At 47.3% G+C, this 71,188-nt stretch overlaps 5 protein-coding genes across 5 annotated transcripts; all 5 read right to left on the bottom strand.

The window, feature by feature from the left end:
* Positions 1–4,097: 4,097 nt before the first annotated feature.
* LOC102456186 (olfactory receptor 52M1-like) lies at positions 4,098–5,045 on the bottom strand. Its single transcript, XM_014570059.3, has one exon. It carries the CDS (start codon positions 5,043–5,045, stop codon positions 4,098–4,100), a length of 948 nt encoding a protein of 315 aa, XP_014425545.3.
* A 17,096-nt stretch (positions 5,046–22,141) lies between these two features.
* LOC102455942 (olfactory receptor 52M1-like) lies at positions 22,142–23,089 on the bottom strand. The gene has a single exon (XM_089773395.1). It carries the CDS (start codon positions 23,087–23,089, stop codon positions 22,142–22,144), a length of 948 nt encoding a protein of 315 aa, XP_089629521.1.
* A 7,893-nt stretch (positions 23,090–30,982) lies between these two features.
* On the bottom strand, positions 30,983–31,930 carry LOC142831196 (olfactory receptor 52M1-like). The gene has a single exon (XM_089773378.1). The coding sequence runs from the start codon at positions 31,928–31,930 to the stop codon at positions 30,983–30,985; it is 948 nt and encodes a 315-aa protein (XP_089629504.1).
* Positions 31,931–43,987: 12,057 nt separating this feature from the next.
* LOC142831128 (olfactory receptor 52M1-like) lies at positions 43,988–44,935 on the bottom strand. Its single transcript, XM_075940702.2, has one exon. It carries the CDS (start codon positions 44,933–44,935, stop codon positions 43,988–43,990), a length of 948 nt encoding a protein of 315 aa, XP_075796817.2.
* A 10,530-nt stretch (positions 44,936–55,465) lies between these two features.
* On the bottom strand, positions 55,466–56,248 carry LOC102455213 (olfactory receptor 52M1-like). The gene has a single exon (XM_089773311.1). It carries the CDS (start codon positions 56,246–56,248, stop codon positions 55,466–55,468), a length of 783 nt encoding a protein of 260 aa, XP_089629437.1.
* Positions 56,249–71,188: the final 14,940 nt, after the last annotated feature.

Genomic DNA, 71,188 nt, shown 5'->3' with positions numbered 1-71,188 from the left:
AGGTAAGCTGCCATCTCGGATGCAGCGGCCCGGCGGGGAGAGGGAGCCTGCGGGCTGGCGCATTACGGCAGACGCCCCGCCAGCCGGACTGGACGACGCAAATGTCCGAGTCCTTAGGGCCCTGGGCTGGGGGTCCATGAAAGGGAGCGGGCCCGGACCCACCTCTCCCTGCCATGGGAGGTTAGGCGGCCTCCAACCGCGAAGAGGCCCCATGGGCCGACAGTGAAACTAACTGGGACTCTGGACGGTGATTCACAGGGTGACGGGAGCACAGGACTGGGGGGAAGAGCTACGGGTGCCATCGGGGCCTCCGGGAGACTCATTTACAGTAATCAACAAATCATTTCAAACCACTCTGATCGTTTTCTTTGATAGGACAAGTCTTGTTAATGAATGGGAAGTGATAGATGTGGTATACATAGACTATAGTAAAGCATTTGAGATGGTTCACATGAACTTATCAACAAACAGGAGAAATAAAATTACTATATGGTGGGTGCATAAGTGGCCAGATAATCATTCTCAGAGAGTAGTTATTAATGGTTCACAGTCATGCTAGAAGGGCATAACAAATGGGGTTGTTCAGGATTCTGTTTGGAGACCAGTTCTGTTCAACATTTTCATCAATGATTTACATATTAGCATAGTACACCCATTAAGTCAGCAAACATTACCAAGCTGGGAGGGGTTGCAAGTGCTTTGGAGGATAGGGTCATAATTCAAATTGATCTGGACAAACTGCAGAAATGATCTGAAGTAAATTGGATAAAGTTTAATAAGGACAAATGCAAAGTGCTCCACTTAGGACGAACCAATCCGTTTCCCACATACAAAAAGGGAAGTGACTGTCTAGGAAGGAGTCCTGCAGAAAGGGATCGAGGGGTCATAGTGGTTGACAATTAAACATAGAATCATAGAATCATAGAATAATAGGACTGGAAGGGACCTCGAGAGGTCATCGAGTCCAGCCCCCCGCCCTCAAGGCAGGACCAAGCTCCGTCTACACCATCCCTGACAGATGTCTATCTAACCTGTTCTTAAATATCTCCAGAGAGGGAGATTCCACCACCTCCCTTGGCAATTTATTCCAATATTTGACCACCCTGACAGTTAGGAATTTTTTCCTAATGTCCAATCTAAACCTCCCCTGCTGCACTTTAAGCCCATTACTCCTTGTCCTGTCCTCAGTAACCAAGAGGAACAAATTTTCTCCTTCTTCCTTGTGACACCCTTTTAGATATTTGAAAACCGCTATCATGTCCCCCCTTAATCTTCTTTTTTCCAAACTAAACAAGCCCAGTTCATGAAGCCTGGCTTCATAGGTCATGTTCTCTAAACCTTTAATCATTCTTGTCGCTCTTCTCTGTACCCTTTCCAATTTCTCCACATCTTTCTTGAAATGTGGCGCCCAGAACTGGACACAGTACTCCAGCTGAGGCCTAACTAGTGCAGAGTAGAGCGGCAGAATGACTTCACGAGTTTTGCTTACAACACACCTGTTGATACAACCTTGAATCATATTTGCTTTTTTTGCAACAGCATCACACCGTTGACTCATATTCAACTTGTGGTCCATTATGACCCCTAGATCCCTTTCCGCCATGCTCCTTCCTAGACAGTCGCTTCCCATCTTGTATGTATGGAACTGATTGTTCCTTCCTAAGTGGAGCACTTTGCATTTCTCTTTATTAAACCTCATCCTGTTTACCTCTGACCATTTCTCAACAGTGTGACACTGTTGCAAAAAAAACCAGGAAACATGTTTCTGGGAGGCATTAACAGAAGTGTTTTGAGCAAGACATGAGAAATCATTCATCTTCTATGTTAATCTGCGCCGATTAGGTCTCAGTTGGAGTATTGTGTCCAGTTCTGGGCACCACATTTCAAGAAAGCTGTGGAGAAATTGAAGAGAGTGCAGATAACAGCATCAAAATGATTAAAGGACTAGAAAAGATGAAAGAATTGGGTTTATTTGGTTTGGAAAAGAGAAGAATTAAAGAGGACAGCTTTCAAGTAACTAAAAGAAAGTGATAATGAGGAGGGAGAAAAATTGTTCTCCTTGGCCTCTTTGGATAGGACAAGAAGCAATGGGAGGTTTGAGTTGGAGATTGGAAAAAAAAACCTTCCTACTTGCCAGGGTGGTTAAACACTGGAATAAATTGCTTTGGAATTGTAGAATCTCCATCACTGGAGATATTTAAAATCAGATTACATTTGGTCCTGCGGCAATAGCAGGCAATGAACTTGGTGACCTCTTGAGTTCTCTTCCCGTGCTATGATATGGAATTGTGGAATCTCCATCACTGGAGATATTTAAGAGCAGGCTGGACGGACACCTGTCAGGGATGATCTAGATGGTGCTTGGTCCTGCTGTGAATGCAGAGGACTGGACTTGATGACCTCTTGAGGTCCCTTGCAGTGCTATGATTCTATGATTCATCAGTGGAAGCTTGAGTCACAAGACTGTGATATCCAGGTACAGATTAGACCATCCTGATATTGAGTATTTTCACATGAGACTATAATCTATGGATTAATTTTGAAAAAACTCTATGCAGCTCTGAAGCCCAATATATGTGCTATGAAGCCAACTTAAGAACTCTACTCATGCCTGTATGATATTTTCTTTGTCTCTCTCTCTCTCTCTTCGTTTTTAATAAATCTCACCTTAGATAGTAAGAATTCCTTGTAAGTGTGTATTTGGTGAAGACATGAATTATTCACTGACCCGCAAGATGATGTGTCTGATCCTTTGTCCTTGGAAGAACTTCAATGAACAAGATTTCCAACAATCACCGCTGCAGAAGAGGTCCCCGGATTCATATAAACACAGATCTACTCCTGCACACAATCCCCTACCAGAGTGAATGTAAGAACATAAGAAATGCCCTACTGAGTTAGACGAAATGTCCCTCTAGATCAGTATCTTGACATCCGACAGTGGCCAGTGCAAGGTGCTTCAGAAGGAAGGAGCAATGTCCAATAAGTGGGCACTACATAGATTTCTGCAGAGAAAATTTAGTATACAGAAGTGAAGAGTGAGGGGGGATTTCATAGCAACCTTCATCTTCCTGAAGGGAGGTACCGAAGAGGATGGAGAGAGGCTGTTCTCAGTGGTGACGGATAGTAGAAGAAGGAGCAATGGTCTCAAGTTGCAGTGAGGCAGGTCTTGGTTGGATATTAGGACAAACTATTTCCTTGGAGGGTGGGAAAGCACTGGGATCGATTCCCTAGAGAAGTGGTGGAATCTCCATCCCTAGAGTTTTTTAAGTCTTGGCTTGACAAAGCTCTGGCTGGGTTGATTTAGTTGGGATTGGTCCTTTCTTGGGCAGGGGGCTGGACTTGATGACCTCCTCAGCTCTCTTCCACCTCTACGACTCTATGACTCTATAGAAGGAGAGAGTAAAAAGACTGTGTCTTCTCAGACTGAAAAAGAGATGACTTGATGGATAGAAAAAGGGCTAAGTTGTGGAAACCATTCACTCAGCTCCTGGCATGTCTTTCCTCTACCAAATTATTGGAGCCAGCTGTCCTTAGTGTGTTACATTATGCACAAGTGAATGGAGATCTGATAGCCCCCTCTCAAAAAATATGCATTGTAGAATTGGAAATGTTAGTGAAAAGTGAAATGAAAAGAATTAGGGGTATGGAACAGAAAATACAGAAGGTGAGATTAAAAGATTGTGTCATTTCCACTTGGAAAAGAGATGACTGGGAGGATATGAAGTGGTCTATGAAGTCACAAAGTTTGTGTAAAAATGGAACAATGAAATATTATTTATTACTTCCTAAACACAACTGGGGGTCAGCCAATCAAGAGGCAGAGGATATCAAACAAACAGCATGAGGTATTTCTTCACAGTCAGCATGTGGAAACGTTTTCCTAAAGAGTCAGGAACAATTTCAAGCAGTAAGAAAGGAGGCAACTCAATGACTTGTACCTAGACTGATCCCCCAGGTTCTCACGCTGACCCTGTAATCTCAGGTTATGAAAGCACTCAGGATTTGTCTGACTGTCCAGCAAGCGATTCAGCATCGCGTCACCAGTCAGCTCAGCATGGAAGTGAGTCTGAGAGTCTGAGCGTCTGAAATGAACATTAGGCCCTTTTTTGAGTAATTATCCACAACAACCTGTCCTGGATTTGCTTCGTCCTCACCCCATAGATGATGGGGTGTAGCATGGGGGGCACCAGGAGGTACATATTGGACATGAGGATGAGCACAGGCAGGGGCACATTAGAACCAACCCTCTGCATGAGGGAGACAAAGAGATCGGGGATGTACAAGGTTGAGAGGGCGCAGAGATGAGACCCACAGGTCCCAAATGCCTTGAGCCGAGCGTCCTTTGTGGGCAGTCGGAAGATGGCCCTGAAAATCTGGATGTAGGACACGGCAATTAAAAACCCATCCACACTGGGCACAATGAATGTCACAGAGACGCTGTAGTAACTACTGGGGCGTATGTCGGCACAGGCCAGGGACACCACAGAAAAATGCTTGCAGTACGAGTGGGGGATGATGTTGCTTCTGCAGTATGGCCACCGACTCCCCATGATGGGAATGGGAAGTATTATCATGAAGCCGCGCAGCACCACGGCCACGCAGATCTTGGCTACAATGGAATTTGTCAGGATAGTGGAATGTCTCAGGGGATCGCATATGGCCACGTAGCGATCAAAAGCCATGGCCACGAAGATCCCAGACTCTATCACTAAAAAGCAGTGAATGAGGTACAGCTGGGTAAAGCAAGCACCAAAAGCGATCTCTCTAGAATTGAACCAGAAGATGCTCAGTGTTTTGGGCACAATGGACGTGGACAGGACCAGATCAGTGACGGCCAGCATGCAGAGGAAATAGTACATGGGCTCATGGAGGCTCTGCTCCCTCTTCACGATGTACAGAATGGTGATGTTCCCCAAAATGGCTACAATGTACATGACACAGAAGGGGATGGAGATCCACCCATGGGCTGCCTCCAGGCCAGGGATGCCCAGCAGAATGAAGATGGACGGGTTGGTGAAGTAGGTTGTGTTAGAATCTGACATGGAGTCCGGGAGCTGGCTTCCAACACTAAAGCAGAATGGAGTCTCCTCCAAGTACCTTATATTCTCCTCTCTTCCGGTACGTGCCCAGGGTCCCAGGTGATGGTTGCAATAAAAATACCTGGATGGAGACACAATGTCAATATGAGACACTCCATGCGTTACAGGAGAATGTTCTCATGGGGGAAGCAGGCTGGTCACTCCTTTCTCACTGCAAATGACATTTTTGTTATTCAAACAAAGGAGTTAAGACCAGCTAAACTTAGTAAGGCCCAGGCCATATTCTCTGGAGCTCCATGTGTCAGTAATTCCAGCTCCCTTGCATAACCACCAGCAAATAACGAGTGTTTGCCCTGTTCCTGAATGCAAGAAACAGAAGCTGCAGAGCCCGTGCTGTGGAGAATCCCCCATTAAGTGACCAACTCAGCATCAGAGAGTGGAAAATAATCAAAACAACTTTACCAAGACATGTGCCAAGGGAAACATCCCAGCTAGTGCCCACCTCAAAGAGAAGGGCTGACGTCTTTGCCAGTGCAGAGGAAGGTTAGGAAGGAGGTTAATTTCCTGAACGGGCTGCTGGATGATAAGTCTCCTGGCCAGAGCCTCCCTCTGGGAGCCCAGCCCCTCCCTTCCCCAACTCTCTTCCCCCCAATTCTACCCCCCTGCTCCACACACCCATATGGTCTGCTCCACCCTCCTGAACTCATATCCCCTCCCAGATCCAGTACCCCAATCCTCTGCCCCAGATCGCAGTCCCCTCCTGTCCTGCGTCACAACTCTAATCCCTGCACCCCCTCCTGTACCCCAATTCCCTGTCCTATGTCATAGACCAACCCCCTGCACCTCAGTCCAGTGCTCCAGATTACAACGGCCTCCTGCACCCAAACTCCCTCCCTTACCCCAAGCTCCCTTCTGCACCCAGCCCCTATCCCAGACCCCCACAGCTCCTCCATTCATACCATGGAAGAGTGCAGCCCTTGGCCACTTGCGAAATCCTAGGAGTGGCCCCCTGTGCAATAGACGGTGCTCTAGAAATGCCAGCTCCCCAGCGCTGCACCAATGGGTGAGTAAGAGAGATTGAGCGGAAACCTTTAGACCGGGATGAGGAACCTTCTTTGGGTCGGGGGCTGCTGGCCACAGAAAAATCACTCCAGACAGAGGCAGTGAAGGCTGGAGAGACAGTGCGGGTTCACCAAGGCCGTGAGGAGAAGCCCTGAGCCCCAGAGGCCAGATCCAGGCAAGCTGGGGATCACATCTTGCTTCTGGGCTTTAGATCCCCCACCCCTGATTTAGACAGAAGAATGGGAATGAACACTGGGATTTCTTCTCGGGAATTTCTGAGACAGCTCCAATTCATGATTCCTGAGTGAAACCAAGGCTGTGTCCAGACTCAGGGGTTTTTTCGGGAAAAGTAGCCTTTTTCCAAAAAAACTTCCCCTGCGTCCAGACTCAAGCCGCGTTCTTTCGAAATTAAATCGAAAGAACGCGGCTTTTCTTTCGATGGCGGTAAACCTCATTTCACGAGGAAGAACGCCTTCCTTCGAAAGTTCCTCTTTCGAAAGAAGGCGTTCTTCAATGTAAATAGGGCTTCTTCGAAAGAGAGCATCCAGACTCACTGGATGCTTTCTTTCGAAAAAGCAAGCCGCTTTTTCGAAAGTTCAACATGCAGTCTAGACGCTCTCTTTCGAAAGAGGCTTGCAGTCTAGACATAGCCCAAGTGAATAACTTTGGCTTAAAATGCAGGTCAGTGGGAAATGGAAGGCACCAAATGGTACAGGTTGGGGAGCAGCAAAGCAACACATAACAGAGGAAAGGGAAATATTGATCGCAAGGAATAAAAAGGGGATGTTATAATAAGGGACATTAAAGAGAACAGGTGAAAATCCTTGGCAGAGCCATGTGTCACACCAAGCGGCCTAGGAACTCTATTAAGAAGAAAACAAACCCTAGGAGAAGTTTAAGATGATCCTTAGCCAGAGAAAGAAAAGCTGTAAGTGTTGCTGGTAACCTAGATATGATCAATCCATAGCTTTGTGCTGTGAGGGGAAAGAAGCCGTATGAGACACAGCTAGCACATGAGGTGAGGAAATATTTTCCCACCCATCAGCATCCAAAGGGGCTATTAAACCACGTCTGCAGGAGAACTTAGAGTTCTGACCAGGAGTTACGAATGGACAAATCAATCCCACAGCCCACTTGGAACAAGGAGTAGGAAGCCAGGAAAATGCAGAGAGAAGAAAAAAAGAGGGGGGACAATACTGAGATAAACATCACGTCTATAAAAATGGAATTTTCAAAACATTTTCCCAAGATTAGGAAACAATGGAAAGGTTGTTATGGAATCAGTTTAAAATGAATTTATAGGATTCTAATGAATGCCAGGCAAGCACAGGGTTTTTGGAGACCCCGTCTTGTCAAATCAATCTGATTTCATTCTTGAAGGAGAGCACACATGTGGTTGATCAAGGAAACTGCCCAGCTGCAATCAATGCTGATCTCACTGATGCATGTGATTTAGTGCTGGGAACGAGACCTATTAAACACGAACCCTACACAACAGCCAATTGAAAGTGGAACACAGACTCGACCCTCACTGGCTGACAGATCGGGATGCTTCTAGTGGGAAGCATTGGAATCTGCAGGGGTCACCTTGAAGCCTAAGGAACTTTGCTATTTTTATGAACGACCTGGAAGCAACTAAAAAACCTAGACACAAAATTATCAGACATGCCAAATATTGGCAGACATGCCACTCAGGGTCCCAGTCTTGCCTCATAAAGAGCCCTTGAGTGACGTGGGACCTGATGCCCTGGCTCTGGGACAATAACGATGGATTTGACTCTATGGAAATAGTGTGTTGGCATGAGCCCGGCTCCCCACAACCTTTTGCCTCTGCACACGGCACTGGAGGAATGGACGAGGTCCAGCATCCAGGCCTGGGCTCCACTTTTCACAAAGGATATTGAGATATTGGGCAACTGCAGGAAAAAGCCATAAAATCAATGGTAGGTGGAAGACAATGGCAGGCTGAGAGACACTTAACTGATCACCAAGCTAAGAATTTCACTGGGAGAGACTCAGGGGGCCTCACGGGAAGAGCTGAGTGAGGGCCTTGGACTGAAAGCTGAAGTCAGACACATTCCTGAGGGAAATAAGGGCTGAAGCTTTAGCTCTGAGGGTGAGTAGCCACTGGGGCACACTGCCAATGGGGAATGCTTCAGCTCCCCATCTCTGCAGACCCAGACGGGATGCGTCTGCCTGAGGCCTCGACTAGACGAGAGAGGTACAGCAGCTTCGCTGTAGCCCTGCATCATAAATACAACCGACACTGACTGCAGGGCTCCCCTCAGCATGGGTAGCCCACCCCCCCAGAGATGGCGGATAAGCGTTTGAAAGGATTCTTCATTAACCTCGTGCTGCCTGTCCAGGGAGAACTCTCTACAGCTGCACCTCTCAGAAGGGAGGATTTTTAGCTGATGGCCAGAAAAAGAAAATACAGTTTGCGGTTGAATTAACAGTGGCTGGACATGTAGGTCACAGGCGGGGACAGGACAGCTCTGGGTCACACTGGGGAGGCCTTGGCTGAAGAGCTGTATCCAGTCACAGAGCTTATTACAGGGGTACCTGGCTAAAATCAATGGCCAGTGTTCTGCAGTGGGTCCAACTGGATGATCTAATGGCTCCTTTTCTTCTTCAAGCCCATGAATCCATCAATACAGAAAATAGAATCTGTCTTAAATAGTCCCTGCATGTCCCCACATGCCAGCTAAGGAACATTCTCCAATTACATGGAAGGCTGGAACGTATAACATGGTGAAAAGACAACAGTTGGCCTGATCTCTCATTGGCCTGTGGAACTTCATGCCACAGTCACAAGAAGAGCAATGAGCTAAGGAGAATGGGATTAACAAATGGATTGACCATTGAAGGTCGCTGGAGGAACAGACTTTACTGAGGGCCGCCAACCTCCAGTCATCTGAAGAAGTGGGTTTTACCCATGAAAGACCATGATCTCATCTCCATGTTTTGTTAGACTTTAAGGTGCTGTGAGACTATTGGTTGTTTTTTAAGTTTTTCCTGTTACAGACTCACTCGGCTCCCCCTCTGAACTGTCTGTGAAGACAGCTCTTTTACAGTTGCTTTTAGGTTTGCCAAATTTTTATGTTTAAACTGTAATTTTTCATAGAACTAAAGAATGACAGAGCTGGAAGAGACCTCAGGAGTTACCAAGTCCAGCCCCATGCCCAAGGCAGGACCAACCCCAATTCAATCAACCCAGCCAGGGCTTTGTCAAACCACAAATTAAAAACCTCTAGGGATGGAGACTCCACCACTTCCCTAAGCAATATATTCCAGCGCTTCACCACTCTCCCAGGGAAATAGTTTTTCCTAATGTCCAACCTAGACCTCCCCCACTGCTACTTGAGCCCATTGCTCCTTGTTCTGCATCTGTCACTACTGTGAACAGCCTCTCTCCATCCTCTTGTGAACCTCCCTTCAGGAAGTTGAAGGCTTCTACCGAATCCCCCCTCACTCCTCTCTTCTGCAGATTCAACAAACCCAAATCCCTTAGTTTCTCACAGGTCAAGTGCTCCAGCCCCCTAATCAGATTGGTCGCCCTCTGCTGGACCCTCTCCAATATGTCCGCATCCTTTCTATAGTGGGGGGCTCAGAAATGGACACAATTCTCCAGATGTAGGCTCACCAGAGCCGACTAAATGGGAATAATCACTTCTCTAGATCTGCGGCAATGCTCCTCCTAATGCACCCTAATATGCCATTAGCCTTCTTGGCTACAAGGGCGCCCTGTTGACTCCTATCCACCTTCTCGTCCACTGTAACCCCCGGGTCCTTTTCTGCAGAACTGCTACTTAGCCATTCGGTCCCCAGCCTGTAACAATACTTGGGATTCTTCCCTCCCAGGAGCAGGACTCTGCACTTCTCCTTGTGGAACCTCATCCGATTTCTTTTGGCCCAATCCTCTAATCTGTACAGATCACCCTGGACCCTGTCCCTGCCCTCCAGCATATCTACCTCTCCCGCTAGTTTAGTGCCCCGTCTCTGTCTCTGGCTGAACTGTTTATTGACAGTTTGAGCCATAATATTTTAGCCAAAGAGTAGACGTCTTGGCCATTTTGGAATTTTTGTTATAACTGTTCAGTGAGGATCCCTACCGCCTCCATGCATCACAGCACATAGATGGGAAGTAACAGTGCTTCACATGCAAGAGGAGGAGGTGCCAGGTTGTCCGCATTATCCCACAGTTGTCTTTTTCCTCATTTTGTGCTCTGAGGGTTGTTTTGCTTCAGTGGGGCCCGAGGAAAGTCTTGATCACAGACTCTGAAATGGCCTTGTTTTGTACCTCTCTTAACATCTTTTGTCCTGAAGGTTCCTCTATGGAGCTGAGATGAGGGCACCTGAGGGCTGGAGGAAACCAGCCAACCTGAGGGCCCAGCAAATAGGGACATTTTGGCCTGTGGTACTAGAAAAATCTCCCCTCTGGGGGAGGGTCCTTGAGATATTTGGTAGCTGGCAGAGGAGAAAGCACCACAGACTGACTCTCTATGCTGTTACGCCCGTGTTGCCCTGGGGTTGTGGAGCAGGGGAGCTCCTCAGCTCGAGACAATACCTGTGAGTGCTGAGAGGGACGTGTCTTCTCTGGGAACCTCCCTCAGGCAGCCGTGTCCCGCAGCTCTCTGAGCCCAGTGTCTTCAGCGGCGTCCCAAACCAAGAGCCTATACAGGGGTGTGCAGGTTTTATAACACAGCTCTGGGCTGTCCCAGTCGGGTTCACTCAGCCTCTGGGGGGAAGTGGCATCTGGATGGAAAAAAGTCTGCAAACCGGCCTGTCTGGCTGGGCTATTTTTCCAGCGTTAGCACTAAACAGTAATTAAGGGACCTTCCCAAAGGGAGGTGAGATCCATTGGGGTCTGGGCTGAGCCAGAGGTTAATTTGCTGTTCTGTGTATTTGTGTAGATTTAAATGTCGTGGTTAATTAGCAGAAAACTGCGGATACTATCGAGCTCTTCCTAGGGCCTGACGCCCTGTAAAGGGCTGGGAGGGACAGAGCTAAGACAGGTCTGGAGACAGGTCACTGAGGGGAAACTTGAAAACTTTCTGCAGGCGCATGGGGCTGCCAGTGAGACACTGAAGATCAGTAACTCTCATCACCCTGTGCTGCACCTTTCATGGGAGGGTCATCTAAACCCCCAGCAAAGGAACGTCACTAGGGACACACTGTCAATATACAGATAGGTAAACTGAGGCACTGGGAGGCGTGAGTTGCCCAAGGGCACACAGAGGCTGAATGGGAGGATGGGAGGCAGAACCCAGGAGTGATGACTTCCCAGGTGTAACATTGGTCCTTCCCCCATACTAAGAGGGAAATTGACTCCCGCTCGGGCAGGGCCTGTACCTTGCATAGGAGGCAGAGGAAAGGCTGGAAGATGGAGCCAGAGCAGATTTTCTTGGTGACTCTGAGGGTCTCAGAAGGAGCTGGAGTGTGGGAGCTCCCCGCCCCTGGGAGGGGTGAACTCCGAGACTCCACTTCCCCTCCCACCCAGAGACCTGCCCACCCAGCACAGGCCCTGGGCCTCCTTCCTACACACTCCCAGGACAACCTCTAGGGCCAGGGGATGACCAGAGGATGGGGCAGAGGAAAGGGGTCAGTGGTGAAGCAAGAGTGTCACCTTCTCTGAGACAGGACAACGGAGAGCCTCCAAGGGGGGACTCTCGGGTAATGCAGCCGAGTCCGAGCGGAGATTCTGCTTGAGGTTTGAGGCCGGGTTTTGTGAGAAAGAGATTTGAGCCTGGAAGCATTTGGGTTTGGGAGGAGAAACCATTAGAAAATTGCCATCTTAAACTGTGCAGGACTGGAGGCCGTGGCTGGCTTTCCCAGCATGCAATGCAGACTTTGGGTATTTCTACACTTGCTCCCTATCTCGAGACAGGGATGCAAATGTAGCATACTGAAATTGCTAATGAAGCGCGGGATTTAAATATCCCGTCCTTCATTAGCATAATCGTGTATGGCTGTCATTTTGAAATTGTGTTATTGCGAAATAAATCGCCCTGTGTAGACGCGATATTCTGAAAGAAAACCCTTCTCTCGGAATAACTGTTAAACCTCATTGTATGAGGAATAACATTTATTTGGAGCCCTCTCTGGAGACTTCTCTCCCCAACTGCCCCTCCCATGCAGGGCAAAGCAAATTCACTGGAGGAAGGAGTGTTACCCCTGTGTTCTATTTCCCTCCCCCTGCTTAACTCCAGGCCAATGGGAGAGATCTGTTCTGTTTCCTGTGGGTTTGGATTTGTCCATTGATTTCGGTCGGCTCACGACATGCTGCTCTGTGCCTCCCATGACTCATAAGGGATCTATCCGCAAAGGCTTTCTTTAGTGATACCCTCTAGACTGCCGCTTTTCGCCGACAAAGCTCCTTGGAAAGAAAAAGTGGCAGACATTTTTATGCTAAGGAAAGGCGGGATATTTAAATCCCTGCTTCATTAACAATTTCACCCAGCCTAATCTGCATCCCTCCGTCTGCAGAGGATTGCAGTCTAGACATACACTAGGGTTGCTCCCTGGAAAAGGTCTAAGAGTTTTTCCAAGTGGTCAAAATTTCCTGTCTCCTTTCTTCAGTCCAGGTCCTGCCTAGAGCAGGGAGCTGGACTTGATGACCTTCTGAGGTCTCTTCCAGTTCTATGATTCTACGGTTCTATGATTTGAAAGAAGGATTGAATTGTCCTGCCTGACACTTCTGAATAAACGATTCATCCAGAAGCAGTCGTCCAGCACAGGTCATTTCAGTCAAATGATTAAAGTCTGACAAATTTACAAAAGTCAGGTCTTCTGATGGAAGGTGTCAGACAATCTAAGCCAAGTAGGGTGCCACCAGGGCCTGCTCTAAAGCCGACCCGGCTTTCAATGCCATTCCACTAAGCTCTTCTGCACAATGCTGTCAGTAACAAGGAGTTCCAGAGGCCAAATATGAAAAATACACCTATACAAATTTCCTTCAGCTTGTTATAAGTCCCAACGTTTAATGCAATGAAACCTTTTCTGGCGCAGAGTAAATATAAATGCCTATAGCCAGTACGGTTAATATTTGTCGCCCACAAGGTTACTTAATAGCTTGATTAATATAGCTGCTATATTTCACAGAAGGTTTTCTTTGTTGATGGGATTGTTTGTATTGTTATCGTCAGGGAGTTTGATTTCTACTGGATCTATACACCTCTATCATTGAAAGTTAGCTTAAGTCACTTAATGGTCGCAACCTTTGACAGAGATATGTGTCCTATGGACAGCCTCTTTGTCTCTTGGGAAACGTGATAGGGAATCAAGTGAGGAATGAAAGACGATAACCCTCAGTTTGGAATAGAGCGGTATCCACAGGGTACATCAAAGGCATTTGTCGAAACCGCCGGTAAACCTCATCCCACGAGGCATAACGGGGAGGTCGACAAATGCTTTTGATGTCAACCACAGAGCATACAGACTACAGCGCTGTGCCGCCAAACAGCTGATCGGCACAGCGCGGCAGCCATTTTAATTTAAATGAAGCGGCGATTATTTAAATCGCCGCTTCATTTCCCTTTGCCTACCACCCTAATCTACATGGCTCCATTGACGGAGCCATGTAGTCTAGACGTGTCCCATGGTGGGACTAAGATTATCCAGCTAGTTCTTGGAATGCATTGGAGATATCTTTTTGTTACAGAAGATGGAGAAACCTACTAAGGGGAGGTTGTTCTAGAATTAATTTTGCCAAATAGGAGGAACGGGTTGTGAATATGAAAAGGGATGGCTGTTTGGTGTAAATGACTCTGAAATGATTGAGTTCATGCTTCTAACAAGTGGCAGGAGGGAAGACAGCAAAATAAAGTATTTCAAAAAGGTAGACTTTTGATAAACTCAGGGAGTTGGTAGGTAGTATTCCATGGGCAACAAGAGTGAAAGGAAAAAAACAACTGAAGGGAGTTGGAAGTTTTCCATGGAAAAATTATGAAGGAACAAACCAAACCGTACTAATGGATATAAATAACAGACTACACGGCAGGAGACCATCATGGATATACCAGGAGATCTTTCAATATCTTAAAAAAAATTAGTCCTACAGAACAATGGAAACAAAGTCAAATTGCAAAGGATACATATGAGCAAATAATACATGTACGTAGGGGCAAAGTTAGAGAAGTGAAGGCACAAAACACGTGCTATCTAGATAAAGACGAACAGTTACCAGAAAAAAAAATGACTAATACATTAGGAGCCAGCGAAAGGACAAAGAGAGGGCAGGCCCCTTACTCTGAACAATGAGAAACAATATTGAATAATGTGGGAATGACTGAAGTGCTTAACCATCTTAACTCCAAGATCAAGGAGTATTGCAAAGTAATATTTCCATATGAAGCACAGAATGAAGATGAACTGACAATCAAAGAAGGCGATATCATCATACTTATCAATAAGAATGTTGGGAAGAAATTACCTCCAGTTACAGCAACTCAGGAGCCAACTAAAATAGAAATGGACAGCAGAACCAAGATCAAGGAGTGAAGTGCTTAACGACTCCTTCCTTTTGGCTTTTGGCTTTGAACCCTAGACTCCACACTTAGGAGGCTGAGGTTTAGACCCACCCCATTGGCCTTCAGGCACATAGACCCACCCCATTGGCCTTTCTTCAGCTGGTATCCTTGGAAATAAAGAAAATGCAGGCGACGGGGATAAATGAAGAGCCCCGCTGTCCACCCTAGGATCTGAGCTTCGAGTCATTCAGCCAGTCAGCTCCCCTCTCACGCCCACAACCATGCACAGCACTGGCCTATCTGAGAGACGCTCCCAGCAGCCGGTCCTCCTCTCTGGCGCTCTAGGGAGATACTGAGCTCTGCTCTGATGAGCAGCCCTTTGTGTACTTATACGGCTCTCCCTTGCCCTGACGGGTCGCCCGAACAAGAGTCGACATGTTGATTGGCTGTGTAGCCCCTCTTCTTACGGGCCGATGCAAGAAGCTGAGGCTCGTCACTGAGGCTGCCGGTTTGCCACAGAGTTCACAGAATGTGTGGATTCTGCGACTTCCTGTGGCCACCGGGCCTCCTGCAGCTGTGTGGATGACCCAGGAGATGCCTGGGTATCTCGGGGTGTCGCTCTCCTGTCCCACAGCACCCGAGTGAGGCTGTAGGAAGGGAGTTCAGACGGAGGGTTGGAGAGCAGGAGGGGTAAGGACGTTGGGTGGCATTTACTTTGGAACAAAATTTGGGAACTGTGGCAGCTCCTCCCTCCCTGGCTAGCACCAGTCCATGCACTGCCCTTGCCCACAGGCACCCCCCCCCCAACCCAATTCCCATTAGCTTGCCATGGAGCAGGCTCACCATTTAGACTGGATCTATGACCTGATGGAAGGGCCTAACCCCACCTCTAAGGAACAAGGTAGGGAGCTGTCCCCAGCTCCACCAACCTTCCTCCTGGACCAGTGACAGTCCCTGGGCTTCCCTCCAAGCAGTCACAGTGATGGTCGGGTTCCCTTGAGCACCCATGGAGACCCCTGGACTGTTTTGTAGGTAAGAGGAATCTGTGTCTAGGACTTGCACTGGGAGCAGGCTCAGGTATGAAACTTCAGGGCCTACAGCCCTCTTGACCCCACTAAATGGCCCCTCTGCCCAGGGATGGGTCAGGATCTGCTGCAGCCTGACAAGGAGCCTGCACATGGACGGGAGACAAACCCAGATGAACAGGGTCTACCGTGCACTGCCAGGTCCCCTTTTTAATTGGATGTTCCAGCGGATACCCCAGTACCAGGCAACTCTAAATGGCACCCAGACACAGAAGCTAAAAATTGCCCTGTCAAGGTAAAACCCATATGGGTGGAAATCATATTATCTCAGAGTCAACTGCATCCATATGTCTTATGGAACTCTCCACTTGCTCTCTGTGGCAGGAGGCTGGAATGAAGGTGTCTATCTCAAAGTTGGCCATTGAAGATGGAAGAAAGACTACGGAATAGACAGCAGCAGCAGCGCAGGAGCCAGCAAACAGAGCTGTAAACCAATTGAGGTTTACCAATCTCAGAAAAATCCCTGCGGTCTTTCAATTTTCTTTCGAAAGAATGCTATAGCAGTGTGGATGTAAGTGAAGATTTTTGGGAAAAATGCCCTTTTTTCCAAAAAACACCAGCAGTTTAGGCCTCAACTGGAGTATAGTGTCTAGTTCTGGGTACCGCATTTCAAGAAAGATTTGGAGAAATTAGAGAGGGTCCACAGAAGAGCAATGAGAATGATTAAAGGTCTAGAGAACATGACCTATGAGGGAAGGCTGAAGGAATTGGGTATGTTTAGTTTAGAAAAGAGAAGATTGAGGGGGGACATGATAGCAGTTTTCAGATATCTAAAAAGGTGTCATAAGGAGGAGGGAGAAAACTTGTTTATCTTGGCCTCTGGGAATAGAACAAGAAGCAATGGGCTTAGACTGCAGTAAGGGAGGTTTAGGTTGGACATTCGGAAAAAGTTCCTAACTGTCAGGGTGGTCAAACACTGGAATAAATTACCCAGGGAGGTTGTGGAATCCCCATCTCTGGAGATATTTAAGAATAGGTTAGATAAATGTCTATCAGGGATGGTCTAGACCGTATTTGGTTCTGCCATGAGGGCAGGGGACTGGACTCGATGACCTCTCAAGGTCTCTTCCATTCCTTGTAGTCTATGATTCTAGGATTTCATGGTTGAGAGGCTGGGACTTTGAAATGTAGACCTATATCGTTACCTGGAAGAAGATAGGAACTGTAGTTGTCTATGTTTATGTACAGCTTGCTAGAGGTTAAGGGAGCAAACGCATGGTTTCTTCTAGGACTGTTTTCTGTTAATTCGGAGATCCAAAGGGAATATTATTAGATAAGTCTTGGGTATAAGAAGACATTTTCAGTATGCCTTTTTAAGGTTTGTTGTTGCAGGCCAAATGATGGATGAAGCCGGGTAAAATGGTAAGAGGCAATTTATTCGGTTACAGCATTCAGACCACTGGTTCCCATTCGCTTCGCAACCAACGAAGTGATCCCTGACTTAAGGTTACAGAATCTTTTATCCCTCCCCTCCCCTGGGTATCCGCCCTATCCCTTTCCTTCGAATCATCCTTTTGTGTCCTAATAAGGTGAAGATTATCCCCTCGGCCTATCAGATTGGGCCAAGTGCACCCTACCTCTTTACTTCCTAATATGGAGAGGCTACCTTTTCCTAGTCCCTGTCTATTGCTTCCTTATATGGTGCATTTTAAAGCCTTATTTTCCTTGTGGAAGATTGGGGAACTAGATGGCCTAACTTATGGTAAGGCCCCAAATTAGGGAATTTTGTGGCTTGGTCTATGAGAGGATGCTACTGCTGAGGTAATCCCATGTATTGCCTCCTTTCCTGTTACAGAGGGGCCCCCCTCATGCAGCTGAGGGTCGTCTTGCTTCCAAGCGGGGGTTTCTGCAGAGAATTATGAAGGCAGGCTCTTATGCCTGGATCTTGCCTTCAGCTCCCTGAAGTCCAGATCCAGCACTAAGACCCCCTTTCTTCCCGCACCCACATTTGTGTTGCCCAGGAAATGTCTAAAGAGCTTTTGGGGATCTGACCTTTCTTCTTCAGATCTGCCTAAATCTGGAAGAGATCCCAGAAGATTGGAAAAGGGCAAATCTAGCATCTTAACTTCTGTCAAGAAAGATAATGGAGCAAATAATTAAGGAATTCCTCTACAAACATCTGGAAAATAATAAAGTGATGGGTAACAGCCAGCATGAATTTGAAAAGAACAAATCATGTCAAACCAATCTAATAGTTTTCTTTAATAGGACAAGTCTTGTTAATAAAAGAAAAGTGGTACATGTGGTATACATAGACTTTAGTATTTACACATGTGGTATGTATACAGAGATTTAAGTCTGTGTATCTGTGGTATACATAAGCTTTAGTATGTATACATTTGGAATACATGTGGTATACATAGCATTTGATATAGTCCACATGACCTTATCCATAAAGTAAGGAAATAAAACTACTATAAGGTAGGTGCATAACTGGCCAGACAACAATTCTCAAGAGTAGTTATTAATGGTTCACAGTCATACTGGAAGGGCATAACAAATGGTGTTGTGGAGGATTCAGTTTTAGGACCAGTTCTGTTCAATATTTTCATCACTGATGTAGATATTAGCAAAGCATGCTCATTAAATTTGCAAAGGTTGCCAAGCATGGAGGGGTTGCAAGCATTTTGGAGGATAGCGTCATAATTCCAAATGATCTGGACAAACCAGAGGAATGGTCTGAGGGAAACAGGATGAAGTTTAAAGAGGATAAATGCAAAGTGCTCCACTTCGGAAATCCTGAAGAAAGGGATTTAGGAGTCATAGTGGATGACAACTTAAACATGAATCAACAGGGTGATACTGTTGCAAAAAAAGCAGACATCGTTCTGGGATGCAATAATAGGATGTACTGTGAGCAAGACAGGAGAAGTCATTCTTCCGCTCTACTCTGTGCTGATTAGGCCTCAGTAAGAGGATTGTGTCCAGTTCTGGGCACCACGTTTCAAGAAAGATATGGAGAAATTGGACTCCAGATAACAGCATCAAAAGGATTAAAGGACTAGAAAACATGGAAGAACTGGGTTCATTTGGTATGGAAAAGAGAAGAATTAGATAGGATAGGATAGCAGCTTTCAAGTAACTAAAATTGTGTAACAATGAGGAGGGAGAAAAATTGTTCTCCTTAGCCTCTGAGGACAGCACATGAAGCAATGGGCTACAACTGCAACAAGGAGATTTAGGATGGACATTGGAAAAAACCCCTTCCTATCTATCAGGGTGGTTAAACACTGGAATAAATTGCCTAGGGAGGTTGTGGAATCTCCACCACTGGAGATATTTAAGAGCAGGTCAGACAGTTTCTCAGGGATGATCTAGATAGTTCTTGGTCCTGCCAAGAGAGCAGAGGGATGGAATCGATAATCTCTTGGGGTCCACTCCAAAGCTATGATTCATCAAGGGAAGGTTGAGTCATAATACCGTGATATCCAGGGACAGATTGGACCATACTGATATTGAATATTTTGATATGGGACTATTATCTATGAACTAATTGCGAAAGAACTCTACGCAGCTCTGAAACCCAATATCTGTGCTCTGAAACTAACTTAAGAACTCTACTCATCCAGTATGACCTTTTCACCAATAATTCCGGGTCTTCTCTCTCTCTCTTTCTCTTCATTTTTAATAAATCTCACTTTAAATAGCAAGAATTGTGTGTATGCATGTATTTGGTGAAGACATGAAATAGTCATTGACCTACGAGATGATGTGTCTGCTCTTTGGCCTTGGCAGAACTTCGACGAACAAGATTTTCAGCAATAAACACTGCAGAAGAGGTCCCCGGATTCATATAAACACGGTCCTAACCCTGCACACCATCCCCTACCACCGTGAACAAAAGAACATAAGAAGGGCCCTACTGAGTTAGTAGAACTGTATCAGTATCTTGACTTCCAACAGTGGCCAGTGCAAGGTGCTTCAGAAGGAAGGAGCAGAAGAAACAATCAGCCAGTGAGTCATCCCCCATCACCCATTTCAAGCTTCTGGCAAACACAGTAAGTCATCTCGTCCATGCCCATCCTTGCCAATAGCGATTGACAGACCCCTCTATGAATGTAGCTATCCCTTTTTGTAGCCCGTTGATAGTACTGGCCTACAGAGCATGCTCTGGCAAAGACGTCCACAAGTTGGCTTTATGTTGTGTGAATAATTTATTTCATTAGGTGAGCCCTAGTCCACATGATATCAGAACACATTTTTGTTTACTTTCTCCACTCATCATGATTGCATTGACCTCCCTCATGACCCCTTTAGACATCCCTTGTCCAAGACGAGAAGTCCCCATCTGATTAATCACTCATTTTATGCAAGTCGAGTCATGTGAATAATTACTTTGGTTTGGTTTTACACCATTGACTGATTATTTCTGTAAGGCCGTCCCTACTTTGTATCTTATAAGAAGGAGTAAATGACACTTCCTCATTTACTTATTCAAAACCCATTACCATTTCCTAGATCTCTCTCATACTCCCATTGGTCTTTCCTTTCCTAAGCTGAAAAGTCCCAGGTTTAATAATACCTCATTTTAAGCCATCTGTTCCAGTCCTCTAATATTTTTGGTTTCTCTTTTCTGTCACTTGTCTCCTCTGCTTTTTTTTTTGAAGATGTGGTGACCCATTGTGCATGGAATATGTGGGCATAATATAGATTTCTGCAGAGACAATTTAGTCTACAGAAGAGAAGAGTGAGGGGGGATTTCATAGCAGCCTTCAACTTCCTGAAGAGAGGTTCCAGACAGGATGGAGAGAGGCTGTTCTCAGTGGTGACGGATAGCAGAACAAGGAGTAATGGTCTCAAGTTGCAGTGAGGAAGATCTAGGCTGGATATTACTACAAACTATTTCCCTAGGAGGATGGGGAAGCACTGGGATCAATCTCCTGAAGAGGTAGTGGAATCTCCATCCCTAGAGTTTTTTAAGTCTTGACCTGACAAAGCCCTGGCTGGGTTGAATTAGTTGGATTTAGTTCTGCCTTGGGCAGGAGGCTGGACGTGATGACCTTCTGGGGTCTTCCAGGTCATCTGTCTCTTTAGTGACAGATGGCAGAACAAGGAGCAATGGTCTCAAGTTGTGGTGGGAGAGGTCCAGATTGGATATTAGGAAAAACTATTTTACTAGGAGGGTAGTGAAGCATTGGAATGGGTTACCTAGGGAAGTAGTGGAGTCTCCATCCCTAGAGGTGTTTAAGTCTCGGCTTGACAAAGCCCTGGCCGGGTTGATTTAGATGGGATTGGTCCTGCCTAGAGCGGAGGGCTGGACTTGACGACCTTCGGAGGTCTCTTCCAGTTCTGATTCTATGATAAGGGGATGGTTGGATGAAATAACATGATCTTGGTAACTAATTGACCATTCATTTCCAGTTGGAAATAGGTCAATGGAGGGATGATAGGAGTTGCTATAGGGAACTTTCTGGGTGTCTGGCTGGTGAGTCTTGCCCACATGCTCAGGGTTTAGCTGATCGCCATATTTGGGGTCAGGAAGGAATTTTCCTCCAGGGTAGATTGGCAGAGGCCCTGGAGGTTTTTCGCCTTCCTCTGTAGCATTGGGCACAGATCACAGCTGAAGGACTCTCTGCATGTTGGGGCCTTCAAAGTATTGGAAGGCTTCAATATCTGAGACATAGGTGAGAGGATTATTCTAAGAGGGGTGGGCGAGTTTCTGTGGCCTGCACTGTGCAGGGGGTCAGACTAGATGATCATAATGGTCCCTTCTGACCTTAAAGTCTATGAGTCTATGAGTCTATGAGGTCTATGATTCTATGATTCTAAAGAAGGAGAGAGTAAAAAGACTGTCTTTTCAGACTCAAAAAGAGATTACTTGGTGGATATAACAAGGACTAGCTTGTGGAAATAGAAAGCCATTCACTCAGCTCCAAGCATGTCTTTCCTCTACCAAATTATTGGAGACAGCTGTCCTTAGTGTGTCACAGTATGGACCAATGTATGGAGATCTGGTAGCCCCTTCTCAAAAAATATGCATTGTAGGAAAGGAAATGTTAGTGAAAAGTGAAATGAAAAGAATTAGGTGTATGGAACAGCACCTACAGGAGGGGAGATTAAAAGATTGTGTCATTTCCACTTTGAAAAGACGTGATTGGGAGGATATGAGGTCAGGAGGTCTATGAAGTCATGACGGTTGTGTAAAAATGGAACAAGAAATATTTTTAATTCCTTCCCATAACACATCGGGGGTCACCCAATCAATAGGAGGAGGATTTCAAACAAAGAGCATAAGATTTTTCTTCACAGTCAGCGTGTGGAAACGCTTTGCCAAAGTGTGATGTACAATATCAAGCAATATGAAAGGAGGCAACTCAATGACTTGTACCTAGTCCGATCCCCCAATTTCTCATGCTGACCCTGTAACGTCAGGTCATGAAAGGACCCAGAATTTGTCTGACTGTCCAGGAAACGATTCTGGAAAGAGGGCTCAGCATCGTTTCACCAGTCAGCTCAGTCAGACTCTGAGCACCAGGAGTGAACATTAGGCCCTTTTCTGAGTCACTATCTGCAACAGCCTGTCCCGGATTTGCTTTGTCCTCACCCCATAGATGATCGGGTGTAGAATGGGGGGCACCAGAAGGTACATATTGGACATGAGGCTGAGCACAGGCAGGGGTACATAAGAAGCTATCCTCTGCATGAGGGAGACAAAGAGATCTGGGATGTACAAGGCTGAGAGGGCGCACAGATGAGACCCACAGGTCCCAAATGCCTTCAGCCGAGCGTCCTTTGTGGGCAGTCGGAAGATGGCCCTGAGGATCTGGGTGTACGACAAAGCGATTAAAAACCCATCCACACTGGGCACAATGAATGTCACAGAGACGCTGTAGTAACTACTGGGACGGATGTCGGCACAGGCCAGAGACACCACAGAAAAGTGCTTGCAGTACGAGTGGGGGATGATGTTGCTTCTGCAGTATGGCCACCGACTCCCCATGATGGGAATGGGAAGTATGATCATGAAGCCGCGCAGCACCGCCGCCAAGCAGATCTTGGCTACAGTGGAATTTGTCAGGATGGTGGAATGTCTCAGGGGGTCGCAGATGGCCACGTAGCGATCAAAAGCCATGGCCACAAAGATCCCAGACTCTATCACTAAAGAGCAGTGAATGAGGTACAGTTGTGTGAAGCAAGCACCAAAAGCGATCTCTCTAGAATTGAACCAGAAGAAGCTCAGTGTTTTAGGCACAATGGTCGTGGACAGGACGAGGTCGGTGACAGCCAGTATGCAGAGGAAATAGTACATGGGCTCATGGAGGCTTGCCTCCCTCTTCACGATGTATAGAATGGTGATGTTCTCTAAGATGGTTATAACATACAGGAAGCAGAAGGCGATGGAGATCCATCCATGGGCCGCCTCCAGGCCAGGGATGCCCAGCAGGATGAAGACGGAGGGGTTGGTGAAATCGGTAGTGTTAGAATCTGACATGGAGTCCGGGAGCTGGAGTCTCCTTCAAGTACCTTATATTCCCCTCACTTCCGGTATGTGCCCAGTGTCCCAGGTGATGGTCGGAGTACAAATACCTGGATGAAGACACAATATCAATATGTGACACTCCATGCACTACAGGAGAATGTTCTCATGGGGGAAGCAGGTTGGTCTCTCCTCACCCACTGAAAATGACATTTTTGTTATTCAAACATTGGAATTAAGATCAGCTAAACCTACTAAGGCCCTGACCATATTTTCTGGAGCTCCATGTGTCTGTAATTCCAAGTCCCTCGTAAGCACCAGCAGATAACAACTGTTTACCTAGTGGTTCTCCTTCATTGTTCCTCAATGCAATAAACCGAAACTGCAGAGCCCTGCTGTGGAAAGTCCCCCATTAACTGACAAGCTCAGCATCGGAGAGTGGAAAATAATGAAAAGACTTTTACGAAGACATGTTCCAAGGGACACATCCCAGCTAGAGTCCACCTCAAAGAGAAGAGCTGATTTCATTGACAGCGGCTTCATGGACCCACCTGCTCTGTCACTGCAGTGGTCAAAACCAAGAGACTCTTTGGATACCTAGGGAATGGGATGCAGAATAACACACTCTGGGCATATACAGGTTTGGTCATCTAGTCTCTCTGTAGGGGGTGTAGCAGATAGAAATTGGTGTCTGAGATGGGCTCTGAGCGTCGTGTTGGTTGCCAAAAAGGAACAGCCTGAAAACACTGGCACTGTTGAGTTGAAAGAAGATCTAATGGACACGTACACGACTGAGGAAACAAAAATAATGGAACTTCCGCCTTTCAAATGGACAAAGAGAGAAATGTCTCCCCCTCCCCCCAGTACAATATCTGTTGACCAGGCCTGGGCAAAATATGGCCCATGGGCTGGATCCAGCCATCTGACCCAGGAGATCCAGTCAGCAAATGCTGCAGGGAGCCCAAGTCAGGCTTCCTGTTTACTTCATCCCACTCGCACACCCCATAGAAACATGGATGTGGGGTGGGTTTTCTTTTAAAACTGTGAGTCCGGAAGGGGTGGGGGAAACCTTTGAGGCTGTTCCCACCCCCAGCACATTCCCATTGGCCAATTCTGGCCAATGGGAGCTCCTGTTTCAATAACAGGCAGCCAGGAAGCACAAGCGGCTCCTGAGCACATGGCTGCAGCCAGTGTGGGGGTAGGGCAGAAAGGGAGACTGAGAAGTCTCCTGGCCATATCCTGCATCTGGTACCTCAGCCCCTCCCATCCCCAACCCTCTGCCCCACACTACACATACCCAAATGCTCTGCCCCGCCCTCCTGTACCCATCTCCCTTCCCATATCCAGATCCCCAACCTCCTGTCCCAGATTAGAAGCTCCTCCTGCGCTAGCTCACAACCCAAATCCCTTCATCCCCTCCTGTGTGGCCGCTGGCCACCTTAGAAATCCTTGGAGTGGCCACCTTTGCAATAGACGGTGCTCTAGAAATGCGAGCTCCCCAACGCTGTACTAATGGATGAGTAAAAGAGATTGAGAGGAAACATTTTGACCAGGGGTGAGGAATCTTCTTTGGGTTGGGGGCTGCTGGCCCACAGAAAAATCATTCGGGACGGAGGCAGTGCGGGCTGCAGAGTCAGTGCGGGCTCCCCAAGGCTGTGGGGAGAAGCCTGGAGCCCCGGGTGGGGGGGGGGGGGAAGAGCCAGGCAAGCTGGGGTCACATCTGGCCTCTGGGCCTTAGATCCCCACTCCGATTGAGAGCGAAGAATGGGAATGCATACTGAGATTTCTTCACAGGAATTTCTGAGACGGCTCCAATTCACGATTCCTCAGTGAAGCAAAGTGAACAACTTTGGCTTAAAATGCAGGTCAGTGGGAAATGGAAGGCAGCTAATGGTAGGGGGTGGAGAGGAGGAAAGTGACACATATCAGAGGAATGGGAAATATTGATCACAAGAAAAAGAAACGGGATGTTATGATAAGGGACGTTAAAGAAAGCTGGGAAAAATCTTAGCAGAGACGTGTATCACACCAAGTGGGCTAGGAACTATATTAAAAAGAAAATGAACCCTAGCAGAAGTTTAGAATGATCCTCAGCCAGAGAAAGAAAAGCTGTAAATGTTGCTGAAAACCTAAATGTGATCAATCTATTTCTTTGTTTTGCAAGGGGAAGGAAGCTGTATGAGACACAGCTAGCAGATGAGGAGATGAAATATTTTCCCGCCCATCAGCATCCAAAGGGGCTATTAACCACGTCTGCAGGAGAACTTAGAGTTCTCAACAGGAGTCACAAATGAACAAATCAATCTCACAGCCCACGTGGAAGAAGAGGAGGCAGTCAGGAAACAGAAGAGACAAAACAAAAAAAACGGGATAGGGGGAGCAATACTGGGATAAACATCACATCTATAAAATTGGAATTTTCAAAAAGTTTTCCCAAGGTTAGGGAACAATGGAAAGGTTGTTATGGAATCAGTTGAAAATGAATTTCTAGGATTATAATGAATGCCAGACAACCACAGGGTTTTTGGAGACTCCATCTTGTCAAATCAATCTGATTTCATTCTTGAAGGAGAGCACACATGTGGTTGCTCAAGAGAACTGTTCAGCTGCAATCGACTTTGATTTCACTGAGGCATGTGATTTAGTACTGGGAACGAGACCTGTTAAATATGAACCCTACACAACAGCAGTAAGCAAGTGGCACACAGACTCAGCCCTCGCCGGCTGGCAGATCGGCCAATGTGGATGTTTACAGTGGGGGATCTTGAGAGCTCACCTTGAACCCTGAGAAACTTTGATATTTTCATGAATGACCTGGAAGTAAATAAAGAACCCGGGCACAAAACTGTCAGCCTTGCCTCATAAAGAGCCCTCTTGTGAGGTGGGACCTGCCACCCTGATTCTGGGACAATAACGATGGATTTGACTCTATGGAAAGATTGTGTTGGCATGAGCCGTGTTCCCCAAACCCTTTTGCCTCTGCACAAGGCACTGGAGGAACGGATTAAGTCCAGGGTCACACCCGGGAGTTACTTTTTACAAATGATATTGAAATATTGGGCAGCTGCAGAAAACAGCCACAAAATCAATGGGAGGTGGAAGATGATGCCTGGCTGAGAGACACTTAACTGACGACCAAGCCAAGAATTTCACTGGGAGAGACACAGGGGCCCTCATCCGAAAAGCTGAGTGAGGGCAGTGGACTGAAAGTTGAAGTCGGACACATTCCTGAGGGAAATAAGGGCCGAAACTTTAGCTCTGAGGGTGAGTAACTTCTGGGACACACCACCAATGGGAGATGCTTCAGCTCCCCATCTCTGCAGACCCAGATGGGATGCGTCTGCCTGAGGGCTCGACTAGACATGTGAGGCACAGAGGATCAGCTATAGCTCTGTAGAGTAAATACAACCAACACTGACTGCAGGGCTCCCTTCACCATAGGTAGCCCACCCCGCCCCAGAGATGGTGGCTAAAATTGGGTAAAGGATTTTTCCATTAATCTCGTGCTGCCTGTCCAGAGGACACCCACTACAGCTGCACCTCTGAGGCAAGTGGGCGGAGGGAGGTGGATTTTTAGCTGATGGCCAGAAGAAGAAAATGCAGTGGGGCAGGGCAGCTCTGGGTCACACTGAGTAGGCCTTGGATAAAGTACCATGTCTGGTCACAGAGCTCATTACTGGGGTACCTACCTAAAATCAATGGTGGGTGTTCTGCAGGGGGTCCAACTGGATGATTTAAAGGCTCCTGTTCACCTTCAAACCCGTGAATCGATCAATAATGAAAACAGAATCCAGCTTTTATAGTCCCTGTGTCTCACCGCACACCAACAAGGCAACATTCTTCCTTTACATGGAGGGCCAGACTATATAACATGGAGAAGAGACAAGAGCTGGCCTAATCCCTTGTTGGCCCATGGAACTTCGTTCCACATACACAATAAGGGGACTGGCTGTTGAAGGTCGCTGGAGAAACAGGCTTCACTTAAAGTAGCCTAACTCTAGTCATCTGAAGAAGTGCGTTTTGCCCACGAAAGCTCATGATCCCATCTACATAGTTTGTTAGTTGTTAAGGTGCCGCTAGACTATTTGTTGATTGTTAAAATTTTCCTGTTACAGACTTACTCGGCTCCCCTTCTGAACCTTCTGTGAGGAGAGCTTTTACAATTGCTTACAGAGTTGCCAAACTTTTAGGATGTGTCTAGACTTCATCCCTTTTTCGTAAAAGGGATGCAAATTAGACATATCGCAATTGCAAATTAAGCCTTTTCCGAAAGATCCCTTATCCCTCGTTTTAAGAGGGATAAGGGATCTTTCGGAAAAGGCTTTATTTTCCGAAAGATCCGTGTCTAGAATGGCACTTTTTTCCAGCAAAGCTCTGAGCCGGAAAAAAGCGGCAGCCATTTTTATGCTAATGAAGCAGGGGAGATTGCAATATGTCTAAATTGCATCCATTATACGAATAAGGGATGCAGTCTAGACACAGCCTTAATGTTTAGACTGTAATTTTCCATTTCCTCGTCTCTGTCTCTGGCTGACCTGTTTGTTGACAGTTTCCACCATAACCTTCAATCAAGTAGTGGATGGGTAGAAGAAAAGACGTCTTGCCCAGTTTGGAATATTTGTTCTAACTGTTCAGTGAGGATCCCTACACCTCCATGCATCACAGCACATGGATGGGAGATAACAGCACCTGCAGGCCTCAAATGCAAGAGGAGGTAGTGCCAGGCTCTGTGAATTATTCCACAGTTGGCTTACGAGGTCTTCTTCCTCCGTTCTTGCTCCAGGGAGAGTTTTGCATTAGTGGGGCCTGAGGAAAGTCTGGGTCACAGACTCAGAATTGGCCTTGTATTGTGCCTCTCTTAACGTCCTTTGTCCTGAACGATGTTTTGTGACACTGAAATTTAGCCTCCTGAGGGCTGGAGGCAACCAACCAACCTGAGGGACCAACAGAAAGGGACATTTTGACCTGTGGTTCTAGAAAAATCTCACCTGTGGGGGAGGGTCCCTGGGATGTTTAGTAGCTCGGCAGAGGAGAAAGAACCAGAGACTGACTCTCTATCTCTGGTGTTGTGGAGCAGGGAAGCTCCTCAGCTCAGGATGGTACCTGTGAGTGCTGAGAGGGACGTGTCTTCCCTCAGAATCCCCCTCAGGCAGCCGCGTCCCACAGCTCTCTCAGCCCAGCGTCTGCAGCGGCCTCCTAGGCTGAGACACAACACCGGGTTGTGCGCTGGTTATAACCCAGCTCTGGGCAGTCCCAGGAGGTTGGTTCAGCCTCTGGGGGAGAAGTGGCCTCTGGATGCAAAAAAGTCTGGAAAGCGGCCTGTCTGTGGCTGGGCTATTTTTCCAGCATTAGCAGTAAACAGTAATTAAGGGGCCTTCCCAAAGGGAGATGGGATCCATTGGGCTCTGGGCTGAGCCAGAGGTTGATTTGCTGTTCTGTGCATTTGTGCAGATTTATATTTTGTGGTTAATAAGGAAGAAAGCTGCGGATACTATCGAGCTCTTCCAAGGGCCTGATGCCCTGTAAAGGGCCAGGAGGGACAGAACTAAGAGACAGCTGGAGACAGGTCACTGAGCGGAAAGTTGAAAACTTTCTGTAGGCACATGGTGCTGTCAGTGCAACATCTAAGACCAGTAGCTATCATGCCTCTGTCCCATGCCATTCACGGAAGGGTCTTCAAAAGCCCTGGTAAAGGAACGTCACTAGGAACACACTGTCAATATATAGATAGGTAAACTGAGGCACTGGGAGGCTTGAGTTGTCCAAGGTCATAAAGAGGGTGAATAGGAGGATGAGAGACAGAACCCAGGAGTCCTGACTTCCCTGCCAGAACATTGGTCCCTCCCTAACACCAACAGGGAAATCGAATCCTGGTCTGGCAGGGCCTGTACCTTGCGTAGGAGGCAAAGGAAAGGCTGGAAGAGGGAGCTGGAGACTGATCAGATTTTCACAGTGACTCTCAGGGTCTCAGAAGGAGCTGGAGTGTGGGAGCTCCCCGCCCCTGGGAGGGGTGAACTCCGGGACTCCACTTCCCCTCCCACCCAGAGACCTGCCCACCCAGCACAGGCCCTGGGCCTCCTTCCTACGCACTCCCAAGACTGGAGACAGTGACCAGCTTTCCCAGCATGCAACTCAGACTTTGTTGGCACCCCCCTTTTGTCAACCAAATGTGTTCTGTTGTGGTGTGGGAAAAACACCCCCAGGACAAAGCAAAGGACCCCTGTTGGGAGAGCAGTGGCAGCAGGAGGTGTGGGCTGACCGTGTGATAATTAGGACAGCAGGAGACTCTCTGCCACCTGTGAGGATCTGGGAGCATGGGACGGAGAAAGCCTGTGAGGGCAGGGGGCAGGTGGTGAAGCCATGTGAGGAGCCCAACCTCCTGTGGCTGGAAACCCACCTGACAGTTGTAAGTTGGCCCCCCACACTGAACAACACTCTGTGAGTGGAGTCCTGTGCTCCAAGCAGCAAGAAGCTCCGACTAGGTTCAGCTCAGCTCCTGCGCACTCATCACTTGCTTCAGCTCCCCTCTCCCAGAGCTGCCCCTTGGGAACCGCTCCCCCTTTCCAGTGTCTCGTTTTTGGGGCACGTGCTCATTAAAGCCAACACATCCCGACCTGTCAAAAATGGTGGCGTGACACATGACCAGAGTGGGCTAAGCAACTGGACGACTCATTGACCCCGATTCAGTCTTTAGAAAAGTCTCTGACTGGGAAGGAGAACCACCCCATGGTCGATAGGCTGGAGTATTGAAATGTAGGCCTGTGTTTTTAAAGAACTAGCAGAAGATAGGGACTGTAATTGTCTATAGTTTACATACAGCTTGATTGCATTGACCTCCCTCATGTCCCCTTTAGACATCCCTTTTCCAAGATGAGAAGTCCCCGTCTGAATAATCTCTCATTTTATGCAAGTCAAGTCGTGTGAATAATTCCTTTCCTTTGGTTTGGTTTTACACCATTGGCTGATTATTTTTGTGAGGCCATCCCTAGTATGTGTCTTATGAGAAGGAGTAAATGACACTTCCACATTTACTTTTTCAAAACCCATTATCATTTCTCTCATAATCCCATTGTCTTCCCTTTCCTAAGCTGAAAAGTCCCAGGTTTAATAATATCTCATCTTATGCCATTTCTTCCAATTCCCTAATATTTTTTGTTTCCTTTTTCTGTCCCTTGTCATCTCCATCTCCTCATCTTTTTTTTTTTTTTTGAAGAAGTGGTGAGCCAGTCTGTGTGTGCGAGCACAACATAGATTTTTCCAGAGACGATTTAGTCTGCAGAGGAGAAAAGTGAGGGGGGATTTGGTAGCAGCCTTCAACTTCCTGCAGGGGGGTTCCAAAGAGGATGGCGAGAGGCTGATCTCAGAGGTGACGGATGGCAGAATAAGGAGCAATGGGTTCAGGTTGCAGTGTGGGAGCTCTCGGTTGGATATTAGGACAAACTATTTCCTTTGGAGGGTGGGGAAGCACTGGGATCAATTCCCTAGAGAGGTGGTGGAATCTCCATCCCTAGAGTTTTTTAAGTCTTGGCTTGACAAAGCCCTGGTTGGGTTTATTGAGTTGGGAAGGAGGCTGGACTTGATGACCTCCTGAGGTCTCTTCCAGATCTATGATTCTCGGATTCTATACAAGGAGAGAGTATAAAAACTATGTATTTTCGAACTGAAAAAGAGATGACTTGGTGGATAGAAAAAGGGCTAAGTTGTGGAAATAGAAAACCATTCACTCAGCTCCTGGCATGTCTTCTCTCCAGCAAATTATGGGAGCCACCTGTCCTTAGTGTGTCACAGTATGGACCAATGCAGGGAGATCTGGTACCCCCCTCTCTGGATTTGACAGATGATTCAGGAAAGAGGGCTCAGCATCAGTAAGCTCAGCACAGAGGTGAGTCTGAGTTCCAGGAGTGAACATTAAGCCCTTTTCTGAGTAACTATCCATAACAGCCTGTCCCGGATTTGCTTTGTCCTCACCCCATAGATGATCGGGTGTAGCATGGGATGCACCAGAAGGTTCACATTAGCCATGAGGATAAGCACAGGCAGGGGCACATAAGAACCAATCCTCTGCATGAGGGAGACAAAGAGATCTGGGATGTACAAGGCTGAGAGGGCGCAGAGATGAGTCCCACAGGTCCCAAATGCCTTGAACCGAGCATCGTTTGTGGGCAGTCGGAAGATGGTCCTGAGGATCTGGGTGTAGGACACGGCGATTAAAAACCCATCCACACTGGGCACAATGAATGTCACACAGACACTGTAGTAACTACTGGGGCGGATGTCGGCACAGGCCAGGGACACCACAGAAAAGTGCTTGCAGTACGTGTGGGGGATAATGTTGGTTTTGCAGTACGGCCACCGACTCCCCATAATGGGAATGGGAAGTATGATCATGAAGCCACGCAGCACCACAGCTAGGCTGATCTTGGCTACAATGGAATTTGTTAGGATGGTGGAATGTCTCAGGGGATCACAGATGGCCACGTAGCGATCAAAAGCCATGGCCACAAAAATCCCAGACCCTATCACTAAAAAGCAGTGCATAAGGTACAGTTGGGTGAAGCAAGCACCAAAAGCGATCTCTCTAGAATTGAACCAGAAGATGCTCAGGGTTTTGGGCACAATGGATGTGGACAGGGCCAAGTCGGTTACTGCCAGCATGCAGAGGAAATAGTACATGGGCTCATGGAGGCTCTGCTCCCTCTTCACGATGTACAAAATGGTGATGTTCCCCAAGATGGCTACAATGTACATGACACAGAAGGGGATGGAGATCCAGCCATGGGCCGCCTGCAGGCCAGGGATGCCCAGCAGGATGAAGGTGGAGGGGTTGGTGAAATCGGTTGTGTTGGAATCTGACATGGAGTACAGGAGCTGGCTTCCAACGCTGAAAGAGATTGGAGTCTCCTCCAAGTACCCTATATTCCCCTCACTTCCGGTATATGCCCCGTGTCCCAGGTGATGGTTGGAATATTAATACCTGGATGGAGACACAACATCAATATGAGATACTCCATGCACTACAGGAGAATGTTTTCATTTGGGGAAGCAAGTTGGTCGCTCGTCACCCACTGAAAATGACATTTTTCTTATTCAAACAAAGGTATATGACCAGGTACACCTACTAACGCCCAGACCATATTTTGTGGAGCTCCATGTGTCTGTAATTCCAGCTCCCTCATCATCACCAGCAGATAACAAGGGTTTGCCTCCTGCTTCTCATTCCTTGTTCCTCAATGCAATAAACCCAAGCTGCGGAGCCCATCTTGTGGCGAGTCCCTCATTAACTCACATGCTCAGCATCGGAGAGTGGAAAATAATCAAAACAATTGTATCAAGACTTGTGCCAAGGGAAACATCCCAGCTAGAGCCCACCTCAGGGTGTGTCTAAACTACATGGCTCCTTCGACGGAGCCATTTAGATTAGTTCACTCGGCAAAGGGAAATGAAGCTGCGATTGAAATAATCGCGGTTCCATGTAAATCAAAATGGCCACCGCGCTGTGTTGTTCAGCTGCTTCGTCGGCAGACCCTGTTAGCCTTGTTTCACTTTAGACACACCCTCAAAGAGAAGGGCCGATGTCATTGACTGCAGTTCCATGGACCCACCTGCTCTGTCAGCCCCTGTTGTCAAAACCAGGGGACCCTTTGGATGCCTAGGGAATGGGATAGAGAATAAGATGCTCTGGGCATAAACGGGGTTGGTCAGCTAGTTGTAGGGGGTGTAGCAGATAGAAAGGGCAGGCTCCCTGCTTGCCTCATCCCACTCCCACACCCCTTAGAAACATGGCTGCAGGGCGGGTTTTCTTTCAAATCTGTGAGTCCGGAGGGGGTGGGGGAAACCTTTGGGTCTGCTCCCGCCCCCAGCACATTCTCATTGGCCGGTTTCTGGGCACAAACTGGCCAATGCGAGTTCCTCTTTCAAGAACAGGCAGCACAAGGAGCTCCAGAGCACATGGGTGCAGCCAGTGCAGGGGCAGGTTAGGAAAGGAGGTTGATTTCCGGAACGGGCTACTGGCTGATAAGTCTCTTGGCCAGACCCTGGCTCTGACACCCCAAACCCTCCCTTCCCCAACCTTCTACCCTCTATTATTGTCCCCCACTCCACATACCCAAATGCACTGCTCTGCCTTCCTGTACCCATATCCCTTCTCCAATCCAGCTCCCCAAACCTCTGCCCCAGATTATTGGTTCCTCCTGCCATAGCTCACAACCTAAATCCCTGCATCTCCTCCTGTACCCCAATTCCCTGTCTATATTAAGAAGAAACCAAACCCCAGGAGAAGTTTAGCATGATCCTTAGCCAGAGAAAGAAAACCTGCAAATGTTGCTGACAACCTAGATGTGATCAAGCCAAACCTTTGTGTTGCGAGGGGAAGGAAGCCGTATGAGACACAACTAGCACATGAGGTGAGGAAATATTTTCCTGCCCATCAGCATCCGAAGGGGCTATTAAACCACGTCTGCAGGAGAACTTAGAGTTCTGAAGAGGAGTCACGAATGGACAAATCAATCCCACAGCCCACTTGGAACAAGGAGTAAGCAGTCAGGAAACAGCAGAGAGAAAAAGAAGAATGGGAGGAACAATACTGAGATAAACATCACGTCTATAAAATTGGAATTTTCAAAAAGTTTTCCCAAGGTTAGGGAACAATGGAAAGGTTGTTATGGAATCAGTTGAAAATGAATTTCTAGGATTCTAATGAATGCCAGGCAAGCACAGGGTTTTTGGAGACCCCGTCTTGTCCAATCAATCTGATTTCATTCTTGAAGGAGAGCACACATGTGGTTGCTCAAGAGAACTGTTCAGCTGCAATCGACTTTGATTTCACTGAGGCATGGATGGGAGGTGGAAGACGATGCCTGGCTGAGAGACACTTAACTGACGACCAAGCCAAGAATTTCACTGGGAGAGACTCAGGGGCCCTCACGGGAAAAGCTGAGCGAAGCCTGTGGACTGAAAGCTGAAGTCGGACACGTTCCTGGGGGATAATAAGGGTGGAAGTGGTGACTAGCCACCGGGACACACAGCCAATGGCGGATGCTTCAGCTCCCCGTCTCTGCAGACCCAGATGGGATGTGTCTGCTTGACATCTTGTGACGGCGTGTTGGGGGTCCCCCGTCTCCTGCACCCCGAAATGGCACAAACAGACTGCACCAGCCGGTGGAATAGAGGAAGTTTATTGCCTTTCCAGGATACAGCACAGCACAGATGTAGTCTGGTCACAGAGCTGGGCTAGGATGCCTCAGGCCCCCTTGAGATGGGGGGAGACTGGGCCCCAAAACTCCAGCCCCTTTCCCTAGGCTGTCTCTTCCATGCTCCCAGACAGCAACTAACTCCCCCTCTTCCAGCCCTGCCCCCCAGCCAGGGCAGCATTCCCCCTTCCTTTGTTCCTCTCCATGGGGGGGTGTCTGGTTCAACAGGTTTGGCGTCACCTTTGCATAATGAGGTTTTCCCTGCTGGGTCTTGCTCCAGACAGCAGAGGTCACCACAGCCCAGCAAGTACCCCCACTACGTCACACACCTTGACTAGACGTGTGAGACACAGCGGCTCAGCTGTAGCCCTGCAGTGTAAATACAACTGACACTGACTGCAGGGCTCCCCTAAACGTGGGTCACACACCTCCCCCAGAAATGGCAGCTAAGCAGCATAAAAGGATTCTTCCATTAACCTTGTGCTGCCTGTCCAGGGGGTACTTGCTACAGCTGCAACTCTCCGGGTGTGTGTGCATTTTTAGCTGATGGCCAGAAAAAGAAAACATAGTTTGGGGTTGCATGAACAGCAGTTGGCCATACAAGTCACAGGTGGGGACAGGGTGACACTTGTGTCCAGTGACAGAGCTTGTTACAGAGCTAACTGGCTAATATCACTGGTGTGTGTTCTGCAGGGGGTCTGACTGAATGCTCTAATGGCTCCTTTTCCCCTTCAATCCCATGAATCGATCAATAAAGAAAATAGAATCCGGCTTTTATATTCCCTGGCTGTGTCTAGACTGGAAAGTTTTTCCACAAAACCAGCTGCTTTTGTGGAAATGCTTGCCAGCTGTCTACACTGGCCGCTTGAATTTCCACAAGAACACTGACTTCCTCCTGTAATGATTTCTTACATTGTGCTTCTTGCGGAAATACTATCCTGCTCCTATTCGGGCAAAAGCCATCATTTGCGCAAGAGGGCCAATGTAGACAGCACAGTACTGTTTTGCACAAAAAAGCCCCGATGGCTAAAATGGCGATCGGGGCTTTTTTGCACAAAAGCACATCTAGATTGGCACGGACGCTTTTCCGCAAAAAGTGCTTTTGCAGAAAAACGTCCGTACCAATCTAGACGTGCTTTTCCGCAAATGCTTTTAACAGAAAACTTTTCCGTTAAAAGCATTTGCAGAAAATCATGCCAGTCTAGACGTAGCCCCTGTATCTCACCACACACCAACAAGGGAACATTCTTCCGTTACGTGGAAGGTCAGAACAAATAACGCAGTAAAAGACAACAGTTGCCCTAATCCCTCATTGGCCTGTGGAACTCCTTTCCACAGACGTAATAAGAGCAAAGAGCTAAGCAGATTAACAAATGAATTTGTTGTTGAGGGGCACTGGAGGAAGAGAATTTTTGTTTTCAGTGATAACTGTTCAGTGAGCATCCCTACACCTCCATGCATCACAGCACATAGATTGGGGTAACAGCACCTATGGTCTCACATGCAAGAGGAGAAGGTGCCAGGCTCTGCACATTAACCCACATCTGGCTTACGAGGTTTTTTTCCTCAGTTCTTGCTCCGAGGGTGGTTTTGCCTCAGTGGGGCCTGAGGAAAGTCTGGGTCACTGACTCTGAATTGGCCTTGTGTTGTGCCTCTCTTAACATCTTTTATCCTGAGAGATCCCCTGTGGCACTGAAATGGAGCCACCTCAGGGCTAGGTGCAACCAGCCAACCTGAGGGCCCAGCCCTAAAGGACATTTTGGCCTGTGGTTCTAGAAAAATCTCACCTCTGGTGGAGGGTCCCTGGGATGTTTAGTGGCTCTGCAGAGGAAAAAGCATCACAGACTGCCCCTCTATCCTGTCACACGCATGTTGCACTGGGGTTGTGGAGCAGGGGAGCTCCTCAGCTTGAGACGGTACCTGTGAGTGCTGAGAGGGACGTGTCTTCCCTGGGAACCTCCCTCAGGCAGCCGCACCTCTCTCAGCCGAGCATCTACAGCGGCTTCCCAAGCCGAGAGCCGGCACAAGATTGTGCACTGGTTATATCACAGCTGTGGGCAGTCCCAGTGGGGCTGGCTCTGACTCCAGGGGAGAAGTGGATTCTGGATGTAAAAAAGGCAGGAAATCAGCCTGTTTATGGCTGGGCTATTTTTCCAGTGTGAGCAGTAAACATTAATTAAGGGGCCTTCCCAAAGGGAGATGGGATCCATTGGGCTCTGGGCTCAGCCAGAGGTTAATTTGCTGTTCTGTGTATTTGTGTTGATTTATATTTTGTTTTTAATTAGGAAGAAAGCTGCGGATACTATCGAGCTCTTCCTAGGAGCTGACGCCCTGTAAAGGGCTGAAAGGGACAGAACTAAGCCAGCTCTGGAGACAGGTCACTGAGGGGAAACTTGAAAACTTTCTGTAGGCACATGGGGTTGCCAGTGTGACATCGAAGATGGGTAACCATCACCACCCTGTGCCACTCCTTTCATGGGAGGGTCTTCAAAAGCCCTGGTATAGGAATGTCACTAGGAACACACTGGCAATATACGGATAGGTAAACTAAGGTACTGGGAGGCTTGAGTTACCCAAGGTCAGACTGAGGTTGAATGGGAGGATGAGAGACAGAACCCAGGAGATCCAACATCCCTGCCGGAACATTGGTCCCTCCCTTATGCCAAGAGGGAAATCGACTCCCACTCGGGCAGGGCCTGTTCCTTGTGTGGGAGGCGGAGGAAAGGCTGGAAGAGGGAGCTGGAGCCTGAACAGATTTTCACGGTGACTCTGAGGGTCTCAGAAGGAGCTGGAGTGTGGGAGCTCTCCGCCCCTGGGAGGGGTGAGCTCCGGGACTCCACTTCCCCTCCCACCCAGAGACCTGCCCACCCAGCACAGGCCCTGGGCCTCCTTCCTACGCACTCCCAGGGAAGAAGGCCTGGGGCCAGGGGCAGACCAGAGGCTGGGGTAGAGAAAAGGGCCGTGGGGAAGGAAGGGAGGAGCCTTCTTGGAGATGGGGCAAGTGAAAGCCTCCAAAGTAATGCCGCCAATTCTGAGCAGAGAGTCTCACTGGGCTTTGATGCCGGGTTTTATGTGAAAGAGGTTTGAGAATGGAAGCAGCTGGGTTTGCTGAGGGAGATCGTAGAGAAAATTGCTGTCTTAAACTGTGCAGGACTGGAGGCCGTGGCTGGCTTCCCCAGCATGCAATGCAGATTTTGTCTGCACCCCCCTTTTGTCAACAAAATGTTGTCTATTGGGATGTGGAAAAAACACCCCCAGGAGCAAGCAAAGGGCCAGTGTGCACAGTGCAAAATGGCAGCAGGAGAGGCGGGTTGGTGGTGTTATGATTAGGACATCAGGAGAGCTCTCTCCCAGCTGTGTGGCTCTTGGGGGTGTGGGGTGGACAGAGCCTCAGTCAGGCCCAGGGACAGGCCATCACACAATTTTGAAGAAATGTGAAGAGCCTGGTGTACCGCGCACCAGCAAAACCTGCCCGGGGGAAAGCTTCCCCTTGGAACAGGGAAGCGAGTCCCTGGGAGGCTTCTGAGGAAATGGAACCAGAGACCAATCTCCCTTTTGTGGGGAGTTTTCCCAGAGCATCCGGGAGCCAGATGGATCTGGTTCTCCAAAGGGTCAGAGGTCTCGCTCCCCCTCCATTTACCCAGCAGCCTGGATGGCCTTGAGGGCCCCCCTTCCTGTGCGCTGTGTGGCAGGGTTCTCATCCACCCAGGGTTCCTGCAGGGCTCAACTTTGGTCCTGGTCAATTGGGACAAGGGTACCCTGAGTCCGGAGTCCTCTCCCCCACTGCTCCTCACATGCAGGGCAAAACAAATTCACTGAAAGAAAGAGCAACATGAAAGCGAAGGAAAACCAGGAAGAGTAAAATGAGAACACATCACCCTGCCCTGTGGTCCCGGGGCATCACAAACAGCCTGCTTGAGACACCGAGAACGCAGCCCATTCCATTCCTGATCCAGCTCCCTGGATGCTTATCTAACCCCTGTGGTTACACCCCACTGGATATAATTCTGCTGCAGCCAGCACATCCGGGCCCCATATTACTGTCCTAATCCAACAGCATGGTCCATAAAAATTAGGAATTGGTAAAAACACATTCTACATTTAGTATCTCATCCCGCTCTCTTTACAATCCACGACAATATGAATGAAAGCACAACCAATCGCAATGCCATCTCCAAGGCTAGAGGGCAGCGCCCCCCGATAGATCTTGGGGATGTTCTCCATCTGGTGTCTTAGCGTTACCCCATGTTCTATTTCCCTGTCCCTGCTTAACTCCAGGCCAATGGGAGGGATCTGTCCCCTTTTTTGTGGGTTTGGATTTGTCCAATCATTTTGGTGTGCTCAGGATTTGCTATTCTGTGCTGCCCATGAGCCTTGATCAGCTGTTTGTTGGCTCAGCGCAGCAGCCATTTAAATTTAAATGAAGCCACAATTATTTAAATCACGGCTTCATTTCCCTTTGTCAAACAAACAAATCTACATGGCTCCATCGACGGAGCCATGTAGTTTAGACGTACCTGGAGTGTTATTCTCTCAGGTCCTAGTTGTTTAGTTGGGGAGTACAAAACGTTAGTGCAGGTTCTTGTGAGAGATCACAATGTGGGGATTGGACTCCCACCTGTTCTGTTTTTATTACATCACTGGTGTCTATGGATACAGGGTGGTACTGGGGTACCAGTCTCCTGAGAGCCCCACTGACGTGCTCTCCTCAGCCCTTTTCCTACTTTGGGCTGTGTCTGTGCTGAGAGCAGCTGCTCCAGCCTGTCATGGACACCTTGGTCCCACTCATGGCAATTGATCCACTTTTCCTTAGAAATGTTTTCTTCATGTTTCACTGACAGCACCCTTAAGTTGGCCACCTCTGCAGGATCCTGCCCTTGTAGTGCCATTGGCCATGACCTCCGGCTCCTCCCCCGCACTACACGTAAGGTTAGCTAGAGTCACTTAATGGTCACATTTGACAGAGATATATGTCCTATGGACTACCTCTTTGTCTCTTGGAAAACTCAATATGGAATCGAGTGAGGAATGAAAGATATTAACCATAGGTTTGGAATAGAGCAGTATCTACAGGGTATATTTTAGAATATGGAAATCATGGTAAATGTCTAAAGCAACCGTTTTATGGATGAGATAAATATTAGGATGATATAATAGTGGGGACTGACTACAGACCACTTAGCCCCCCAAAAAGGTGGATGAGGCTTTCTTTCAACAACTAACAGATTCCTCCAATGCACAAGGCTTGGGGATGATGGGAAACTTCCACTCCTCAGACATATGGTGGGAAAATAACACAGCAGGGCACAGATCATCCAGCAAGTTCTTAGAATGCATTGGAGACATCTTTTTGTTACAGAAGGTGGAGAAATCTACTAAGGGAAGGCTGTTTTACAATTAATTTTGCCAAATAGGGAAGAACTGGTAGTGAATATGAGCAGAGAAGGCAGTTTGGTGAAAATGACCCTGAAATGATTGAGTTCGTGCTTCTAAGAAATGGTAGGAGAGAAGAAAGCAAAATAAAGTATTTCAGGTGCTGGTTCCAAAGTAAAATAGAAAAGTGAAGAGGCTAAAGATTATTTAGACATATTAGATGTCTTCAAATGCCAGGATTTGATTAAATTTACCCTAGAACACTCAAGCTAACAGAGGAGGTAGGTGAGGTTTTCGTGACAGTCTTCCATGACCTTCTCATTAATAAACTAGAAAAAAATACATCTTTGATGGAGCGACTATTAGGTGAGAACACAACTGATTGAACAGCAGTTCCAGAGAGTGTTTATCAATGGTTGACAGTCATGTTGGAAGGACATGACAAATGATTTCCATAGGGTGCAGTTTGGGAGTGAATTATGTCCAATAAGTTCATCTATGATTTAGACAATGCATAGAGAGCACGCTTATAAAATGTGAGACTGATACCAAGCTGGGAGGGGTTGCAAGTGCTTTGAAGGGTAGGGCCATGGTTCAAAAAGATCTGGACAAAAGGAGAAATGGTCTGAGGGTAATAGCATTCAATACGGCAAATCCCAGGTACTCCACATAGGAGGAAAAAAATCTATTACACACATGCAAAATGGGAAGCGATTGTCTAGGGAGGAGGATTGCAGAAAGGGTGCTGGGATTCAGAGTGGCCCACAAGCTTCCTATGAGCGAACAGTGTGACGCTGCTACAAAAGAATGACACAACATTCCAGGCTGGATTAACAGGGGTGTTGTGAGCAAGGCATCCTAAGTCATTCTTCTACTCCTCTCCGTACAGATCAGGCCTCAGCTGGAGGATTCTTTTCCAGTTCTGGACGCCACACCTGGACAAATGGGAGAAAGTCAAGAAAAGAGCAAGAAAAATGATGAACGGTGTAGAAAACATGGCCTCTAAGGGAAGATTGAAACCATTTCATAGAATCATACAATCATAGGACTGGAAGGGACCTCGAGAGGTCAAGTCCAGCCCCCCGCCCTCAAGGCAGGACCAAACTCCGTCTACACCATCCCTGACAGATGTCTATCTACCTGTTCTTAAATATCTCCAGAGAGGGAGATTCCACCACCTCCCTTGGCAATTTATTCCAATATTTGACCACCCTGACAGTTAGGAATTTTTTCCTAATGTCCCATCTAAACCTCCCCTGCTGCACTTTAAGCCCATTACTCCTTGTCCTGTCCTCAGTAACCAAGAGGAACAAATTTTCTCCTTCCTCCTTGTGAACCCTTTTAGATATTTGAAAACCGCTATCATGTCCCCCCTTAATCTTCTTTTTTCCAAACTAAACAAGCCCAGTTCTTGAAGCCTGGCTTCATAGGTCATGTTCTCTAAACCTTTAATCATTCTTGTTGCTCTTCTCTGTACCCTTTCCAATTTCTCCACATCTTTCTTGAATGTGGCGCCCAGAACTGGACACAGTAGTCCAGCTGAGGCCTAACTAGTGCAGAGTAGAGCGGCAGAGTGACTTCACGAGTTTTGCTTACAAACACCTGTTGATACAACCTAGAATCATATTTGCTTTTTTGCAACAGCATCACACTGTTGACTCATATTCACTTGTGGTCCACTATGACCCCTAGATCCCTTTCCGCCATGCTCCTTCCTAGACAGTTAGTGTGGAAAAGAGAAGAAAGAGAGGTGACATGATACAAGTTTTCAAGTATCTTCAATGCTGTTACAAGGAAGAGGGCAAAAAGATTATTCTCCATAACCTCCAAGGCTATAATGAGAACCAATGTGATTAAATAGCAGTCAAGGAGGTTTCAGTTGAATATTACACAAAACCTCCAATTGTCAGGGTGCTTAACACTGGAATTAATAGCCTGGGAAGGTTGTGGAATCGCTGTGGTTGGAGATTTTCAAGGGCTTGTGGACAAACTCCTGCCAGGAATAGTCTAGACAGTCCTTGGTCCTGCCATGAGTGTAGGGGAGTAGACTTGATGACCTCTGGAGAAAAGGGGGGGAAAAGGAATTGAACCCCAGGCTCCATTTTTGGGGACTATGGGTTAGCCCTTCAGGCACAGAGACCCACCACGTTGGGCTGTCTTCAGCTGCTATCCTTGGAAATAAAGAAAATGCAGGAGATGGGGCTAAATGAAGAATTCCACCATCCATCCTTGGATCTGAGCTTCGAGTCGTTCAGCCAGTCAGCTCCCTTCTCATGCCCACAACCATGCACAGCACTGGCCTATCTGAGAGACGCTCCCAGCACCCAGTCCTCCTCTCTGGTGCTCTAGGGAGATACTGAGCTCTGCTCTGAGCAGCACTTTGTGTACTTATACGGCTCTCCCTTGCCCTGAGGGGCTGCCCGAACAAGAGTCGACATGTTGATTGGCTGTGTAGCCCCTCTTCTTACGGGCCGATGCAAGAAGCTGAGGCTCATCACTGAGGCTGCCGGTTTGCCACAGAGTTCACAGAATGTGTGGATTCTGCGACTTCCTGTGGACACCGGGCCTCCTGCAGCTGTGTGGATGACCCAGGAGATGCCTGGGTATCTCGGGGTGTCGCTCTCCTGACGCACAGCACCCGAGTGAGGCTGTAGGAAGGGAATTCAGACTGAGGGTTGGAGAGCAGGAGGGGTAAGGACGTTGGGTGGCATTTACTTTTGAAGAAATTTTAGGAACTGTGGCAGCTCTTCCCTCCGTGGCTAGTGCTAGTCCATGCACTGCCCTTGCCCACAGGCACCCCCCCAACCCAATTCCCATTAGCTTGCCACGGAGCAGGCTCACCACATAGACTTGATCTATGACCTGATGGACGGGCCTGACCCCACCTCTAAAGAACAAGGTAGGGAGCTGTCCTCAGCACCACCAACCTTCCTCCTGGACCAGTGACAGCCCCTGGGCCTCCCTCCAAGCGGTCACAGTGATAGTGCACCCATGGAGAGCCCTGGACTGTGTTTTAGGGAAGAGGAATCTGTGTCTAGGACTTGCACTGGAAGCAGGCTCAGGTATGAAACTTCAGGGCCTACAGCCCCCTTGACCCCACTAAATGGCCCCTCTGCTCAGGGCCGGGACAGAAGCTGCTGCAGCCTGACAAGGAGCCTGCCCACGGATAGGAGACAAACCCAGATGAACAGGGTCTACTGTGCACTGCCAGGTCCCCTTTTCAATTGGATGTTCTGCTTGCAATATATGGCCACAACATAGATTTCTGCAGAGACAATTTAGTCTACAGAAGAGAAGAGTGAGGGGGGATTTCATAGGAGACTTCAACTTCTTGAAGAGAGGTTCCAGAGAGGATGGAGAGAGGCTGTTCTGAGTGGTGACGGACGGCAGAACAAAGAGCAATAGTCTCAAATTGTAGAGGGGGAGGTCTAGGTTGGATATTAGCACAAACTATTTCCCTGGAGGGTGGGAAAGCACTGGGATCTATTCCCTATGGAGGTGGTGGAATCTCCATCCCTACAGTTTTTTAAGTCTTGGCTTTACAAAGCCCTGGTTGGGTTGCTGTAGTTGGGAATGGTCCTGCCTTGGGTAGAGGCTGCACTTAACGACCTCCTGAGGTCTCTTTCCGCTCTATAATTCTATACAAGGAGAGAGTAAAAAGATTGTGTCTTTTCAGACTGAAAAAGAGATGACTTGGTGGATAGAAAAATGGCTAGGTTGTGGAAATAGAAAAACATTCACTCAGCTCCAGCAAATTATGGGAGCCAGCTGTCCTTAGTGTGTCACAGTATGGACCAATGCATGGAGACCTGGTAGCCCCCTCTCAAAAAATATGCATTGTAGAATTGGAAATGTTAGTGAAAAGTGAAATGATTAAATTAGGGGTATAGAACAGCACCTACAGGAGGGGAGATTAAAAGATTGTGTCATTTCCACTTGGAAAAGAGATGACTGGGAGAATATGAGATGGTCTATGAAGTCATGAAGGTTGTGTAAAAATGGGACAATAAAATGTCATTTATTCCTTCCTATAACACAACTGGAGGTCACCCAATCAATAGGCAGAGGATATCAAACAAACAGCATGAGGTATTTCTTCACAGTTAGCCTATGGAAACGTTTCCCAAAGAGTCAGGAACAATTTCAGGTAGTAGGAAAGGAGGCAAGTCAATGACTTTTACCTAGACTGATCCCACAGTTCCTCATGCTGACTCTGTAACGTCAGGTCATGAAAGGACTCCAGATTTGTCTGACTGTCCAGGAAACAATTCAGGAAAGAGGGCTCAGCATCATGTCACCAGTCAGATCAGTACGGATGTGAGTCGAAGAGTCTGAGTGCCAAAAGTGAACACTAGGCCCTTTTACGAGTAACTAGCCAGAGCACCCTGTCCCGGATTTGCTTTGTCCTCACCCCATAGATGATCGGGTGTAGCAGGGGAGGCACCAGGAGGTATACATTGGCCATGAGGCTGAGCACAGGCAGTGGCACATAAGAACCAATCCTCTGCATGAGGGAGACAAAGAGATCTGGGATGTACAAGGCTGAGAGGGCGCAGAGATGAGACCCACAGGTCCCAAATGCCTTGAGCCGAGCGTCCTTCGTGGGCAGTCGGAAGATGGCCCTGAGGATCTGGGTGTAGGACACAGCAATGAAAAACCCATCCACACTGGGCACAAGGATTACCATAGAGACGCTGTAGTAACTACTGGGGCGGATGTCGGCACAGGCCAGGGACACCACAGAAAAGTGCTTGCAGTACGAGTGGGGGATGATGTTGCTCCTGCAGTATGGCCACCGACTCCCCATGATGGGAATGGGAAGTATGAGCATGAAGCCGCGCAGCACCACGGCCATGCAGATCTTGGCCATAATTGAATTTGTCAGGATGCTGGAATGTCTCAGGGGATTACAGATGGCCACGTAGCGATCAAAAGCCATGGCCACGAAGATCCCAGACTCTATCACTAAAAAGCAGTGAATGAGGTACAGCTGGGTGAAACAAGATCCAAAATCGATCTCTCTAGAATTGAACCAGAAGATGCTCAGTGTTTTGGGCACAATGGACGTGCACAGGAACAGGTCAGTGACAGCCAGCATGCAGAGGAAATAGTACATGGGCTCATGGAGGCTCGGCTCCTTCTTCACGATGTATAGAATGGTGATGTTCTCCAAGATGGTTATAATGTACAAGACACAGAAGGGGATGGAGATCCAGCCATGGGCCGCCTCCAGGCCAGGGATGCCCAGCAGGATGAAGATGGAGGGGTTGGTGAAGTCGGTTGTGTTAGAATCTGCCATGGAGTCCAGGAGCTGGCTGCCAACGCTGAAGCAGAATGGAGTCTCCTTCAAATACCTTATGTTCCCCTGACTTCCGGTTTGTGCCCAGTGTCCCAGGTGATGGTTGCAATACAAATACCTGGATGGAGACACAATGTCAGTATGAGACACTCCATGCACTATGGGAGAATGTTCTCTCTGGGGAAATAGATTGGTCGCTCCTCACTCACTGAAAATGACATTTTTGTTATTCAAACAAAGGAATTATGACCAGTTAAACCTACTAAGGCCCCGACCGTATTTCTGGAGCTCCATGTGTCAGTAATTTATCTCCTTTGTAAGCACCATCAGGTAGCAAGTGTTTGCTTAGTGGTTCTCAGTCGTGGTTCCTCAATGCAATACATCCACGCTGTGGAGCCCCTGCTGTACACAGTCCCCCATTATCTGACATGCTCAGCATCGGAGAGTGGAAAATAATCAAAACGACTTTACCAAGACATGGGCCAAGGGAAACATCCCAGCTAGAGCCCAACTCAAAGAGAAGGGCTGACGTCATTGACAGCAGCTCCATGGACCCACCTGCTCTGTCAGTGCAGTGGACAAAACCAAGGGACCTTAGGTGGATGCCTAACGCTGTCGCTGTTGACTAGAAAGAAGGTATAATGGACACGTACACGATAGTGGAGACGACAATAAGGGAACTTACGCCATTCAAATAGACAAAGAGTGAAATGTTCCCCCGCTGTAATATCTGTGGACCAGGCCAGAGCAAAATATGGCCCATGGGATGGATCCTGCTGGCTAACTCAGCAGATCCAGCCAGCGGATGCTGCAGGGAGCCCAAGGCAGGCTCCCTGCTTCCCTCGTCCCACTCGCACACCCCTTAGAAATGTGGCTGCAGGGCGGGTTTTCATTGAAAACTATGAGTCTGGAGGGGGTGGGGGAAACCTTTAGGGCTCCTCCCACCCCAAGCACATTCTCATTGGCTGGTTTCTGGGCACAAACTGGCCAAAGGAAGCGCCTGTTTCAATAACAGGCAGCCAGAAAGCACAAGGGGCTGCAGCCAGTGCAAGGGCAGGTTAGGAACGGGCTGCTGCCTGATAAGTCTCCTGGGCAGACCCTGCCTCTGACACTCCAGCCCCTCCCTTCCCCAATCCTCTGCCCCCCACTCCACATTCCCAAATGCTCTGCCCCACCCTCCTGTAGCCAGATTATCCTGCCCTAGCTCACAACCCAAATCCCTGAACTCCCTTCTGTCCTGGGTCACAAGCCAACCTCCTGCACCTCAGTCCAGTGCCCCAGGTTACAGCTGCCTCCTGCACCCAAACTCCCTCCCTTGCCCCAAGCTCCCTTCTGCACCCAGCCCCCATCCCAGCCCCCCCGCAGCTCCTCCATTCATACCATGGAAGAGTGCGGCCCTCGGCCACTTGCCAAATCCTTGCAGCGCCTCCCCTTTGTAATAGACAGTGCTCTAGAAATGCCAGTTCCCCAATGCTACACCAATGGGTGAGTAAAAGAGATTGAGAGGAAACCTTAAGAGCGGGGGGTGAGGAACCTTCCTTGGGTCAGGGGCTGCTGGCAAGAGAAAAATCACTCCAGACAGAGGCAGTGAAGGCTGGAGAGTCAGTGCGGGTTCACCAAGGCTGTGAGGAGAAGCCCTGAGACCCAGGGGCCAGATCCAGGCAAGCTGAGGGTCACATCTTGCTTCTGGGCCTTAGATCCCCAACCCTGGATTGAGACACAAAAAGGTGGAATGAAAACTGGGATTTCTTCACAGGAACTTCTGAGACGGATAAAATTCATGATTCCTCAGTGAAGCAAGTGAATAACTTCATAGAATCATAGAACACTAGGACTGGAAGGGATCTCGAGAGGTCATCGAGTCCAGTCCCCTACCCTCATGGCAGGAACAAATACTGTCTAGACCATCCCTGATAGACATTTATCTAACCTACTCCTAAATACTCCACAGATGGAGATTCTACAACTTTCCTGGGCAATTTATTCCAGTGTTTGACCACCCTGAGAGTTAGGAACTTTTTCCTAATGTCCAACCTAAACCTCCCTTGCTGCAGTCTAAGCCCATTGCTTCTTGTTCTATCCTCAGAGGCCAAGATGAACAAGTTTTCTCCCTCCTTCTTATGACACCTTTTTAGATACCTGAAAACGGCTATCATGTCCCCCTTTAATCTTCTCTTTTCAAAACTAAACAAACCCAATTCTTTCAGCCTTTCTTCATAGATCATGTTCTCTAGACCTTTAATCATTCTCGTTGCTCGTCTCTGGACCCTCTTCTGGTACCCAGAACTGAAAACAGTACTCCAATTGAGGACTAATCAGCACAGAGTAGAGCGGAAGAATGACTTCTCATGTCTTGTTGACAACACACCTGTTAATGCATCCCAGAATCATGTTTGATTTTTTGGCAACAGCATCACACTGCTGACTCATATTCAGCTTGTGGTCCCCTATAACCCCTAGATCACTTTCTGCCGTTCTCCTTCCCAGACAGTCGCTTCCCATTCTGTATGTATGAAACTGATTGTTCAGTCCTAAGTGGAGCACTTTGCATTTGTCTTTATTAAACTTCATCCTATATATCTCAGACCATTTCTCCAGTTTGTCCAGGTCATTTGAATTATGACCCTATCCTCCAGATTAGTTGCAATCCCTCCCAGCTTGGTATCATCTACAAATTTATTAAGCGTATTTTCTATACCAATAGCTAAATCGTTGATGAAGATATTGAACAGAGTCAGTCCCAAAACAGACTTTGGCTTAAAATACAGGTCATTGGGAAAAGGAAGGCAGCAAATGGTAGAAGGTGGGGAGCAGAAAAGCAACACATAACAGAGGAAGGGGAAATATTGAACGCAAGCAATAGAAATGGGATGTTATCATAATGGATGTTAAAGAGAACCTGGAATAAACCTTGGCAGAGCCATGTAACACACTAAGCAGGCTAGGAACTATATTAAGAAGAAAACAAATCCTAGGAGAAGTTTAAGATGATCCTCAGCCAGAGAAAGAAAACCTGTAAATGTTGCTGAAAACCTAGATGCGATCAGTTCATAGCTTTGTGTTGGGATGGGAAGGAAGCCGTATGAGACACAACTAGCACATGAGGTGAGGAAATATTTTCCTGTCCATCAGCATCCGAAGGGGCTATTAAACTACATCTGCAAGGGAATTTAAAGTTCTGAAGAGGAGTCACGAATGGACAAATCAATCCCACAGCCCACTTGGAAGAAGGAGTAGGAAGCCAGGAAAAAGCAGGGAGAAAACAAAGGGTGGGGACCCAATACTGGGATAAACATCAAGTCTATAAAAATGGAATTTTCAAAAAAAATTTCCCAAGGTTAGGAAAGAATGGAAAGGTTGTTATGGAATCAGTTGAAAATACATTTCTAGGATTATAATGAATGTCAGGCAACCACAGAGTTTTTGAAGACCCCTATCTTGTCGTATCAATCTGATTTCTTTCCTCAAGGAGAGAGCACATACGGTTGATTAAGGTAACCGCTCAGATGTAATCAAGTATGATTTCACTGAGGCATGTGATTTAGTACTGGGAACGAGACCTGTTAAATATGAACCCTACACAACAGCAGTAAGCAAGTGGCACACAGACTCAGCCCCCGCCGGCTGGCAGATCGGCCAATGTGGATGTTTACAGTGGGGATCTCCAGAGCTCACCTTGAACCCTGAGAAACTTTGATATTTTCATGAATGACCTGGAAGTAAATAAAAAACCCGGGCATAGAACTGTCAGCCTTGCCTCATAAAGAGTCCTCGTGTGAGGTGGGACGTGCCACTCTGGCTCTAGGACAATAACGATGGATTTAACTCTATGGAAAGATTGTGTTGGCATGAGCCCTGCTCCCCAAACACTTTTGCCTCTGCACACGACACTGGAGGAACGGACAAGGTTCAGCGTCACTCCTGGGCTTCACGTTTCACGAAGGATATTGAAATATTGGGCAGTTGCAGAAAAGAGCCACAAAATCGATGGGAGGTGGAAGACAATGCCTGGTCCAGAGACACTTAACTGACGACCAAGCCAAGAATTTCACTGGGAGACACTCAGGGGCCCTCACGGGAAAAGCTGAGTGAGGTCCGTGGACTGAAAGCTGAAGTCGGACATATTCCTGGGCGATAATAAGGGTCGAAGTTTTAGCTCTGAAGGTGAGTAGCCACCGGGACACACTGCCAATAGGGGATGCTTCAGCTCCCCATCTCTGCAGGTCCAGACAGGATGTGTCTGCCTAAGGCCTCGATTAGACGTGTGAGGCACAGCAGCTCGGCTGTAGCCTTGCAGTGTAAATACAACGGACACTGACTTCAGGGCTCCCCTCAGCATGGATCACCCACCTCCCCCAGAGATGGCGGCTAAGCGGGTGAAAAGATTCGTCCATTAACCTCATGCTACCTGTCCAGATGGTACCCGCTATAGCTACACCTCTTGGGAGTGTGAGGGGGGATTTTTAGCTGATGTCCAGAAAAAGAAAACGCAGTTTCGGGTTGCATGAACAGCAGCCAGCCATACAGGTCACAGCTGGGACAGGACTGCTCAGGGTTACATTGGGTAGGCCTCGGCTAAAGTGCTGTGTCCAGTCACAGAGCTTGTTACAGGGGTACCTGGCTAAAATCACTGGTGTGTATTCTGCAGGGGGTCCGACTGGATGATATAATGGCTCCTTTTCCCCTTCAATCCCATGAATCGATCAATAAAGAAAATCGAATTCCACTTTTATATTCCCTGTGTCTCACCAGACGCCAACCAGGGAACATGCTTCTGTTACGTGGAAGGTCAGAACAAATAACACAGTGAAAAGAGGACAGTTGCCCTAATCCCTCATTGGCCCGTGGAACTCCTTGTCACAGACGTAATAAGAGCAAAGAGCCAAGGGGAATGGGATTAAGAAGTGGATTGGCTGTTGAGGGGCACCGGAAGAAGAGAATTAACTGTGGGCATCCTGACACCTTCGTAAGGACAGCTCGTTTACAATTGCTTATAGGTTTTCCAAACTTTAAATATTTAGACCGCAATTTTCCCTTCCCTCGTCTCTGTCTCAGGCCAAAACGTTTCAGCCAAACAGTTGCCAAGAAGGAAACAAGACATCTTGCCCATTGTTGTTTTCAGTGATAACTGTCCAGTGAGGATCCCTACACCTCCACGCATCAAAGCACATAGATGGGGGTAACAGCACCTACGGGACTCCCACGCAAGAGGAGGAGGTGCCAGGCTCTGTGCATTAACCCACATCTGGCTTACGGGATTTTTTCCCTCAATTCTTGCTCCGAGGGTGGTTTTGCCTCAGTGTGGCCTGAGGAAAGTCTGGGTCACTGACTCTGAACTGGCCTTGTGTTGTGCCTCTCTTAACATCTTTTATCCTGAGGGATCCCCTGTGGCGCTGAAACGGAGCCACCTCAGGGTTGGAGGCAACCAGCCAGCCTGAGGGCCCCGCCATATGGGACATTTTTGCCTGTGGTTCTAGAAAAATCTCACCTCTGGAGGAAGGTACTTGGGATGTTTGGTGGCTCTGCAGAGCAAAAAGCATCACAGACTGACTCTCTATCCTATCACATCCATGTTGCACTGGGGTTATGGAGCAGGGGAGCTCCTCAGCTCGAGACGGTACCTGTGAGTGCTGAGAGGGACGTGTCTTCCCTGGGAATCCCCCCAGGCAGCCGCATCCCCACCTCTCTCAGCCCAGCGTCTGCAGCGGCATCCCATGCCAGGAGCCGACACAAGGTTGTGCACTGGTTATATCACAGCTCTGGGCAGTCCCAGTGGGGTTGGCTCTGACTCCAGGGGAGACGTGGATTCTGGACTCAAAAAAGGCAGGAAACCAGCCTGTTTATGAGCTGGCTATTTTTCCAGGGTGAGCAGTAAACAGTAATTAAGAGGCCTTCCCAAAGGGAGATGAGATCCATTGGGCTCTGGGCTGATCTGTGTATTTGTGTAGATTTCTATTTTGTGGTTAATTAGGAAGAGAGCTGCGGCCCAGTTCTTCCAAAGGCCTGATGCCCTGTAAAGGGCCAGGAGGGACCAAACTAAGACAGGTCTGGAGACAGGTCACTGAGGGGAAACTTGAAAACTTTCTGCAGGTGCATGGGGTTGGCCGTGTGACATTGAAGAGCAGTAACTACCATCCCCCTTTGCCGCACCTTTATGGAAGGTCTTCAAAAGCTCTGGTAAAGGATCGTCACTAGGATCACACTGTCAATATAGAGATAGGTAAACTGAGGCACTGGGAAGCTTGAGTTTCCCAAGGTCATAGAGAGGGTGAACAGGAGGATGAGAGAAAGAACCCAGGAATCCGTATGTTCCTGCCATAACATTGATCCCTCCCTCACGCCAAGAAAGTCTCTCTCATCTGTGCACATCTTGGAGGCATGGAACGGACAGATCCTGTCAGGCCCAGGGGACAGGCGGTCACACGGTTGTGAAGCAATGTGAGGAGCCCAACCTCCCGTCGCTGGAAACCCACCTGACAGCTGCGCGTGGGGCTTCCACACTGAACAACACTCAGGGCTTCCTTCTGTGAGTGGAGACCTGTGCGCCAAGCACCAAGAACCTCAGACTGGTTTCAGCTCAGCTCCGGCGCACTCCTCAGTTGCGCCAGCTCATCCTTCCCAGATCTGCACCCTGAAACCGCACTTCCTTTCCAGTGTCCCTCTTTTGAGGAATGTGTTCATTAAAGCTAACAGATCCCGCCCTGGAAAATGGATGTATGACACATGACCACAGCGGGCTAAGCAACTGACCCAAATTCAGTCTTTGGCCACGGTTAGAAAAGTCTCTGACTGGGAAGGAGGGCCACCCCATGGTTGATAGGCTGGAGCATTGTAATGTAGAGCTGTGTTTTTAAAGAACTAGAAGAAGATAGGGACTGTAATTGTCTATTGTTTACATACAACTTGCCAGAGGTTAACGGCGTAAACAAATGATTTCTTCTAGGACTGTTTTCTGATCATTCAGAGATCAAAAAGGAACATTTTTAGATTAGTCTTGGTTGTAACCATATCAATTTCAGTGTGCTTTTTAAAAGTTTATGCTGCCCAGGAATTGTCTAATGGGCTTTTGGAACCTGACTTTTCTATTTCAGGCCTACCTAAGTCTGGAAGAGATCCCAGATAATTGGAAAAGGGCAAATCTAGTGGCCATCTATAAAAAAGAAATGAGAACAACTCGGGAAGCTACAGACCATTCAGATTAGCTTCTGTCAGTAAAGATAATGGGGCAAATAATTAAGGAATTCCTCTGCAAACATCTGGAAGATTATAAAGTGATAGGTAACAGCCAGCATGAATTTGTAACGAACAAATCATGTCAAACCACTCTGATAGTTTTCTTTGATAGGACAAGTCTTGAGATAGATGAAATGCAGGGGAAGTGGTAGATGTGGTATACATAGACTTTAGTAAAACGTTTGATACGATCCACATGATCTTATCAATAAAATGGGGAAATAAAACTACGATATGGTGGGTGCATAACTGGCCAGATAATCATTCTCGGAAAGTTGTTATTAATGGTTCACAGTCATGCAGAAAGGGCCTAACAAATGGTGTTGTGGACGATTCAGTTTTAGGACTCGTTCTGTTCAATATTTTCATCAATAATTTAGATAGTGGAATAGTACACCCATGAAGTTAGCAGAAGTTACCAAGATGAGAGAGGTTGCAAGTGCTTTGGAGCATAGTGTCATAATTCCATATAATCTGGAGAAACTGGACAAAAGGTCTAAGGTAAACATTTTGAAGTTCAATAAGGACAAGTGCAAAGTGCTCCACTTAGGACAGAACAATCCACTTCACACGTACAGATTGAGAAGTGACTGTCTAGGAAGGAATCCTGCAGAAAGGGTTTGAGGGGTCATAGGCTACGTCTACACTGGCCCCTTTTCCGGAAGGAGCATGCTAATTTTAAACTTTGTAATAGGGAAATCCGCGGGGAATTTAAATATCCCCCGCGGGATTTAAATAAAGATGTCCGCCGCTTTTTTCCGGCTTGTGGAAAAGCCGGAAAAGAGCGTCTAGACTGGCCCGATCCTCTGGAATAAAGCCCTATTCCGGAGGATCTCTTATTCCTACTTCCAGATCGGGCCAGTCTACTTCAAAGTAGGAATAAGAGATCCTCCGGAATAGGGCTTTATTCCGGAGGATCGGGAATTGTAGGATCTCCATCAGTGGAGATATTTAAGAGCAGGTTGTACAGGCACCTGTCAGGGATGATCTAGATGGTCCTTGTTCCTGCTATGATGGCAGGGGACTGGACTTGATGACCTCTTGAGGTCCCTTCCAGAGCTATGATTCTATGATTCATCACGGGGAGTTTTTTCACCAATAATCCCCCCTTTTCTCCTTCTCTCTTGCTTTCCCTCTCTCTTGATTGTTAAAAATCTCACTTTATATAGCAAGAATAGTGTGTAAGCATGTATTTGGTGAAGACATGAAAAATTAATTGACCCACGAGATGGTGTGTCTGATGTTTTGGCCTTGGTATAACATCGACAACCAAGATTTTCAGCAATCACCTCTGCAGAAGAGGTCCCCAGATTCATACAAACACAGTCTTACTCCTGCATGACCAGAACATAAGAAGGGCCCTACTGAGTTAGACGAAATGTCCCTCTAGATCAGTATCTTGACATCCCACAGTGCCCAGTGCAAGGTGCTTCAGAAGGAATGAGCAGAACAAACATTCAGCCAGTGAGTCATCCCCCATTGCCCATTCACAGCTTCTGGCAAACAGAGTATGGCTTCTTATCCTTGCCCATCCTTGCGAATCACTATTGACAGGCCCTTCCATGAATGTAGCTATTCCCTTTTGTAGCCCTTTGAGAGTACTGGCTTACAGAGCATACTCTGGGAAAGACTTCCACAAGTCAGCCTTAACTTGTGTGAATAATTTATTTCATTAAGTTATCCCTACCCCACATGATATCAGAACACATTTTGATTTATTTTCTCCACTCATCATGATTTCATTTACCACCCTGGTGACCCCTTTAGACATCCCTTTTCCAAGATGAGAAGTCTCCATCTGATTAATCTCCCATTTTATTCAAGTAGAGTCATGTGAATAATTCCTTTTGCTTTGTTTTACACCATTCGTTGATTAATTCTATAAGGCGATCTCTAGTTTGTGTCTTATGAGAAGGAGTAAGTGACACTTCCTCATTTACTTTTTCAAAACCCATTATCGTATCCTAAATCTCTTTCATACTCCCATTGGTCTTCCCTTTCCTAAGCTAAAAAATCCCAGGTTTAATAATATCTCATCTTAAGCCATCTGTTCCAGTACCCTAATAGTTTTCATATCTCTTTTTTGTCACTTTTCATCTTGGTCTGCGTGCAATATATGAGCACAACAGATTTCTTCAGAGATAATTTAGTTTACAGAAGAGAAAAGAGTGGTGGGGGGGGGGGGGATTTGATAGCAGCCTTCAACTTCCTGAACGGAGGTTCCAAAGAAGATGCAGAGAGGCTGTTCTCAGTTGTGACAGATGGCAGAAAAGGAGAAATAGTCTCAAGTTGGAGTGGTGAAGGTCTAGGTTGGATATTAGGATAAACTATTTCCCTAGGAGGGTGGGGATGCACTGGGGTTGATTTACTGGAGAGGTGTGGAATCTCCATCCCTTGAGTTTTTTTTAAATCTTGGCTTGACAAACCCCTGGCTGGGTTAATTTAGTTGGGATTGGTCCTGCCTTGGGTAGGGGGCTGCACTTGATGTCCTCCTGAGCTCTCTTCCAGCTCTACGATTCTATGACTCTATAGAAGAGGAGAGTAAAAAGACTGAAAAAGGGATGACTTTGTGGATAGAAAAAGGGCTAGCTTGTGAAAATAGAAAACCTTTCACTCAGCTCCCAGCACGTCTTCCCTCCACCAAATTATTGGAACCAGCTGTTCTTAGTGTGTCAGACTATGGACCAATGCAGGGAGATCTGGAAGCCCCCTCTCAAAAAAAAAAAGAATCGTAGAATTGGAAATGTTAGTGAAAAGTGAAATGAAAAGAATTGGGGGCATGGAACAGAAACTACAGGAGGGGAGATTAAAAAATTGTGTAATTTCGACTTGGAAAAGAGATGACAGGGAGGATATGAGATGGTCTATGAAGTCATGAAGGTTGTGTAAAAATGGGTCAAGGAAAGATTATTTATTCCTGCCTATAATGCAACCGTGAGTCACCCAATCAATAGGCAGAGGATTTCAAACAGCATGATGTATTTCTTCACAGTAAGCCTGTGGAAATGCTTTGCCAAAGGGTATGGTACAAATTAAAGCAAAACGAAAAGAGGCAACTCTATGACTTGTACCTAGATTGATCCCCCAGTTTCTCACGCTGACACTGTAATGTCAGATCATGAAAGGACTCAAAATTTGTCTGACTGTCCAGCAACCTATTCCGAAAAGAGGGCTCAGCGTCATGTCACCAGTCAGGTCAGCACGGATGTGAGTCAGAGAGTCTGAGTGCCGGGACTGAACATTAGGCCCTTTTCTGAGTCAATATCCACAGCAGCCTGTCCTGGATTTGCTTTGTCCTCACTCCATAGATGATCGGGTGTAGCGGGGGGGCACCAGGAGTTTCACATTGATCATGAGACTGAGCACAGGTGGGGGCACATCAGAACCAATCCTCTGCATGAGGGAGACAAAGAGATCTGGTATGTACAAGGCTGAGAGGGCGCAGAGATGAGTCCCACAGGTCCCAAATGCTTTGAACCGAGCGTCCTTTGTTGGCATTCGGAAGATAGCCCTGAGGATCTGAATGTAGGACACAGCAATGAAAAACCCATCCACACTGGGCACAAGGAATACCATACAGACGCTGTAGTAATTACTGGGGCGGATGTCGGCACAGGCCAGTGACACCACAGAAAAGTGCTTGCAGTACGTGAGGGGGATGATGTTGCTTCCGCAGTATGGCCACCGACTCCCCATAATGGGAATGGGCAGTATGAGCATGAAGCCGCGCAGCACCACAGCCAGGCAGATCTTGGCTACAATAGAATTTGTCAGGATTGTGGAATGTCTCAGTGGATCACAGATGGCCACGTAGCGATCAAACGCCATGGCCACAAAGATGCCAGACTGTATGACTAAAAAGCAGTGACTAAGGTACAGCTGGGTGAAGCAAGCACCAAAAGTGATCTCTCTAGAATTGAACCAGAAGATGCTCAGTGTTTTGGGCACAATGGTCGAGGACAGGAACAGGTCAGTGAGAAGCAGAAGGCAGAGGAAATAGTACATGGGCTCATGGAGGCTCGGCTCCCTCTTCACGATGTACAGAATGGTTATGCTCCCCAAGATGGCTACAATGTACATGACACAGAAGGGGATGGAGATCCAGCCATGGGCCGCCTCCAGGCCAGGGATGCCCAGCAGGATGAAGATGGAGGGGTTGGTGAAGTCGGTTGTGTTAGAATCTGACATGGAATCCCGGAGCTGGCTTCCAACGCTGAAGCAGAATGGAGTCTCCTTCAAGTACCTTATATTCTCCTCACTTCCGGTTTGTGCCCAGGGTCCCAGGTGATGGTCGGAATGCAAATACCTGGTTGGAGACACAATGTGAATATGAGACACACCAAGCACTATGGGAGAATGTTCACATTGGGGAAGCAGGATGGTCGCTCTTCACCCACTGAAAATAACATTTTTGTAATTCAAAAAAAGGAATTAGGATCAGCTAAACCTACTAAGGCCCAGACCATATTTTCTGAAGCTCAGTAATTCCAGGACCCTCACAAGCACCAGCAGAGAAAAAGGTTTTCCTGGTGCTTCTCATTCCTTGTTCCCCAATGCAATAAACTCAAGCTGCGGAGCTCGTGATGCGGAGAGTCCCCCTTAACTGACATGCTCAGCATCGGAGAGCGGAAAATAATCAAAACAACTTTAATAAGACAAGAAAACTACCTAGTAGAGCCCATCTGATAAAGAAGGGCTGACATCATTGACAACAGCTCCATGGACCCATCTACTCTGTCAGAGCTGTGGTCAAAACCCAGGGACTCTTTGGATACTTAGAGAACGGGATGGAGAATAAGACGCTCTGGACATACAGAGGTTTGGCCATCTAGTCTCTCTGTAGGGGTGTAGCAGAGGGAAAGGGGTGTCTGAGACGGGCTCTTAGAGTCGGGGTGGTTGCCAAAGTGGAACAGCCTGAAAACACTGGAGCTACGTCTACACTGGCATGATTTTCCGAAAATGCTTTTAATGGAAAAGTTTTCCATTAAAAGCATTTTCGGAAAAATCGTGTCTAGACTTGCAGGACGTTTTTTGCAAAAGCACTTTGTGCGGAAAAGCATCCCTTGCCAAACTAGACGCGGTTTTCCGCAAAAGAGCCCCGATCGCCATTTTCTCGATCGGGGCTTTTTTGCGGAAAACTGTACGATGCTGTCTACACTGGCCCTTTTGCACAAAAGTCTTTCGGAAAAAGACTTTTGCCCGAACGGGAGCAGCATAGTATTTCCGGAAAAGCACTGATGATTTTACATGAGATCGTCAGTGCTTTTCCGGAAATACAAGCGTCCAGTGTAGACAGCTGGCAAGTTTTTCTGCAAAATCATTTGGTTTTGCCGAAAAGCTTGCTAGTCTAGACATAGCCTGCGACTCTTGAGTTGAAAGAAGATCTAATGGACACATACACGAGAGAGGAGACGACAATAATGGAACTTCCACCGTTCAAATGGACAAAGAGAGAAATGCCCCTCTCCCACATACCATATCCAGGCAAGCTGGGGATCACATCTTGCTTCTGGGCTTTAGATCCCTGACCCCAGATTGAGACACAAAAAAAGGGAATGAACACTGGGATTTCTTCACAGGAACTTCTGAGATGGATAAAATTCATGATTCCTCAGTGAAGCAAGTGAATAATTTTGGCTTAAAATGTAGGTCAGTGGGAAAAGCAAGGCAGCGAATGGTAGAGGGTGTGGAGCAGAAAAGCAACACATAACAGAGGAAGGGGAAATATTGATCGCAAGCAATAGAAATGGGATGTTATTGATGTGTAAAAGGGAAGTCAAATCCCCCGGAGCCATTGATTCCCCTATGAGGGGCACGTACAATATACATACATTGCTAATGCTTAGATATATTTGCTATTTGTATAGGAGTAAGACATGACAAAGGTCAAGGCCTGTCACAAGTAATAACTTATAATAAGGAGACGAGGGGAGGTGAAACCAGTCTTCTGTTAAGTAGAGATATGGATAGATTCCACATCCTTTAAACTTGTGACCGGCTCAAGCAGGAAAGGAAAAAGGGAAGTATGGCTCGCCCATTGTTCAGCAAAAGTGAATGAATGTAACCACAAAGTCAGCAAGTAGGCAGTGTATTTAACCTCATTTGGAAAATTAACCTGACCTATAGGAATGCTAAACGTCAAAAATGAAGTAACCTATCATGTTAAGGCACCTAAACCAGGAAGGATGTTAACCCTATAAGAACCCCTGCCTATGAGATGTTGCTCGTCGGCTCTGCTTTGAACATTGAGTTCCTTAGCCGTACCTTGGTTGCAACCAATAAACTTGAGTTGGACCCAGCCTGAAAGTGTGACTCTCTTCTTGGGGTAAATCAGACTAGCCTCCAAGGGGACGAAACTAGCAATTTATGCAACATTATCATAAGGGATGTTACAAAGAACAAGGAAAAATCCTTGGCAGAGCCATGTATCACACTAAGCAGTTTAGGAACTATATTAAGAAGAAAACAAATCCTAGGAGAAGTTTAGGGTGATCCTCAGCCAGAGAAAGAAAAGTTGTAAATGTTGCTGAAAACCTAGATGAGATCAGTTCATAGCTTTGTGTTGGGATGGGAAGGAAGCAGTATGAGACAGAGCTAGCACATGAGGAGATGAAATATTTTCCTGCCCATCAGCATCCTAAGGGGCTATTAAACCACGTCTGCAGGAGAACTTAGAGTTCTGAACAGGAGCCACGAATGGACAAATCAATCCCACAGACCACTTGGAAGAAGGAGTAAGCAGTCAGGAAACAGCAGGGAGAAGAGAAAGAAGGGGGGAAGAATACTGGGAAAAACATCAAGTCTATAACAGGAACCCTACACAACAGCCCTCGCTGGCTGACAGATCGGCCAATGGGGATATTTCCAATGGGGATCTCCAGGGCTCAGTTTGAACCCTGAGGAACTTTGATATTTTCATGAATGACCTGGAAGGTGAGTAGCCACTGGGACACACTGCAAGTGTGGGGATGCTTCAGCTCCCCATCTCCGCAGACCCAGATGGGATGCATCTACCTGAGACCTCGACTAGAGGTGTGAGGCAAGGCGATTCCGCTGTATTCCTGCAGTGTAAATACAACAGACACGGACTGCAGGGCTCCCCTCAGCGTGGGTCACGTGCCTCCCTCAGAGATGGTGGCTAAGCGGGTGAAAGGATTCTTCCATTAGCCTCATGCTGCCTGTCCAGGGGGTACCTGCTACAGCTGCACCTCTTGGGAGTGGGAGGAGGATTTTTAGCTGATGGCTAGAAAAAAAAAAACCCAATTTGGGGTTCCATGAACAGCGGCCAGCCATACAGGTCACAGCTGGGACAGGACTACTCAGGGTTGCACTGGGTAGGCCTTCGCTAAAGTTCTGTGTCCAGTCACAGAGCTCGTTACAGGGCTAATGGCTAAAATCACTGGTGTGTGTTCTGCTGGGGGTCTGACAGAATGATCTAATGGCTCCTTTTCCCCTTCAATCCTATGACTCGAACAATAAAGAAAATAGAATCCGGCTTTTATATTCCCTGTGTCTCACCAGTTCCTCAGTTCTTGCTCCGAGGGTGGTTTTGCCTCAGTGGGGCCTGAGGAAAGTCTGGGTCACTGACTCTGAATTGGCCTTGTATTGTGCCTCTCTTAACATCTTTTATCCTGAGGGATCCCCTGTGGCACTGAAACGGAGCCACCTCAGGGCTGGAGGCAACCAGCCAGCCTGAGGGCCCCGCCATAAGGGACATTTTGGCCTGCGATACTAGAAAAATCTCAACTCTGGGGGAAGGTACCTGGGATGTTTAGTGGCTCTGCAGAGCAAAAAGCATCACAGACTGACTCTCTATCCTGTCACGCCCATGTTGCACTGGGGTTGTGGAGCAGGGGAGCTCCTCAGCTCGAGACAGTACCTGTGAGTGCTGAGAGGGACGTGTCTTCCCTGGGAATCCCCCTCAGGCAGACGCGTCCCGCAGCTCTCTGAGCCCAGTGTCCGCAGTACCGTCCCATGCCAAGAGCCGACACAAGGCTGTGCACTGGTTATATCACAGCTGTGGGCAGTCCCAGTGGGGCTGGCTCTGACTCCGGGGGAGAAGTGGCCTCTGAATGCAAAAAAGGCAGGAAATGAGCCTGTTTATGAGTTGGCTATTTTTCCAGCGTTAGCAGTAAACAGTAATTAAGGGGCCTTCCCAAAGGGAGATGGGATCCATTGGGCTCTGGGCTGAGCCAGAGGTTAATTTGCTGTTCTGTGTATTTGTGAATATTTATATTTTGTGGTTAATTAGGAAAGCAACTGAGGACACTATCAAGCTCTTCCTAGGGCCTGACATTCTGTAAAGGGCCAGGAGGGACAGAACTAAGACAGCTCTGGAGACAGGTCACTGAGGGGAAACTTGAAAACTTTCTGCAGGCACATGGGGCTGGCCGTGCGACATCCAAGACCAGGAACTATCATCTCCCTTTCAGGGAAGAGTCTTCAAAAGCCCTGGTAAAGGAAGGTCACTAGGAACACACTGTCAATATAGAGATAGCGACGAGGAGTCCTGTGGCACCTTGTAGACTAACTGAAGTGTAGGAGCATAAGCTTTCGTGGGCAAAGACCCACTTCGTCAGATGCATGGGATTTCGAAGTGGGTCTTTGCCCACGAAAGCTTATGCTCCTAAACTTCAGTTAGTCTATAAGGTGCCACAGGACTCCTCGTCGCTTTTGCAGATTCAGACTAACACGGCTACCCCTCTGAATATAGAGATAGGTAAACTGAGGCACTGGGGAACGTGAGTGGCCCAAGGTCATAGAGAGGGTGAACAGGAGGCTGAGACACAGAACCCAGGAGTCCGGATGTCCCTGCCGTAACATTGGTCCCTCCCTCACGCCAAGAGAATCTCTCTCACCTGTGCGGATCTTGGGGGCATGGGATGGAGAGAGCCTGTCAGTCCCAGGGAGCAGGCAGTCTCGCTGTTTTGAAGCAGAGTGAGGAGTCCAACCTCCTGTGGCTAGAAAACCACCTGGCAGCTGTGTGTGGGTCTCCCACACTGAACACCACTCAGGGCTTCCCTCTGTGAGTAGAAACCTACGTGCCAAGCACCAAGAAGCTCAGACTCATTTCAGCTCAGCTCCGGCGCACTCCTCACCCAGCGTGGGCTAAGCAACTGTCAGATTCATTGAACCAGATTGAGACTCTGACTGGTCTATAAGCTGGAGCATTGTAATGTAGACCTGTGTTTTTAAAGAACTAGAGGACGATGGGGACTGTAATTGGCTATTGTTAACATACAGCTTGCTAGAGGGGTAAAGAAATCATTTATCCTCGGACTGTTTTCTGTTCATTCAGAAAGCAACAGGGAACATTGTTACATGAGTCTTGGGTGTAACCATGTCATTTTCAGTGTGCCTTTTTAAAGTTTATACTGCCCAGGAGCTGTCTAAAGGTCTTTTGAGATCTGACCTTTTAATTTCAGATGTAGATTATGTACGTCGAAATTGCTAATGAAGCGAGGATTTAAATATCCCGTAATTGAGTATGTAAAAAAGGCAGCCACTTTTTTTCAAAATGGTGTTTTTTTGCAAAAAAAAATCCGGCACTCTAGATGCAGATCTTTCGAAAAATAAAGCCATTTTAGAAAGATCCTGTAAACTTCAGTTTTCTTTATTTTTCGAAAGAGCCGCGTCTAGACTGCCGGGGTATTTTTTTTTAAATCACCATTTTGAAAAAAAGCGGTAGCCATGTTTTTGCTAATGAAGCATGGGATATTTAAATCCCTGCTTCGTTAGCAATTTTGACGTGTCTAATCTACATCTCTCTGTCGACAGAGAGGTTTAGTCTAGAGACAGCCCAAGTCTGGAAGAAATCCTAGAATATTGGAAAAGGGCAAATCTAGAGCCCATCTATAAAAATAGAAATGAGAACAACTCAGGAAGCTTCAGACCAGTCAGCTTAACTTCTGTCAGGAAATATAATGGAGCAAATAATTAAGGAATTCCTATGCAAACATCTGGAAGATAATAAAATGATAGGTAACAGCCAGCATGAATTAGTAACGAACAAATCCTATCAAACCACTCTAATAGTTTTCTTTGATAGGACAAGTCTTGTTAATGAGGGGGAAGCGGTAGATGTGGTATACATGAACTTTAGTAAAGCATTTGATATGGTCCACATGACCTTATCAATAAACTGGGGAAATAAAACTATGATATGGTGGGTGCATAACCAGCCAGATAATCATTCTCAGAGAGTAGTTATTAATGGTTCACAGTCATGCTAGAAGGGCCTAACAAATGGTGTTGTACAGGATTCAATTTTGGGACCAGTTCTGTTCAGTATTTTCATCAATGATTTAGATAGTGGAATAGTACACCCATGAAGTTAGCAGAAGTTACCAAGCTGGGAGGGGTTGCAAGTGCTTTGGAGGATAGGGTCATAATTCAAATTGATCTGGACAAACTAGAGAAATGGTCTGAGGTAAACAGGATGAAGTTCAATAAGGACAAGTGCAAAGTGCTCCACTTAGGATGGAACAATCCGTTTCACACATACAGAATGGGAAGTGACTGTCTAGGAAGGAGTACTGCAAAAAGGAATCGAGGGGTCATAGTGGATGACAAGTTAAACATGAATCAACAGTGCGATACTGTTGCAAAAAAAGCAAACATGGTTGTGGGATGCATTAACAGGAGTTTTGTGAGCAAGACACGAGAAGTCATTCTTCTACTTTACTCTGCACCTATTAGGTCTCTGTTGGAATATTGTGTCCAGTTGTGGGCACCACATTTCAAGAGAGCTGTGGAGAAATTGGAGAGAGTCCAGATAACAGCATCAAAACGATTAAAATATTAGGAAACCTGAAAGAATTGGGTTTATTTGGTTTGGAAAGGAGAAGCATTAAAGAGGACAGCTTTCAAGTAACTAAAAGGGTGTGACGAGGAGTGAAAAATTGTTCTCCTAGGCCTCTTTAGATAGAACAAGAAACAATGAGCTTAGACTGAAGAAACGGAGCTTTGGGTTGGACATTCAGAAAAAAAACCCTTCCTAGCTGAAAGGGTGGTTAGCCATTAGAATAAATTGCTGTGGAATTGTGGAATCTCCATCACTGGAGATAGTTAAGAGCAGGATGGACAGATACCTGTGCGAGATGATCATATGGGGAAGCGTGAGTCACAATACTGGGATTTCCAGGTTCAGATTGGACAATCCTGATATGGAGCATTTTGACACGGGACTATAATGTATGGATTAATTGTGAAAGAACTCTATTCAGCCTTCACTCTCCAAGCTTCTTCTCAACTCTCCAAACGCCTTCTGAACTCTCTAAACCCCTTCTCAAGTCTCTCTCCCTCCCTCCCCCACTAGGAGGGTTTTTAAAGAGGTCCATGAAAGTCCCAATCAGCTTCACCTGGCCCTTAATTGATTTGCAGCTGCCCTGTCTCAGCTGCCCCTAATTAGCCAGGATTGCTGCTCTTCCCTCTGCAACAGCTGCCTCTCTCTCCTTCCACCAAGTCCTTTAACCTGCTCTGTCACATATCCCCCTCCCCTGCTCCACACTAGGGGGTTGGGCTACTCGGGACGGCTGACAGTGCACCCTCAATAGGCCATCGGCATTGCCATGCTTGGCTCCAGCCCTATGTATCACTTGGAAGTAGAATGGTCACAGGGACAGGAACCACCGCGTTAAACTTGTGTTCTTGTCTTTATTCCGGTGCATGCATTGTAGGGGCTCGTGGTCTGTGATGACGGTGATTTGTGTTCTGAGCAGGAAGTATCGTAGGCTCTCCATGGCCCACTTTACTACATGGCACTCCTTCTCCACTATAGCATAGTTTCATTCCCTTGGGAGGAGCTTCCGACTTAGGTATAGTACAGGATGCTATTCTTCTCCGACCGTTTGGGACAATTCCGCACGTAAACTCATTAACAGGTGTGTTGTGAGCAAAACACGAGAAGTCATTCTTCCACTCTACTCTGCACTGGTTAGGCCTCAGTTGGAGTATTGTGTCCCGTTCCAGGCATCACATTTCAAGAAAGATGTGGAGAAATTGGAGAGGGTCCAGAGAAGTGCAACGAGAATGATTAAAGGTCTAGAGAACATGACGTATGAGGGAAGGCTGAAGGTTTAGTTTAGAAAAGAGAAGATTGAGGGGGGACATAGACTCATAGACTTTAAGGTCAGAAGGGACCATTATGATCATCTAGTCTGACCCCTTGCACAGTGCAGGCCACAAAATCTCACCCACCCCTCCTAGAATAATCCTATCACCTATATCTCAGATATTGAAGCCTTCAAATACTTTGAAGACCCCAAGATGCAGATAATCCTCTAGCTGTGATCTGTACCCCATGCTACAGAGGAAGGCGAAAAACCTCCAGGGCCTCTGCCAATCTACCCTGGAGGAAAATTCCTTCCCACCCCAATATGGCGATCAGCTAAACCCTGAGCATGTGGGCAAGACTCATCAGCCAGACACCCAGAAAGTTCTCTATAGTAACTCCTATCATCTCTCCATTGACCTATTCCCACTGATAATGAATGGTCAATTAGTTACCAAGATCCTGTTATCTCATCAAACCATCCCCTTCATAAACCCGTCTAGTTTAATCTTGAAACCAGATAGATCTTTTGCCCCCACTACTTCCCTTGGAAGGCCGTTCCAGAACTTCACTCCTCTAATGGTTAGAAACCTTTGTCTAATCTCAAGTCTAAACTTCCTACTAGCCAGCTTATATCCATTTGTTCTTGGGTCCACATTGGTATTAAGCTTAAATAATTCCTCTCCCTCCCTGGTATTTATCCCTCTAATATATTTAAAAAGTGCAATCATGTCCCCCCTCAGCCTTCTTTTGGTTAAAGTAAACAAGCCAAGCTCCTTGAGTCACCTTTCATAAGACAGGTTTTCCATTCCTTGGATCATCCTATTGGCCCCTCTTTGTACCTGTTGCAGTTTGAATTCATCCTTCTTAAACATGGGAGTCCAGAACTGCACACAGTATTCCAAATGGGGTCTCACCAATGCTTTGTATAATGGCACTAACACCTCCTTATCCCTACTGGAAATACCTCGCCTAATACATCCCAAGATCGTATTAGCCTTTTTCACGGCCATGTCACAATGGCGGCTCATAGTCATTCTATAATCAACTAGGACTCCGAGGTCCTTCTCCTCCTCCATTACTTCCAACTGATGTGTCCCCAGCTTATAACTAAAATTCTTGTTATTAATCCCTAAATGCATAACCTTACACTTCTCACTATTAAATTTCATCCTATTGCTATCACTCCAATTTACAAGATCATCCAGATCTTCCTGTATGATATCCCGATCCTTTTCTGAATTGGCAATAGCTCCCAACTTTGTGTCATCTGCAAATTTTATTAGGACACTTCCACTTTTGGTGCCAAGATCAGCAATAAAAAGATTAAATAAAATTGGCCCCAAAACTGATCCCTGAGGAACTCCACTAGTAACCTTCCTCCAACCTGACAGTTCACCTTTCAGTATGACCCGCTGTAGTCTCCCCTTTAACCAGTTGCTTATCCACCTCTGAACTTTCATACTAATCCCTATCTTTTCCAATTTAACCAATAATTCCCCATGTGGTACTGTATCAAATGCCTTACTAAAGTCGAGGTAGATTAGATCCACTGCATTTCCTTTATCTAAAAAATCTGTTACTTTCTCAAAAAAGGAGATCAGGTTGGTTTGGCACGATCTACCTTTTGTAAAACCATGTTGTAATTTGTCCCAATTGCCATTAGCCTCAATGTCATGATTGCAGTTTTCAGATATCTAAAAGGGTATCATAAGGAGGAGGGAGAAAACTTGTTCATCTTGGCCTCTGAGGATAGAACAAGAAGCTATGGGCTTAAACTGCAGCAAGGGAGGCTTAGGTTGGACATTAGGAAAAAGTTCCTAACTGTCAGGGTGGTCAAACACTGGAATAAATTGCCCAGGGAGGTTGTGGAATCTCCATCTCTGGAGATATTTAAGAGTAGGTTAGATAAATGTCTATCAGGGATGGTCTAGACAGTATTTAGTCCTTCCATGAGGGCAGGGGACTGGACTCGATGACCTCTCGAGGTCCCTTCCAGTCCTAGTGTTCTATGATTCTATGATCTGTGGGTGGTATACTGATGTCCGTAGGGACCGTATGTGAAGCAGTGCACACAGGTCCTTCATTAACTTAGACACAAAGGGGGTACCCTGATCAGTTAGGATCTCCTTGGGTATCCCCACCCTCGAGAAGGTTTGAACGAACTCCCTTGCTATTGTCTTCGAATGTGTATTTCTCAGGGTTACTGCCTCAGGGTATCGGGTGGCATAGTCCAGGACCACTAATATGCTCCCGTGTCCTCGGGCTGACTTTTGTATTGGGCCCACTAGGTCCATGGCAATACGCTCAAAAGGGACCTCGATAGGTAAGGGACCTCAATGATAGGCAGGGGTATCTTCAGTATGGCCGAGGCCCATGAAGCTGGACTTCAGGGCAAGAGGCACAATACCGCCAGACCTCCATATATACCCTGGGCCAGTAGAACCTTCATAAAATACAATCTGGGGTCTTCCCAATACCTAGGTGACCCCGAATAAATGACTGTGGGCTAGGTCCAGCACGGCTCGCCAGTGATTCTGGGGCACCAAGAGCTTTTCCACCTCCTTTTCCGGGCCTGGTAACACTCGGTACAGTAGGTCCCCCTGGATAATGTAATAGGGCCTAGGCCCCTGAGCCTTCCTTCTACGGGGACCCCGTTTACTTCAACTACCTCTTTACGGATGTTTTGATACAATGGGTCGTTGGCCTGGTCCTGTCCAAAATTTTCAAGTGAGGGCCCTACCTGCCTGGGCTCTGGGGAACCTTAGGCCCCTGCCGTAACAGGGAGCCCTGCTGAGCTAGGCCCAGCATCAGGCTCGTCTACCGCTAGCAGTGCTCCATTTTCGGGTAGCTCAGTTTCCGCACCAGCCAAGGCCTGCCGTAAGTTGTGGGTCAGGATGCGAGTGTCCAGTCTCTTGGCTGCCCTCCTTTTCTGCCTTGAATTCTGGGGTTTTCCAGACTCAGAAAATAGGTCCTGGGAAAATTTGTGAAAAGATGGGAGGGGCCTCTCTTCCTTCCCCTCAGTTGTAGGGAGCAGGTCACTAAATCCAGGAAAATCCCGCCCGATCACAACTGGGAATGGGAGCCTCAGAATTACCCCTACTGCAACCATTGTGACATTACCCTGGAGCTCTATTTGTACAGGGACAACAGGGTAATAATTGACATTTCCATGGACACAGCACATCCCTGTGCGCTTGGCATGAGTCAGCTGATCTGGTTCCATTAGCTGCCCTGAGCCCAATGTGACAGTGCTCCCTGAGTCCACAAGGGCCGTGGTCTCTACTCCATTCATCTTAATGGGTCGGGTGTACAGATGCGGGGCCATTGCTACGCCTGCCAAATATATGACACTTCAAGGGCCTCCCAGGTACTGTAGGTCACAGTGCATGGGTTCTGTTATGTTTGGACATCGTGCCACTATATGTCCTATCTCCCCGTATACATAGCATCGATACCCTGCACGGGGCATCCCCCTATTTCTTGGATTACTGGGTCTTACCCTCGACTTTCCTGCCCCTGGTCCCCAAGTCCCTTTATGGCTTCTAGCCGCTCTTCTGTTTCCTTCTTCCCCGGCCATGTCTTACTAGAGGGTTCGGAGCCACGGCCCTTTCGGCTTAGTCCAACTCTTCTATCGCTCCGGACTTCTTTGCTGAGGGGTTGCAAGAATTCTTTAGTCGTTAATTGTCTTTCCACGAGGGCTACCATGTCATCATATGAAGAGCGTTCATTCTGGCTGAACCAGACTCGAAGATCAGGTGGTAGGACCCTCTCAAACCGGTCCAGGACAACGATTTCCAAGATCTTCTCTGGGCTGTAGGTCTCTGGCCGCAACCATTTTCAGGCCAAGTGGATCAGGTCAAATAGCTGTGACCTTGGTGCTCTGCCTTCCCTATATCGCCACTCATGGAACCTCTGAGCTCTGACTGCAGTGGTTACTCCCAACGTGGCGAGGATCTCAGCCTTCATCTGGGAATACTCGGTGGTGGTCTCCTCAGGCACATTGAAATAGGACTTCTGGGCTTCACCACACAGAAATGTTGGTGATCCAGGATGCTGGACCGCTGGGCTGGGGCCAGCCTTCCTGTATGGCTGTCCTCTCAAAGGCCTCCACATCGTCCTCCCTTGTCATTTTCTGGAGGAAACCGCTGGCCTGCAGGGACCATGCTCCATCTGAGTCATGCAACTGAACCGTCAGAGCCTTCATCTCCATTATTACCTCTTGTAAGGTGGCTCGATCCTGGGTAGCCAGGCTCATCAGCAACTGGTGTGTTTCCTGCTGTAGTTGCACTGACTCCGGCTGGGCAGCCACTTGAGGCCGGATATCTTCTTGCTGTGCTGCAGTGGCTTGTATGAGGGCCTTTACTACACCCTCCATCTTGTTTTTCTCTTGTCTTATTAGCTGGCCTAGCCTGCCATGGGTGGGTCTGCTGCAAGCTCTTACTGCAGCAAAACCATCGCACTTCTAACACCACTTGTGGCAGGGTCAGACCCACTCCGTTTAGGGGGCACAGTGGCCCTAGTCCACATGATATCACAATGCATTTTTATTTGCTTTCTCCACTCATCACGATTGCATTGACCTCCCTCATGATCCTTTTAGACATCCTTTTTCCAAGATGAAAAGTCCCCATCTGATTAATCTCTCGTTTTATGCAAGTTGAGTCGTGTGAATAATTCCTTTACTTGGTTTTACACCATTGGCCGATTATTTCTGTAAGGACATCCCTACTTTGTGTCTTATCATAGAATCATAGAATCATAGGACTGGAAGGGACCTCGAGAGGTCATTGAGTCCAGCCCCCCGCCCTCAAGGCAGGACGAAGCTCCGTCTACACCATCCCTGACAGATGTCTAGCTAACCTGTTCTTAAATATCTCCAGAGAGGGAGATTCCACCACCTCCCTTGGCAATTTATTCCAATATTTCACCACCCTGACAGTTAGGAATTTTTTCCTAATGTCCAATCTAAACCTCCCCTGCTGCACTTTAAGCCCATTACTCCTTGTCCTGTCCTCAGAAACCAAGAGGAACAAATTTTCTCCTTCCTCCTTGTGACACCCTTTTAGATATTTGAAAACCGCTATCATGTCCCCCCTTAATCTTCTTTTTTCCAAACTAAAAAAGAGAAGGAGTAAATGACACTTCCTCATTTACTTTTTCAAAACCCATTATCATATCCTAGATCTCTCTCATACTCCCATTGGTCTTCCCTTTCCTAAAATGAAAAGTCCCAGGTTTAATAATATCTCATCTGAAGCAATCTCTTCAAGTCCTCTAACAGTTTTGGTTTCTCTTTTCTGTCTCTTGTCATGTCTACTTTTTTTTAAAGATGTGATGACCTGGTCTGAGTGCAATATGTGGGCACAACATAGATTTCTGCAGAGACAATTTAGTCTATAGAAGAGAAGAGTGAGGGGGGATTTCATAGCAGCCTTCAACTTCCTGAAGGGAGGTTCCACAGACGATGGAGAGACGCTGTTCACAGTGGCACATTGCACAACAAGGAGCAATAGTGTCAAATTGCAGTTGGGAAGGTCTAGGTTGAATACTAGGCCAATCTATTTCCCTAGAAGGTTGGGGAAGCGCTGGGATCCATGCCCAAGAGAGGTGGTGGAATCTCCATGCCTGGAATTTTTTAAGTCTTGACCTGACAAAGCCCTGGCTGGGTTGATTTAGTTGGGATTGGTCCTGCCTTCGGCTGGAGGCTCCACTTGATGACCTCCTGAGCTCTCTTCCAGCTCTATGATTCTATGTTTCTATAAAAGGACAAAGTTTATGACTGTGTATTTTCAGTCTGAAAAAGGGTTGACTTGGTGGATAGGAAAAGGGCTTGGTTATGGTAACAGAAAACCATTCACTCAAATCCTGGCATGTCTTCCCTCCACCAGATTATTGGAGCCACCTGTGCTTGGTGTGTCACAGTATGGACCAATGCATGGAGATCTGGTACCCCCCTCTCAACAATATGCATTGTAGAATTAGAAGTGTTAGTGAAAAGTGAAATGAAAAGAATTGGGGTATGGAACAGCACCTACAGGAGCGGAGATTAAAAGTTTGTGTCATTTCCACTTGGAAAAGAGATGACTGGGAGGATAAGAGATGGTCTATGAAGTCATGAAGGTTGTGTAAAAATGGGTCAAGGAAAGACTATTTATTCCTTCCTGTAACTCAACTGGGGATCACCCAATCAATAGGCAGAGGATTTCAACCAAACAGCATGACTTATATTTTCACAGTCAGCCTGTGGAAATGCATTTCCAAAAGGGTGAGGTTCAATTTCAAGTAATAAGAAAAGAGGCAACTCTATGACTTGTACGTAGACTGATCCCCCAGTTTCTCACGCTGACCCTGTAATGTCAGGTCATGAAAGGACTCAAAATTTGTCTGACTATCCAGCAACCAATTCATGAACAGGGCTCGGCATCATGTCACCAGTCAGTTCAGCACAGAGGTGAGTCAGAGAGTCTGAGTGATGGAACTGAACATTAGGCTCTTTTCTGAGTCAATATCCACAGCAGCCTGTCCCGGATTTGCTTTGTCCTCACCCCATAGATGATCGGGTGTAGCGGGGGGGCACCAGGATTTTCACGTTGATCATGAGACTGAGCACAGGCAGGGGCACATCAGAACCAATCCTCTGCATGAGGGAGACAAAGGGTATGTCTACACTACAGTACTAATTCGAACTAATTAGTTAATTCGAACTAAGCTAATTGGAACTAGCGCATCTAGACCTAAAAACTAGTTCGAATTAGAATTTTGCTAATTCGAACTAGCATGTCCACATTGAGTGGACCCTGAACCGGGGTTAAGGATGGCCAGAAGCAGTGCCGGCAGGGCATCAGATTAGGACTTAGAGCGTGGAGCTGCTGTCTCAGGCTAGCCGAGGGCTGTGCTTAAAGGGTCCTGACCCCCATCCCGGACAGACAGTTCTCAGGGGTTCCCCGCTTTCAAAGCAGTCCTGG

Source organism: Pelodiscus sinensis, chromosome 1, assembly GCF_052426305.1.
Source record: "Pelodiscus sinensis isolate ZL-2025 chromosome 1, ASM5242630v1, whole genome shotgun sequence".
NCBI lineage: Eukaryota > Metazoa > Chordata > Testudines > Trionychidae > Pelodiscus > Pelodiscus sinensis.
This window is presented reverse-complemented; position numbering and strand designations above follow the sequence as displayed.

What these genes read in the sequence shown, in the direction of transcription:
- LOC102455213 (XM_089773311.1), bottom strand. Translation starts at nt 56,248, where the DNA reads ATGTACATTGTAGCCATCTTGGGGAGCATAACCATTCTGTACATCGTG.
- LOC102455942 (XM_089773395.1), bottom strand. Translation starts at nt 23,089, where the DNA reads ATGTCAGATTCTAACACTACCGATTTCACCAACCCCTCCGTCTTCATC.
- LOC142831128 (XM_075940702.2), bottom strand. Translation starts at nt 44,935, where the DNA reads ATGGCAGATTCTAACACAACCGACTTCACCAACCCCTCCATCTTCATC.
- LOC102456186 (XM_014570059.3), bottom strand. Translation starts at nt 5,045, where the DNA reads ATGTCAGATTCTAACACAACCTACTTCACCAACCCGTCCATCTTCATT.
- LOC142831196 (XM_089773378.1), bottom strand. Translation starts at nt 31,930, where the DNA reads ATGTCAGATTCCAACACAACCGATTTCACCAACCCCTCCACCTTCATC.